Here is a 58720-nt window from a genome sequence, read left to right as displayed (position 1 = left end):
CTGTGATTCTGTGACCTGTCTTCATTCAGTAATTAGTTGAAAAGAGATACAGAGCAGTGCCTGAAATAATTTCTACCTTTTTTGACATTTTGGGGAAGGTAGATGCCAAAGACACAGCTGTTCAGAACCACTGAACACTAGACCACTTTCTAGATCTTATTGACTCTTGCTCCTATGAAATACTTGCCACTCAGAGAAACACTATGAAGATGGGAAGCTACTGTGAACAATACCAAGGTGGGAACTTGCTTAATACTCCCAAGAAATGTTTTGTGCAAAGAGAAAATAAACTGCTCTGCTGGATCACTGAAGTCAATATGAGTAAGTGCAATGAACAGCAAACAGAAGAGTATCATCTTTGCATTGTATTTCACCATCCAGTTTCTCAGGCTGCATACCTATCAGAGCTGGAAGCAAAAGGACTACACAGAATGTAGGGAAGTCTGCCAGCTATAGGACTGCAAAATGATCACAGCTATAGCAATGGTAGCAAGTAATTCAGCACAATAATTTTTAAATAAAACAGCACTTGAAGAGAATTATAATCACCCCCCTTCACTAAAAAGAAAACTGGAGTGTCAGGCTGAATAATGCAATGTTATTTGATAGAAATCTAGTCCTTTAGAAAGCTTGTGGGGGGTACGGGGAAGTACCAGTGACTGGAAGCTCATAATGAATATATTATTTTGACTTCCAATCGAAGAGTTAAGACAGTACAAGAGAATAGAAATCAAAGTGCAATTGACTATTCGAACATTTAAAAATAAATCTTAAAAAGTATATTTGAAAAAGCCTGAGCAAATCAAAAGAGAAACTAAAATGATTCCTTGCAGATCTCAAGCTGTTCTCATTTTCTCTTCAAAGACTACTCTTCCAAAACAGCAAGTTGTTATTCCCCAAAGGACGGCTGCTTCTACCACTTTTCTCTTTCTTCTTCAACATATTCAATTTCTTGCAAGCTGCCTGCATCTCCATCTTTAATTCAGTCCAAGGTAATAAAAGAAATTAAAATTGCAGGCTTTAATTTTTTTCCACATCTTAAAGTATATAGAGGTATAATTCAACTCTTTTATCTACAATGTAACCATCCCTAAAGCCCTTAAGGTAGATTTTTTTCTTTTTATTTCATTCCTCCTTTCCCTTCTTTCCCACACAGGAGAAAATCAGACCCGCTTTTACTTTAAAAATATTCAGTGTGTGGACATTTAGGCAAATTTTAAGAAAAAGAAAACAAAAAAAAAGAGATCATGTAAAAGCCATTCTAATGCTGAAGCAATGACATTACATCATTATCTCCCTTCCTCAAACCAAATGCAAACAGTAGAACATTGTTCATTTACTAAACTTCTCCAAACTCCATCTATGATTGAAGGATCTTCAGTACTGTAATGGCTTTCCTTCTTAATTGAGTTTGTTTGAGCCATGTGAGGCAGTCCTGGAAATTAGGGACACGTTACTTACCTAGAACCGTCCAGTCCAGGTAAACGGCAAGCTGGAAAAGGTAATCTTCACTCATTTATAAACAAAGTGCTGATGAAAAGCTAGGCTCTTACTGATAAAGAATATCTTCTAAGTGTTGGACACTAGTCATTAGATAAAATATAAAAAATACCAGTCTTCCTACTCTCAGGAGCAATCTTAGACACTGGGACAAAAGTCACACACCACTTTCTGTAGTCTTCTCTAGCCCTAAAAAAACTGAGATGAAGTGATGCTCAGTATCAGTTTCAAGTGTGATGATTGCACCAACTTGGCCAATATATAGGCTCATGTTTAAGCACAGTCCTTTTAGACAAGGTTTGAAATTTCTCAGGCTTAGTAGGGCACTGAATTTTCAGTTCTGCTTTTAAGAAATACTCTACAGATTAGACTAAAATAATCTAGTGTCTGCACAGCCACTGTCACCATATCCTCCTCCGGCAGCTATGTTACAATAGCAAACATTTGGATCCTTAACTTAGAGGTTTCCTGGTAAAAACCTTCCTGTAGCCAGGTAAGAACCCAAATCCCAACCTCACCAGGAGCTCTGGCTAAACCCTTCTCACAAGATAAGGCTCTCAAGTTTCTCATATACTCTCCCTTTCTCTCCCTCAGTCGCCCACATGCCTCATTCCTCTCTGCTAAATATGTTCATTTTTAAAGTATTTCAGAATGGGATTTTAAATCACTTATACACAAAGAATTCAGCATATAGCTGTAGGGCAGGGTGACTAACAAGGAACTCTGAAACTGTCCCTTACAGATGTAGTACAAGATGATATAAGTCTATTCAGATGAAGACTGAAACACATGTCCTGTGCCCCACTCCAATGCCCTTTCACTTTACTGTAAGTTAATGATCTACTGTGCTATTTGAAAATACTACAATCTTTACAAGACTGACCCTTAGGGCAAATTATAAAATACCAAGCAAAGTAAATTTTCACTGGCCAAGAATATTCAACCAGCAAGAGGCACTCTATACAACATGAAAAAAAAAGACATCTAATACATTTGGGTGAAGTATATTGGAGCAAATGTAATAAATCCTAATGCATTAATAGGTGGCTAATCTGTGGATGACAGCACACAGTTAAAAAAACTCACATGCATCTTCAGACTCTGGAAGTTCAGAGATTTTTAAAAAAAGAGATCAATGAAAGGAAATTATAAAGGTCATGAGGATCCTTACCTGGAGTAGTACTGAAGTCTAAGATGCGGTGATGAGACTGCAGTAGATCAGGATTACTGGATGACAGGGTTCCACTGACAGGTAAAGCAGGAGGAATGTGTTTCGTTTGCCTCAGTCCCACAATGCTGTCATCCTGAGACTGGCCAATTCCAATGTCACTGCATCCAGAAAGAAATAATATCAGGACTAACACACATTCAAGAGCTTGAGCTGTATTAGAGGGATACGGGAATGTCTGTATTGCTACATTTCCACACTTTCAATTGATAGTACTGTGATTACTAATTGGGCATTAAAATTCTCCAGATAACAACACTTGCTGTCTGACTTTGTCAACAGAACCCAAATGCCCACTGAAAGTGATTAGATCTGCTGCCCACACTGACAAAGATCCTAGCGTTCAACACTAAGCTGTGAGGAACTGCTAGGCTCATTATTTTTGACCATTTCTCAGAGTGGTCAAGGTCTTTATTCCAAAGCTGGTACACACCTCATAATACTCGCATCACCCCACCACTCAAATTTGACTAATACTGCTGCCCCTCAGTGCTGTTTCATAAGAACTGAATTTCACAGGTCTTTTACCTCATCACAGATAGGATTTGCAACTGTATTTCAGGATGTACTGTAGCCACACAGCCTAAGATCTTTCAACAGAGGATTGTTGAGGTAATCAATTTTCCTACCCTGTACACCTTCTCTGAGTTTCTCTTCACTGAATGTGACTGAAGTGATGCCAGATAACTTGGGAGGCTAAGGTAAGCATCCACACTTAGGTGGTATGAGTATCCCCTCCACTGACAGCTGTAAGTAAAGTATTCTGTGATAGAAGGCAAAGAACTTTGTCTTCTAAATTGTGAAAGGCAGGGTATATAACGAGGTCAGCAGTGCTAGATGGGTCAGAGACAGAGCTATCACCATATTATAGCAGGCACTAATTTGCTTATTGCTTTTGAGTTCATAACCAGCAAGTGAAGTCAGAGCTAGTCATAACCAGCAAGGATGAAGTTGGAGCTAGTCATTGAACTTTTCTTTATATACATAGCTGCAAATACTCAATAAAATACCCTGCGGGTGTATAGTGTTGAATGGCAGCCATTATAGAAAATGAAATTAATTCAAAATTTAGCCACTATAAGCAAAGCCTTTTTAAAAGGCTAACACATCAAAGTCTGTATCTACATATGTAAATAAAACATAAACCAGAACTTAGATTTCATTGCAAACTGCTGCAACTTCAAAAAGTCAAGCTACTAAATCAAATGATGCAACACAAAAGACCATTTGTACCCTAATTTTGGGCACTTAAGCTTTTGTCTAGTGTTGTATACATTCTCAAAAAAACCCAGAGTAAACAGAATTGGGGGCCTGATAATTATCTCTGTTGAGCTGTAACAGCACAAGTATGGTTTTGTGCTTACCAATTAATTACTTTACCCAGGACACTTTTATACCACTTCTTTAAGTGCTATGAATTGAACAGTACTCTGGGAAGCTAGGCCAGTATCTCTGAGCGTTGAAGACACAATCCTAATTACATGGGCAGAGCAACTACTTTTTCAGAAGGCAATACAACTCAAAAAAGGTTGGAGGGGTATCTCTGTATAATATGTTTGGATTTTCTCCTTGTTATACTTTTTAAAAACAACATAATCCTGTATTACTAAAACATTTTACAAATTGTAAACCCCAAGCCATGAAAGTGACAGAAACACTCAAAGTCCACTGAGAAAAAGTTCTTGAATTCTCTCTCAATCAGAAGCTGAATCTGAATATCTGTATTTTTGTACTTGCATATAAAGCACAAAATAGTGTGACAAGCAGTGACCACTTCAGCACACAGCACTTCTACACTAAGCCACAAGCAATTCTTTCACTACAATTAAAAGCATTCTCAGCAATCGAGATCTTGTCTTTCAAGTAGGAACCACTTCCCATACACACAAAAAAACCAAGTAAACAAAAAACCCCAAAGCCCCTGAACCTAAAAGCGCTTTCAGATGGTTCTAAACTCAAATCAAATGAAGACAATGCGACCCACTCATCACTTATATTAACAGTTTCACTTGCATTATGTATTCCTTCTGGGGTCTGTCAGTGTTATATAATCTTATATCTATCCTGTGCACGAAGACAGAAGCAGCTTCAGTAAAGTGGATCAACTGATGAACGTAAGGTTTATTTGGGTTTGTTTTGTTTTTAAACGGAAGTAATGTTTCCAAAATTCCTCTCAATTGTAAGTACTCATATACTAAATGTTTTATATAAATGTATATATTGTCCATCTTTCAGAGAAGGGGAAGACCTTCTTCAGCCACAGGCTTTCCAATTTAGTCAAGAGGCTAAATTAAACAAGAGTAGCGGGGAATCGGGAGGGGGAGAGTCCTCAATCCATCCCAATTCGATGCCAATGACAGCAAGAGATGCCCCATGACTAGAGTAGGATCACAGGCCAGGATGAAAGCACCTGAAGTGCAGGACAAAGGACCACCAGTCAATAAATCAGCTTCAAAGGAGGACCAACTTAAATGCCTCTGCACTAACACACAGAGCATGGGAAATAAGCAAGAAGAATTACAGACATACACGTGCCTGCAAGGGCTATGATGTCATTGGCATCACTGAGACATGGTAGTGATGGAGGTGGGGTTGTGTTTAATCCATACTTGGAGCAACTGAGCCTACAAGACCAAAAAACCACTTCGAATTAAAAAAGTAAAGAAAGCAAAGAGCTCAAGTGGAGGCTGTAGCCAGAAGCACACTTCAAGAGATGCCTTATAGCTGGCAGAGAGAAGGATTTCCCAGTAGATGCAGAGGAAATGGTGCTGTTTACTCAGTTTAGGAAGTTGCTTGACATTATTGGACTAAAATGCAAGACTAAAAGAAAGCATTGTTTCCTGCTCAAACTGATTCATCTTTGATACCGATTTAATGTCTTACTTTTATCTGGATACATTCTAGAGGCACTGGAGACCTCTGCAGTATTCACATTCAAAAAAAGGCAGACAGTTTCAACTCATAAACTAACTGACTTGTGAAGTCTTCATATATCTACTTTAATTAACGAGTAAATCAGCTTTTTCATTCCTCTTGGTTTTTGGTATTTGAAAACACATGAGAATAGGTGAATAGGTAAAATCCCTTAATCTATATGCAATACCATTAATTATTAGGAAGAACAAGGTAAAAGTTTTTATGCAATAGTGGAAAAAAAAGCACAAATGGGAAAGTCTACAGGTACACATCTCTATGCAGAAACAAACAACTGAGTGTCAACAAGCTTTCCAGACAAATTGCTATATATAACACAAGAATTAAAGCTAGCAAAAGAAAACAGGTTTACTGTTGTTCTGAGTCTTACCGAAAGAGCTCCCTGCACAAATGAAAGGAATAAAAAAAAAAAAAAAAAAGAATTTTATGCAAAAGCTGTGAACAATGGTGAACAATAAAAAAAGAAAAATCACACCTAATAGTATACATGGCTTATCAGAGGAACAAACATACAAGACCAGTGAAACAAAAGGCAACATTCTAAAGACAACACAAAAAGAGGATTTACAGATTCTCCTCTACTGAAATGTATCTGTATCAATTTAAGAATTATTCATTATTTGGACATAATAATTTATACCCATTTAACCTTTACATTACCAATATTCTATTTATAATGCTTCAGAACAGTATTAACTTAGTAGGGAATACCTAACATTATTTAAGCAATTTTTTTTTCTTAAAATAGCAGGAAAAAAATCCTAGATTTCCAGCATGAGTGTCTTTTTCATGAATTTACATAGAACAGATTTCTTTCTCAACGGCACACAGAAAAGAAAAATGCAAGAGAAAATACCGATACACATCAACGACCCTCTACAATTCATTTTTCGCATCAACACCATCTCTCTTGGCCAAGAACCAGATTCCCATAAAAATCACAAAAAAGTCATTCTTCTATTGTTTCCAACAATCCTTATCAGAACTCTATTTCTAAAATGTGTTCATAGAATAAAAAATATCAGATACCATATTTAGCTTTCATTAAAAAAATAATTCTGTCACAGAACTCAAGTTAAAATTTTAACCTCAGTCTGTCTTATGGCAGTACACAGAAATTCTTACAGACCACTGGAATGTAGATAAATTGAAATCATTGGTCCTATCAACCATTTGCGAGTGAACCTGCTTGCAGAGTTAGTCTGAAATTAATTGCCTGGGATACTTCCAGTTAACAATCCTCTTAAAAGAAAAGAGTAAATGACATGAAAAAGTATTTGTGCCATCACTTCATCTGTAAGAAGTAAAATAAGTCCATATTGATGTCAGGAAGTGCATTATTAGTAGTCTATGATCATTCAAACATTCAGGCTAGTATTTTGTAGGTTTTTTTTCAGATACAACCATGGTTTGCACTAATAAACAAAAAAGTATAATGACAAAATGTAAGTATCATGAGAAATTATTAAAATTTAACACAAAGGAAATATTTAAGAGGAAATAAAAAACTCACTTGTATGGTTTCTGAGGCAGAATACTGATTCGAGTCTTGTCAAGTATCTTCTTTAATTTATTTCTTCCCCCAACTGTGTTGGCTTTACTTTTCTTATTTACTTTTTCTAATCCTATTACCTGCTCCACATCAACGGCAAGGTCTGGGATAGAATAACGACTCGCCTTTTTAATGTCACCAATTTTAGGCAGGTGGGGAGCACCATTTCTTTTTTCCTCTGACAACCTTGTTAAGAGTTCTTTAAAAACTGCACAAGACAGGAAAAGAGAGGAAAGAAAAAGAACAAAACTGTAAAAGAAAGCTCTGTACACCAGACCAGTTTAATATTAATCATCACCAAAAAATGATTAAACAAAAATAAAAAAAAAAAAATCAAACACAACTGATGTGGAGATCAAGTGACATATTCTAAGCGTGAGAGGAAGTCTCCATATATAAATGCAAAAAATCATCTGATGAGTTGATTTGTAAAAATAAATTAAAACTGATAATTAAAACGAAGGAACTGTAGAAAAAGCGGGAACAAGGACAACCAGCTAAGGATGAGTATTAAGGGCTAGCTTTTATTATTATGTATTAGTTTTGCCCTTAATATTCATCCTTATCTGCAGAGGTATACAGTAATCACCAAGAGACTTTGAAAGCTTCAAATAAGACACACAAAGAGAAGTGGAAGAGTGTAATCTGAGCCAATAAGTGTACTGTTGAATAGCAGCTGGAGGCTGCAGAGACAAATCAGATAAAATAAGATGCTGTTTAGAAAAAAAGGAAACTCTCTATTTTGGGATTTGTTGATAAGGAATAGTGCGTGAAATACACAGAAAGTAACCGCTCTGAGACTCAACTGTGATGTGATTTCAGTATTTGCAGTGGAGCAACAAGATTAAAATCTTAGAAAACCACAGATTTTGAAGAAATTAAGAAATCAGCTTTAATCTTGAACATACTAAAGCAACACATGAGATTCAAAAATCTACCGTGTGAAGGATGGTTACACAGAACTTACACACAGATAAAAAAGCACATACTTATAAAGAAGCACATACAGATATATTAAGAAATGCCTTAATTATTAGAAACAATTGAAATGTTAGAATCTTTACTGCAAAGCAAAAAAAAGTCCTCAGGAAAGAGATTTGACATATGCCTTTCAGACATAACCTAAGCATATTTAGCACTGCATCAGCTAATGCAGTGACATCCTGTGGTAATATTCTGACCTACTTATTTGCGATAAAGAACCTGATACTGCGATACATGGGGAACATATCACTAAATTGTATAAATAATCCAAGTATTCAGTGGTAAAAATCAAAACCAACAAACTGTTAATTACTTATCATATTAAATTTGCTCCTGAGCTGCTTCAAGACTCCTTCATGATTGCTCTAGCACTTGCTAGAGAGAGAAAGTAAGAGAATTGATTCAGAGAGTAGTAAGATTGTTTTCATGTAGCTGGCAGGTGACCTTATTAACCTTGTCACACTCATGTTAGGCATGGACTGAAAAACTATGAGCAAGTTCAGCAGACAGATTAAGATCACTGATCAACTGAAATTCTAGAAGAGGCTTTCCTGAGAATCAAAGAGCCATTTGGTTGCAAAAGACCTTTAAGATCACCGAGTCCAACCATAACCTGTCCACTACTAAACCAGGTCTCTAAGCAGCTCATTTACCTGTCTTTTAAATAACCTCCAGGGATGGTGACTCGACCACTTCCCTGGGCAGCCTGTTCCAGTATCTGATAACCCCTTCAGTGAAGAATTTTTTTCTCAATATCTAATCTAAACCTCCTCCTGTGCAACTTGAGACCATTTCCTCTCATCCTATCACTTGTTACCTGGGAGAAGAGACTGATCCCCCCCTGACTACAACCTCCTTTCAGGTAGTTGTAGAGGGCGATAAGGTCTCTCCTCAGTCTCCTCTTCTCCAGACTAAACAACTCCAGCTCCCACAGCTGCTCCTCATATGGCTTACGCTCCAGACCCTTCACCAGCATTGTTGCCCTTCTCTGGACACGCTCCAGAGCCTCAATGTCCTTTTTATAGTGAGAGGCCCAAAACTGAACACAGTTTTCAAGGAGCAGGGGGAAGGATCACTTCCCTTGTCCTGCTGGCTACACTACTTGATACAAGCCAGGATATCACTGGCCTTAGCCACTTGGGCACACTGCTGGCTCATACTGCATCGGCTGTCAGACAACACCCCCACGTCCTTTTCTGCCTGGCAGCTTTCCAGCCACTCATCCTCAAGCCTGTAGCACTGCATGGGGTTGTTGTGACACAGGTGCAGGACCCAGCACCTGGCCTTGTTCAACCTCATACAATCAGCCTCAGCCCACTGATCCAGCCTGTCCAGATCCCTCTGCAGAGCCCACAAGCAGAACAACATTTCCACCCAGCTTGGTGTCATCTGCAAACTTACTGAGGGAGCACTCGATCCCCTCACTCAGATCATTGAAAAGATATTAAACAGGACTAGCCCTAACACTGAGTCCTGGGGAACACCACTTGTAACTGGCTGGCAGCTGGATTTAACTCCATTCACCACAACTCTCTGAGCCCTGCCATCCAACCAGTTTTTTAACAGCAAAGAGTATGCTTGTCCACGCCAATGGCAGCCAGTTTCTCCAGCAGAATGATGTGGGAAACTGTGTCCAAGGCCTTACTAAAGTCCAGGTACCTTACATCCACTGTCTTTCCCTCATCCACTAAGCAGGTCACATTCTCATAGAAGGAGATCAAGTTAGTCAAGCAGGATCTGCTTTTCATAAACCCACGCTGACTGGGCCTGATCGTCTGGTTGTCCTGGATGTGTTGCATGATGGCACTGAAGATTATCTGTTCCATAACTTTCCCTGGCACCAACATCAGACTGACAGGTCTGTAGTTCCCCAGATCCTCCCTCCAACCCTTCTTATAAATGAGTGTCACATTTGCCAACCTCCAGTCAAGTGGAATTTCACCCGTCAGCCAGGATTGCTGATAGATGATGGAAAGGAGCACAGTGAACACCTCCACCAGCTCCCTCAGTACCCTTGGATGGATCTCATCTGGCCCCATAGACTTGTGTAAGTCTAATTGGCAGAGCAGGTCACTAACCATTTCCTCTTGGATCATGGGAGCTCTGTTCTGCTCCCTGTCTTCTGGGGCTCAGGGGTCTGGGCACCCAGGAAACAGCTGGATGTAGATTCTCCTTGGCCCTCCTTTTGTTGTTAATATAACTACAGAAATATTCTTTCTTATCTTTCACAGAATTAGCCAATTTAAGCTCTAGTTGGGCTTTAGCCCTTATAATTTTCTTCCTGTATGACCTCGCTTCACCCCTGTATTCCTCCCGAGTTGCCTGCCCCTTCTTCCAACAATCATAGACTTTCCTCTTTTTAATGAGATCCAGTCAAAGCTCTCTATTCAGCCAGAACAGTTTTCTTCCCCGCTGGCTCATCTGTCAGCATATGGGGATGGCCCACTCTTGCACCTCTAAGATTTTCTTCTTTGAAAGTGTCCAGTCTTCTTGGGCTTCTTTGCCCTTCAGGACTGTCTCCCAAGAAACTCTTGTCAAGCGGCCTTCTAAACAGTCCAAAATCTGTCCTCTTGAAGTCCCAGGTGGCAGTTCTGCTGACCCCTCCTCTTCACTTCTCCAAGAATCAAGACTTCTATCATTTCATGATTGCTGTGCCCCAGGCCTCCTCCATCATCACAGCACCTACAAGGCCTTCTCTGTTCCCAAACAACAGGTCCAGTGGGGCACCTTCCCTAGTTGGTTGACTCACCAGTTGTGTCAGGAAGTTGTCTTCCACACACTTCAGGAACCTCCTAGATTGTTTAAATTCTGCTGTATTGTATTTCCAGCAGATATCTGGCAAGTTTAAGTCCCCCACAAGAACAAGGGCTAGCAATCTTGAGACTTCTCCCAGTTGCTTGTAGAATATTTCATCTGTCTCTTCTTCCTGGTTAGGTGGTCTATAACATACTCCCACCATGATATCTGCCTTCTTGACCTTTCCCCTGATTCTCACCCATAAACACTCTACCTTATCATCCCCATCACTGAGCTCAAGGCAATCAAAACACTCCCTAAAACACAGGGCTACCCCACCACCTCTCCTTCTTCGCCTGTCCCGTTTGGAGAGTTTATAGCCATCCATGGCAGCACTCCAATTATGTGAGTTGTCCCAGCATGCTTCTGTGATGGCAACTATATCATCGTTTTCCTGCTGCACAATGGCTTCTAATTCCTCCTGTTTGTTGCCTGTGCTGCGTGCATTGGTATAGATGCACTTCAGTCGAGCTATTGATCCTGACAGTCTTTTGAGGGGAGAAGTTTCCAAGTGAGTATTTGCTGTTATTTCTAACCCATCAGCAACCTTTGCCTCTTCACTTGGATTACTATCCCCCACATCCTCTGAGGTTGCAGACCAGAGGATCTCGCTACCACCCTGTCCCTCACACATTGGCGTGCCATCCCCAGGATTATTTCTAGCAAGCCTGATTTCATTCCCCTTCATCTTCAAATCTAGTTTAAAGCTCTTTCGATGAGCCCCGCTAACTTCTTGGTAAGGATCCTTTTGTCCCTTGGAGAAAGGTATACCCCATCATTTGCCAGCAGGCCTGGTGTTGTGTAGGCAAACATGTAGTCAAAACCCCCAAAATTCTGCTTCTCACACCAGCCTTATTTCCTGGCTCTTCCTGTTCCTTCCCTCATTGTTCCCTGTAATAGGACTGATAGAGGAGAACACTACTTGTGCACCTGGTCCCTTCATCCTTTGTCCCAAGGCCTTGAAGTCCTTCTTAATTGCACTCAAGCTTCTTGATGAGATTTCATCACTACCTACTTGGAAAATCAGTAATGGATGGATACATGGGCCTTTCCAGAGTTGGAAGTTTTCTTTTCACACCTTTAACCTGGGCCCCAGGGTAGGCAGCAGACTTCCCTGAGAAATGGGTCCAGTCTGCATATTGGGCCTCCTGTTCCCTTCAGATGGGAGGCCCCTATGAAAATGACCCTTCCTTTCTTCTTTATGGAAGACATTTTGATGCAGGGCTTCGGTTGTCTTAACGTTGGGAACGTTTCTAAACTGTGAGAACCATAATTCTCATTAAGGTTTGGTTTCACTTCACATCTGTTAGGCAAGGGAATGTGGAAGGTTGAGATTATCACAGGGGAGACACCTGCTGTGCTGGGCAGGAACTTGCTGCCATCTGTCCTCGTCTCCTGAATTTCTCTATTCAGTTAGGTGGAGAGAGGATAGGGAGTTCTCCACTGCATGAGTGATGTCTGCCTGCTGGGTCTGAGACAGGGAGGGTAAGGTGTTGTTCCAGTAGTAGATCTCCCTCTTATACTCCCTGATACTCTTCAACTACTCAGCTCCTGGAGCTATGTCACCCAGGCACACCTCTCACAGGTGAACTCACTACTGGCATTCAATACCAAAGGACTATATGTTACATGTACAAACACATTTCATATAGTTCAAGCCACATGGTTGCAATAGTTCCCCTTAATCTAGAAACATGCACTTGTGAAAGTGAAGGCATTTTATATAAAGCCCTATTCTTAAATTTTTCTCTGCAATTATGAACTAAGGTATTTTAGGACCTGCAAGCCTCCTTTTTCTTCTCTCTCCAGCAGAAAAGTGTTTCAAACTATTTTAAACTATTAAAAAGGCTCCATCAAAATCAGAACAAAAAGTGCATGCAAACTTACCAAATAAATTGGTTTTCACAGTGATAGACAGATGAGTGTTATTTCTAAGGATTTCCATGGCTTTTGACAGCTGAATGTTTTCAAAGTTTTGACCATTCACTTCCAGTATCTAAAAATGTGGATAGGTAGCGTTATTTTTATTTAGTAAAGAGAAAGGAAACAAAAAAGGGGAAAAGAGGACATTTTAAAATTACATACCTGGTCTCCACGTTTCAAGCCTGCTTCTGTAGCTTTGCTACAAAAATCTACACTGTCAACAAAGATTCCAAATCCTTTTTCTGACCCACCCAGCAAGATAAAAGGCAAAGGGGCTTCTCGAGATGGCTTTGTTAAGGTTATCAATCTTCGTTTAGCTTTAGCAGCACAAGCAATATTTAACAGCCTCAAATGTCCACCCATTTTCTACAAAAGAAAAGCATAATGAGTTACATGAAACAACAGCCTGGCTATTCCCTGCCATCCCTAACCGCTAGGAAAAAAACCTCTCACTCTTACCTCCCTCTCCAAATTGTTCTCAAATTCTTCCAGAAATCGAGTCATAGCAGAATCTCCTTCAAAATCATTGAAGTGATTGTTCACCCACAACAGTACTACCCGTGTAACCTGAAAATTAATCAAGAGGATGAATGTTTTCCAGGAATACCCAAAACAGCACTAGTGCTAAGTCCTTTAAAAATACTGCTCTTGGAAGCCCTTGTAATCCACTGGAATCCTAAAGATTTTATACATATATACACCCAAACCTATCTTTACTAATATGCAATCATTTACCAGGAGGATAGTATTAAAATTGCTTTTACTTGTATAAACAATTTTATGTTGTATTTCATAAAGAATACAATAAGTTAGAAAACTAACACTGGCTGTATCAAGTTTGATTGAGTAGAGAATAGAGTACACAGGTACAAGGCAAAGAGTTAGATCCATTTCTGACTTATAGCAACAATTTCCTGTTCATGTCCATTTCCAAATCTGCTTAATTCTTTGGGCATGTGATCAAAAAGCTTCCGATACTGTTTTATTATTGGCTTTTGAATCTCAGAAATCTTTAGATAAACCACCATTAAGTTCATTAGGCATTTACCTGTGTAAAAGAGCTACTATATGTTTAGAGACAAGAAAAAAGATCTATTGTGAAATGCAGGGAGAAGGATTTAACAGCAAATTATATGCAACTCTTTTCCTTAGAGTTAGTCTTTCAGTTTACTACTCCTCCTTTCCCTCCACCCCTACTCTCCTCCAAGCAGCTATGGTTATCAAGCTGAGAATGAGCTTAGCGGGTATTTTACAGTGTCTTAGGAAGAAACACCTAAAGGCATACTATCAATTAATATTACTGAATGTAAAGTCACAAAATAAGAGTCACAATTTAAAAAAATATTCACTTCCACTATAAAATTTTATCTTGGTATGCAATTTCACCTGGAACATCAGCAGCACTTGCCCTGAGAAAATAAAATATTTTTTAATGTCTCAAATTAATATTGATTCTTACTATTTTTAAAAGCTTCTGAATAAAAAATGGATGTGCCACTCAAAGTTATCTTAAAAATACAGCTGCATTTCTTCTGCTATGCTTGGAAAACACATTAGTAGGGTAAAGTCCCTAAACATTTAACAAACTAGAGCTTAGGAAGCAAATCTCAGACAAATTTTAATCTGCTAAAGCTAACCACTGTCCATTCTCTGCCTCTGCACAAAATCTAAACCCCTGCAGCCTCTTACGCTAAAGATTTGACATGAGGCAGCCAAAAATCAAACCCTGTCACCACCATGGGAGCTGTATAGTTTATTGTGTTTATACAGTTTCCAAGTAGTTTCACTTTTCTTTCCCCAGAAATGCAAGTGAATTCAGAAGAATTGCTGAAATTCATGACCAAACTAATCGAGTACTTCAGAACTCAAGAGTTCAAATTTCTAACAAGAGGCACTATGTGCTGAAGCATCTACCCACGGGTAGGCTAGAGGTAGCATTTCTAATATATTTGAATTTTTTCCACCTTTGAAATTTAAGATGAACTTCCTTTCTGTTAAACACATGTGGTATTTTTCACTAATATGGATGACATTGGAAGATCCAGACAGTGTCTAGACAAATTTAGTCTAATTGCAGATTTTTAAACTGGGCCAGGAAGTTGCAAGCCATACTACGTAATATATTTTAACTCACTGCAGTGACAGCTTCAATATCAATGCTGCTGTCAAAGTTGGGACTTACTACTGTATTCAAAAGATACTGTGCCAGAAAGGGTTGAACAGTGACTTCCCCAGGAACGTCATCACTTGTGCCACAACCACACACAGCAATAAGAGAGAATAAAAGCTATAAAGTATAGTACAGTGCTGCTGGGCAAAATCCTCAATAAGGCTCAATCTTGAACGTCCCAGTATGATTCCTACCAAGTTCTGCTCATCCTCAGGAAGTTTTATTTCACTTTCCCTCTCCTCACCGCCTATTAGCCCCTAATATAAAATGGCCAAAATTTTCCATGTTCCATGTTCCCCATTTACTTATTTCCACTTGTCCCAAGCTGTTCTCCGACTCCTGCCTTTTTGTCAGCACTACTCAGTGTCAGAAAGGGTTGGTGATCCAGACAGCAGAACAAAGAGCTGCTTTATTTTCGTACCCGACAGCAGCAACTGTTCTGGCTCATGCTTTTACAGAGGCTGAGGGGATTACCCATTGAAGGACAAGAAAAGTAAGTTTAAGTACGAATTCCAATATTAGAGCTATGAAGTTGTAACAAGCCTATGCTAAACAATATTAGTTGCAAAGACTATTCTGTCAAAAGTAAGATGCTTCCTCCAACGCACAGATACACTAGCATTTCTAGAAGAAATACCCCAGCTTAAAGAGAAGTTGAAAATAAAATTTCTCTTTAACCTTTTTCATAAAATTCCCTTGATTTCGAATTCACAAAAAATATCTGGAATTTTTTACTTTTTTTTTTTAGCATATGAGAAAGTTGTATACAAGTGAAAATAAAGCATTACAGTGTGAAGCACAGTATAGCCTAAATAAACGGAGTGCCAAAACTGTATATACAGTGCCTTATTCTTCCATCATAACACTTCTGTTTAGGGAAGAGGATGTTTGACTGCTTTCTTGTGTTTTGGGGTTTTTCTAATGCTGCGTAAGGGTCAAAAGATTCTTAACAATGGCTATATTTTCAAGTGCCTTTATGTAGAAATAAATTATCACAAAATGTTTGCCAAGTTGCGTTAACTAGCAGTATATATGGAAAACACAGAACTTAAGTTATGTGCTCAAATTTCGAGACAAGACACGATTCCAATGAATTACATTAAATAAAAATACTTATTATTGGAAAAAAGCTTTCCCTGTACTTGCAAGCAACTAAGTTATGTTGTAAAAAAGGAGCATGGTAAAACTTGGCTAATTTACCTCATCTGAATACATTAGTACTTAAATAAAGTACAATAACATAAGGAAAAAACATTTTCTTAGTTTTATGCATATATTCTGCCACTAAAATATGTCAGTAGCTATTTGTGTCTTATTCAGCTAAGTCACTCCCTCTAAAACTTATTTTATTCTTAATAGCCTATGTTTCAACGCAAATGCTAACAGATACGTAATTCAGGGGATTTTAACCTTATCCCTGAGGCTGGGGTCATTGAACCACTCCAACAACTTCTTGCCCACTTCCATTGGGCTGGAAAGAAAGGTCCGGTATGTCAATAAGAAGTCTTCTATAAATGTTGGGTCTACCACAGAATGTTCTTCCACCAAATGCATTGTTAACCTTTCAGCTGTTCCCTATGAAACAAAAATCAAGCAAAACCCCCTTAGTTACTAAAACAGTTTCAATAAATGCAAATCTGTTTTCTAATAACATACTAAAGATACCTTACACTAGAAAGAATACTTATATCTATTGACTGATGAGCTAAGCAAACGTAACAGCTTAACCATTATGGGTAAGAAATGCAAAAAATTTCTGCAATGGAATTGCATAGAAATCACCTAGTTATCAATAACTGCATAGAGAAACTGTTGCATAACTGTAAAGAGAAACATAGATAGAGAAAGAAAGATATATATATCAGCTAATCTTGGACATAACTTGACAAGTTAAGAAGTTTACAGAACACAGACTTTTGCAAGACACTCCCTCTTTTGCTTTTACCTTGATGACAATGTGACCTTTCCTTGTTCCAGTGCGATCAAGTTCCCTGTGCTCCTTGACCATCACAATCTCCCCTTCCTCTTCCACCTTCTGCATGTTCTTTTCCACTTGATTGAGGATGCGGCAATAATCTTGCTGGGCTATACAAACAAACTGGAAAGAATCATTGCGCACCAGTATTAAAAGGTAAATCTTTAGAAACACATTCAGGCTTAAGATGCAAGTACTCTACTAAAGATAAAGTAGTTTCTCAACCTGCAGTGAGCCAAACTTGTCCTTCCATCACTTTAGCTGTCGTAAGCAGATGAACACAAGCATAGTACTTCCACTGAATTCTTGCAGTCAGAGGACACCAAGATCCATCAGAGCAAAATGATTTAGCATTACCAGTCATTTCTGTTTAGCTGCTTTGACCTTCCCTCTGCTAGAGATGAAGCTCAGTATCCTAGCTGGTATTTTTCTGCCATGCAAGCTCTTGTGTGGCATTTAGAAGGGTTAAGAGATTGAAGGGAAAATCTAGTTTTTGATTTTCGTGACTACTGCTACTGTAATTACTTTTAATTTTTCAGAGCTATTATTAATAAAGTCAATCATTGAGAAACCTGCATTGACTCAATTACACAAGTGCAAGCACACAGAAGCAAATTACTTCTGGATTAAAGCATACAGCAGGAAAAAATAGTTTTAGAATCATCTGGTCAGCCAAGAATAAGTGCAAGAATAAATATCTGAAGAATATTTCTAACACCTACACCATTCAAACATAATCAAGATCACTCACTACAACTTAGGAAAAAAATACTCTATACACTATAAACTGTCTTCCATAACTTGTTAAAAGTTTTATACCTTAGTTCCTTTTTGGGGCAAACACTCAAGATTAAACTGTCATATGAACTTGGGTATTTAACTGAGAGTGTTTCTTCTGACTGAAAAGTTGATAAACGATGATGTACGTACTTAGGACAAAGGGATGATATTCACACATACAGTATTTTCTCTGCATTCTTCATAATTCATCTACACACCTTTTCTATTTTCAGCAGCTAGTAGCAGCGAAAACAGAACTCCAACAGCTTGGATTTGTTGCAAAACGTTATCCTAACTTGATATCATTTATGCACTTTTAAGCAAAATGCTTAATTCACCCAGGGTTTGGCTATTTCCTTCTAGGTGGGAATAAGTAAATAGCAACCACAAATCCAGATCAGGCTAGTAGTTTTATGCTACGAGAAGCATTCCTTATATTAAATTACTTGTGCTACAGCAAACATCAAGGCATTTTTCTTGAAAGGTCAGATTGGTTGAAAATAGATTTTCTACTCAAACCATGGGACAGAGAGCTTCTATTACTTTAAGATTCAGTAGCTGAGTTGAGTAAGGATGAATGACTATTGCTTGTAGAAGAGCCTGTAATGGCTAATGGACTTCGAGATCTTAAGTTTGAAGCAACTGATATATGCAACAGGACTCCAAGTTCTGGAAAAAGCATGTAGACAAACCTCTTAATCCAAAATGATGAAGAGAATTCAATTTCCCAGATTGTGAGTATGCACATACTTCCCAACTGTTGCACAGGGTTACACGCTGGAGATTTTACATATATTCAGTATAAAATAAAACGGTGTCTGGCTATTGAGTTGCATTACACCTTATGTGATTTTCTGTGTATTACAGTCCGACACACTACCTGGCAGTCATCCACTTTAGTTCTCATCACTCCTTTCATATATTCCTTTTCCATGGTAGGGGAAACACCAAAACTGTTCCCCATGCAGAGTATCTCTGTTCTTCCATCAGGGTACGTCACCTCCACAGAGCCATTCAAAATGACTGACCAGGAATCCAGCTACAAATCAAATGTTGCAGGATAAGTGAAGATTGAATCACTTAACATTGTAGTACCATACTATGTAGATGCAACCCTTACCATTTTTCCAAAGTAAAAGTAATTTTTAGCACCCATAAAAAACATTTATAAGCTAGTTTAGCTTAAATGTGAAGCTATTTCCAGCTCAAGAAAACTGGAATCCTATGTTTAACTATTATGTTAAGAGTTTACGCAAGACCGTAACAAAAAAAATTAAAAAGAAAAAAAAAAGGTGGTTTTAAAATACCACTAAATACTGAAATAAACTCCCAAAATCGTCTCCAATAGGCAGGAAACATTTTGTATATTACAAAGAGTATTTTCTTATGCTTTTATAGCATAACGAGTGTTGTTCAAGTGGTAAAAAAAAAAGCTTTGAAACAAATGCAGAACAAAAAGAGGCAAAATTTATCTGATCGATGTTACTTATCCTTTTTCAATTTTTAAGCAACAAAAGAGGACCTTAACCCTGTGGAATCTGGGATGTCTGGTATAATGGTAGAGTCCAAAGTAACTTCTACTGACCTCTTCCCCATCATTTAGTACAATAGTTCCTGCTCTCTCCACAACTGCAAACACCATTACAGCACAGAGCTCCCTCCTCACTGACATTGTCATGTTGGCAAAAGCAGGCAATTGATGCATGAATTCCAGTAGTTGTTCTAAAGGAGAAAAAGCCAACTGAGTCGTGTATGTCAAAACAACAAAGCACAGTGAAGGCAGTTCTTCATCAATATGCCCTAAGCTACTTAAGCTAAAATGCTGCACAATCGTTTCTGTATACTAATAAATCATGTACAGTGGCCTGTTGTAACTACTGGGTATTTTGTAGACACAGACTGGCTGGTCATATCATCAATAGAAGCCCTGCAAAGCAAAAGCAAGTATAATGGAAGAATTGTAATGTAACCGAGAGCTCTGAAAACCACCAATAAAACTCTAATACTCAGCCAGGGCAATAAGTCCAAGAAGACCGTGATAGGTCATATAAAACACAGCAAGACATTAAGAAGGGAAATTTCACAAAACTGAGCAAATTACTTCATTACTAAAGACATCACGTCCTAGGCTAGACCTAACAGTAAACTGCATATGATCGTCATCTGGCATATTCACAAAGTTCCAGATAGACCAGGATTACTGTCTTAAAGGTGACTACAGCTGCTGTGTCTTCTGCATGCACTGGAATTGCACTTGTACTCAGCTGTGAACTTCTCCCATATTTTTGCTTTTTACATTGTTCATAACTACAGAGCTCAATTTTTATTAGTAGTCCTGCTGAGGGATTACATGCTCTAAATGCCAGACACCTTTGCATTCAGTTTGATCTAAAAAAACTAACAGAACCAGCCAACAGGACCCCATCTTTTTCCTACATTTTTATTCACTCAGAATCACAGAATGGTTGAGGTTGGAAGGAAACTCTGGATGTCATCTGGTCTAGCTCTAGCAGGGCCACCTACAGCCAACTGCTCAGGAGCATGTCCAGATGGCTTCTGAATACCTCCAAGGAGGGAGACCTCTCTACCTTATCTCTGGGCAAACTGTACAGTGCTCAGTCATCCTCAGAGTAAAAGAAGTGTTTCCTGGTCATCAGACAGAGCCTCAGTTTGTATCAGTTTGTGCTCACTGTCTCCAGTCTTGTCACCACACACCACTGAGAAGAGCCTGCCTCTGACTTTTTTTACAATCTCACTCCAGGTATTTGTATGCATTGATGACATCCCCTTGACCCTTCTCTTCTCTGAGCTGAACAGTCTCAGTTCTCTTAGATCTTCCTCATGTAAGACATGCTCCAGTCAATTAATCATTGAAAATCATACTTCGGCAAAAGAAAAAGATTAACGCTCAGCCTGTTAAATCAGATTAGAATAGAAATTGTAAGAATTTGAATTCTAGTTCTGCTTAGCTTTCAGTGCATCAGCCTGTACGTTAAGATAGCAAACACAAATGTCTAACACAAACATACCTCTGTGGTTAAAAAGAGACACAACATCAGAAGTTACAATTAAAAAAAATTTAATGAGATAAGCATCCAGTGTTGACATTAATGTTGACTTTGCCAAGGTTGTCTGTTTTCCAGTACACAAAGATGTTTACTTCATAAACCAGTTCTGACATCAATTAGAAGTTGAAGCTTGAGACCTAAAGGGCCAGCAAGTAGTTTTCACCCATATCATCTCTGTTATCCTCTTCCTCAACTCATTCACTCATTCTTCATTCACTGGCTGAATTTACAGCATTTATGAATCACCTTACTGAATAAACACTAAACTTACGAACTGCAAAAGCCAATGATTAAAATAAAATCTCAAGCTCAAAACTTGTTTGTTTGTTTGCTTGTTTGTGAAGGAGAAAAAGTTTGACAGTATTTTACTACATTGCAATACTTACCAATGTCATCATCTGTCCTGTCTATTGGGTCTTTCTCCAAGCAGTCTCTAACAATATCCCTACTCATCAAAGGATCCGATGCCCTTTCAATGTCTTCTTCATCATCATCATCCTCAGAATCCACTGCTGTCTCTGGCAACCCACTGAGATCCATATCACCAGCCTCACTTTCTGTAGCCTAAATTAATACATAAACAAACAAAAAATAAAAAAATAAAAAACCAACAAACATCCAGATGTGCTCTTCACAGTTTTCTAGTTAAATACACAGAAATTAATTCTATCACCTAACAGAACACTCAAATTCACTCAGTATTTTCATATTGCCTTATTTTTTCCGTATCTCTTTTTAAAACAACTAACCATTAATCAACCCAGAGCAATTGTTTAAACAGGGCTTTTAACACTTGTTCCAATCAGCCACACATAAACAGGATTCAACATACATTATTTAATGAGTAGGTCTTCAGGGAACTGAAGGCAGTTATATTTCAAGTAACAATTTCTTAGAATATTAGCTGAATTTTTTTTTTAAAAAGAACACAAACAGTTCATTTAAAATCATTTGTTTCTGTTCCTGCCCCAACTTTACGTTTTCAGACACTTAGGAATACAATGTAATTTTAAGTAGACAGTTTCAGTCCTACAGGAATTTTGCTAGCTCCCAGTAACCTAGGACTGATTTTTTTTTTTACAGTTCCAGTTGAAAATAGTTAAATATGGCTTTCATTTGCTGATAAACAATATAAGAATCTACAGATGCAGAGCAAATGCAAAGTCACTGTTTAAACACCACAGACGGACTATATAGGATATCTGCCAAACTTAACCTCCATCAAATTCTATTAAAATGAAGGAGAACATAATTCATGTAGAGCCTGAGCTCATTAGTATAGCATCTAAAGGTAAATATATTCTAATTATTCAGTTTTAAGACCAAACACTTACTAAATCCCACAAACATTTGACTGTCACAGCTGATAAAGCTGCTCGTTCTCAGAACCTGATTTAATACCACAGCAGCTGCCAAGGCTCAGTTACAACAATTTATAAGGAAATGCAAGCTTCTAATGAGCAAGTTTTAAGTTGTGGTTTGAGAAATTAAGTTTCACATGCCATACAGGGATGGTTTGTTTCTGAGACTCTGGAAGCCCACAGTAGAGTCACATCTACCTAAAAAAATACATGGGACAAAAGCACCTCCTAAAACCTGTTTCATCGATTTGTCTCTCACAGTGGTAAGAAAAAGCCCATCCAAAACTAGGTCACCCTCTAAACACAGAGAAAGTAAGACAAATTAGATCGGCATTTTCATAGAATCATCTTCCCTATTCCTGCCTCACTTGCTGTGGCTGACATCTGTTACTTTAATGCCATTATACATGGCCATGTTACAAACAGTAGCATATAGATGAGGAAGCATCAGGGCAGCTAGTGTCATTCTTAAATAGCTCTGTAACAGGATCTAGTTAATATAAAATGTATAACAGCACCTACACAAAATTCAAATGATTCTTACTTTGTGGTGGCTTTGTTTTGTTTTTTAAATTAAAAAAAATGCTGAGCATTTCCTAAGTAGGATAAAGAAGGATGTTACACTGGCATACAAACATATCACAGAATGATAGCACTGATAGCAGTGTCCATGTTAGCAATCTTACTGAGCTTAACATGCATGTTCCCTAAAATATATATGAAACAGTCTCTCTAACTACTTCTACAGAACAGCCTTCATCAAAAGTAAGTGGTGGAAAAATTAGTGACGATGAGTCAGTAGACGCAAAGCTTATGACACCAATCTGTCAGAATCAGAAGTCTCCAACAGTGACAATTCTAGTGACATTAGGGCTGACTAATTCACAGTCAATTTTTCATACCTTCCCATTACTAACAAGCGTCCCTCCTACTTGCTCACATTAAGCTCTCACAAAAGCACATTAGTAAAATGAATGCAGAACATAATGCTAACATACATGAGATAGTTCCACATATTGTACAAAATCTGATAATTAAAAGACAAGTTACTTGACTGTCCTGTCATGTAACTTGAATGTTACATGACAAAACAAAACTGGACAGAAGTTGAGAAGCTCTGTTATCAAGAAAAGTTGATGCTATTTTAAAAAAAATTCTCACACTAAAATTAAATGTAACTTTGTATTCAGAAAATACTTTAAAAATACTTCTAAAGCCTACAAGCATTTCTCAAAGATGGTAACTTTTTAAAGCTAATTAAATCTTTTTGAAGATTCAGAAAGCTGAATGATAAAGCAATTATTTTTAACTTACTAGTTACCGAAAAATACAAACCATTGCAATAAAAACACTCAGAATTGAATGCAACAATCCACAAAGTGGCAAGAAAATGTATGAGGTTAACTTAAGGTTTATTTTTGAAGGTTTCCTATCTTTTGAGAAAAAATTACTTTTTTTTTTCAAGCAACTTTCCAAAAAATGTTATGATTATACAGAAATTAGCAAAGGAACACAAACACTGCCTTTCCACATAGGCAATATGCATTCATGGTATCAAAGAATCAAACAACTCATCCCACGAGGACTACTTCTGTTCACATATACAAAAAGTTTTGCATGAGTTTTGTTACACTATTAAGCATCATTCGATCTATCTTCATGTTAAAAGCACACACCAGTTCATAAAAAAAATAACTGCAAATAGCTTCTTTAGGCTTAGTAGCATCAAATATGACATTAAAGATTCAAGGTCCTCTTGCTGATACATTAAACTTCATAACCCACCTACTTTGAGTACTTTTGTACTCCCTTGTGTGTTAAAAAAATCAAGCATTTCCACATAGGAACCCTTAGTTATAAAGCCAGAGCCATACATTTGTATAAGACTAACGGTAAAATCTTGATTAACTCTTTTCAGGACAGAGGCTTCCTGATAAACCTCAGCAGCAGAAAATCCAGAATACAAGATGAATACCCTGCAAAATTTGTACTACAGTCAATCACGAGGCTTAGAGCTTCCCAAGGCATATAATCAAGGATGAAATACATCTCAGAAATCAGTGTTTTCATAGGTGCATGTTGCCCTTTGTTTCTTGGGTAGTAATAGAAATTAGCTTCACTTAAATAAATCTAAGAGATTGCATGTAAGAAAAATGCTACTTGCAGCTTGTAGTACAAAACAAGGTTTCCCCAAAGTCTGAATACCAGTTGTAATGAAAATTTTCTTCACAGTTGGAAAGATGGCATGAAAAATTTGCTGAAGCTTCAAATGAATCACATAATGACAGCCTAATATTTTATTTGTCACATAGCAAACAAGAAAGTCAGGTGACTTAAGACAGACATTTTCAAGCCTAAGGTGAAGAGTTATTTCACAGTTGGTATCTAAGGAGACCTGCCCAATTTTAAGCAGTGTCCACAAAGAATAACACTGTAGAAAGACAAAAACGGTTGCTCCAACTGCTAAGGATCTCCAAGACCAAAGTCACTTCTAGATTTGAGTAATAACAGCTGATTAAACAAATACCAAGAACTAGGAAAAGATGGAAAGGAAAGGAGCCTTGTGTAAGTTTTCTCAGTTAGCCTTTAGCTCCTTGAGTAAATGTATGGAGGGGGGAAGAAGAACTATCATTCATTCCCTTTAGGTCAAACTGGACAGACCGAGGACCCTGTTCATTCCTTTAGACTGGTATGAGAGGAAACCTATTAAGCCCAACTCTACTAGTCTTTCATTTTTTTTGGAGGCATCATGAGGCCATAATGAGAGGTGATGGACGACCTGAACAGCTAAAGTAGATGACCTCCGTTACTTCCTCATTTCCTTTTCCAACCAATTTCTGGGTATCTGTTGAGAAAGATCAGAAGAGGCCAAGGGGGATGTTGGCTTATCCAACAGATCTACAGCTTTACAATTATGTGACTCTCCATGCTGCATCATAACTTCTTCATCACACACACACCTGTACACACACAGCAGCTCTATTATGGGAAAGAAAGTGAGAAGACTTGGAGAACTGCTTACAAGATGACTGGTTCTGTTTTAGCTGGCCTTTGTGGTCTTCTTTCCTACACTGGTTTGGGGAAAAAGCTTCCAGCTGTTCTTAACAATAGAAAGAAAAAAAAACCTAGAAAACCCCTTAAAATTAATCACATTAACTACTGATTACTTAGTATTTTAAACATAATATTTTAGTCTAGACTTTAAAAAAAAAATCTATTTTAACCACTTTCTTTAGGAAACATTAAGGAATAAAAAAGTATAATTTTGAGTAATAAATCCTCTTTGTGACTAATGTCACCACCTAAATCAACAATCCAAAATCTGCAAACATGCAAGACAAAACTACTGAGAAAAAAACATGAAAAAAGCACAGAAGATATCTGTTGCACAAATCAGAAATACGTTCATAGTTTGCTACAGTCCTTCACAACCATGAAGCTAACAAAGAAAGCAGCCAAGCTCAGCTCAAAAAAAAAACCCTATCAACCACTCCCACCTTATTTTTAATCATTACATTTTAAGAACTAAAAAATAAGCTACAAAATTAAATTAAGAATATTTATTAGTGAAAATATAATTTTCTTACATCATAATTTATAAGCCAATACTGATACAAACCAGCAAGATCACCAGCACTACACCTCTCATTAAATCACTTGCAAAAGTTCAATTAGATTTCCTCCTGTCATAAGACAGGTGCATTGAATCCAGCTCTTCCATAGAGAGAAAACATGGCTGAGGCTTTGGTTTACATTAGTTTTCAACTCACTGGGCAGAAGTTTACAATATAAATAAATTGCTATGACACTCAATCCATTAATTATAATAGGTATTTGTCTGTTAAAGAATTATCATATATGTAACAATCAACATTACATGCACACAACTCATAGAAAAATCTAAGGCAGTAAAATTATTTATTCATACTCTACTAACATAAGTGCAAATGGCCATGAAATACCTTAAAACTCCTTCAGTCTATGTTTTTTACTGTTCTGTCTCTTCATATTTATTCTTTCACTATCTACTACAAAATTTATAGCACAACAGCCCACATCTGTCACACGAGTCAGTCTGGGCACTATTACTCCCAGGAGATGGAAAAAAATGCAATAATGCAGACAACACACACCCAGGAACAGCATCCTCTCCTATCACCAACTAATTGCCAGGTTTTTTTCAAAGTGGCACAATGTTTGCTGAGACCACAGGCCACAGAACAAGGTCTCTGAAAGTTACTCCTAAGCTATTAATTGCAGGATAGATTAGAGGACCCTAACTCACCAAAAGGGATAAGGTACTGCATAGGACTTAACCAAAACAGCTAGGGGGAGTTCAGTAGGACCTAGTTTACCTAAACTGTTTCAGACATCCTTGCATTACCCAGAGTCCTGCACTGCAGAGGCTGATAAAGTCAGAAAAACTGACGATCTTAAGGGAACACCTCTTTCTTTTTCATAAAATAACTTAAGGGCAGGCTGCATGGCCTCTCTGGTTTTTCAAAGGAAGACTTTCTGGAAGGTGGATCTTTCTTTTATGAGCTACCATATCAGACTCATGAGAAAACAAAGTTGACATCTTGAAAATTTCCAAGCAATACACACATCCCAGGACGGTCTTGGAAAGGATGTTCTCTGTTTCTGTACTGTCAAGAATATCACCACAGGACACGTAGGGCCAGTAGGAAGCCACCTGGCTGAGGACAGTATAAGGCAAAGAAAGGCTGGGAAAGGAAAGAGCTGAGGCAACACACCACCACATTCCAGAACAAGGAGCGAGAATAACACACACTCATGGGCTTACATCTCCCTGTTCTCAAACTGGGATCATCAACTGGTAATATATCTGACAAGTATAGGAACAGGTATATATTGGAACGAGTGGCCATACGTAAGCAGCAGCAGCAAATTATTTGCTTTGCCAAATCAACACAAGTATTGTTATTGGCAAATACAACCCAGCACACAATCCATTAACGTTCAGCATCCTCTTCCTCTCCCGTCACATTAGAGAGTTAGTCACTTTATGAACTTATTTCTTAAAATAAAAGTAAAAACATGTAAGGACCTTACTGATTGGCACCTGAAATATTTTTGAGACTTGTATGGGGTAAACACAAAGGATTATTTATTTTATTTTGGTAAGTACTACTTATCCTAAAATAAGTTCTTTCATGCACAACATTCGCCAAACAAATTTAGTTACAGCTTTAATATTTAAAAGGAAACACTCTCAGCTCAATGCTGAAAGCATCTGAAGATTCAGCTTCATGATTTATTCAAAAAAATCTTAAAAGGCCATGAATGTATTTTCACTGCAAACAGCTGCTCTTAAGGCTACAGAACTAAAACTTACTAGGATGCAAAACATGATGTATCACTACCTCAGATTTCATCAGTGAAGATCAAATTAACAGCATAATTTAAAAAAGAAAACATTTTATTTATCATTTGAAAGCTAAGATGGCGATCTTTCTAAATAATTTCTTTCTATTTTGGCATAATGAACAGAAGTCCACTCTACTGAACAAAAAAATGCCATTATATACAGAATGTAAGAATCAGAAGAACAATGGTACTGAGCTTTGCCTAAGACCTATTAAATTTGAAGTAAAAAAATAGCATTGATATGACTTGGTTATAGTTTACTAGTTTTGAATAGACACTGGAGAGAGAATTAAAAGACAAAGAATTGAGAGAAAATGACTGATTCCATCTCTAACACAGTTGTTAAAAGTATTTCTGTTTATTTAACCCTTGACCCTAGAGAATTCAAATTACAGCCATTTTATTTTATTGTGGCGTTCTGTCAGCAGTCCTTTAACCTAACTTAACATCTCTACATTGCGTTCCTTTACAACTGAAATTGAGGTAAGAAATTAAGGATTTACAATATTAGAAATCATTAAATCACACAATACTTAAATTCAGGAACTTGAGAACCTAAGTTTATCAGTTTTCACATCTGAACTCACAAATTTTTTTCCCCACAAATGTTCCTTTACACATGTGTATTAACAAAAAACTATGAGGTTACATTCTGCAAAACATGCTCCTATTTCTTAATGTGTATACGGACATAGGTTACTTTAATAATTTCTCAGTTCTCCATAAATCTGTGCCAGGGCATCTTTAAATGAGGTATTAATTCTAGAGTAATTGAAGAAACCAGATAATATTTTTTAAAATCACCAAGAATGACAAGGTATCCTCGATTATTTTTTTTAAATTACATTGAAAATAATATTTCAAAAGTAGATGTTCCCCATGTAAATACTTCATAAAACCATTAAGTCTATTCAAACACCATCCAATTGATTCCATTATTGCAAATTGTATGCAAATTGTTATGGGAGTCATACACCAGGTTGGTGACTACATAAAGTAGTAAATACTGTACAGTATTTTTTTAATTTCCCAGAAATTCATTTATCCTTTTCACAGTTACAAAAGTTTCGCTGAAAATCTGCAAAAATTTACTTCCAACTTATCTAGAGAGTATGACTAGATCTAAATGCCACCTACATCTGTGTCTCTAGGAGTACTTGTTATTTTTATGTTAAAAATGCAGAATCTGTGGAATGAAAAGTATGAAAACCTATAGAAGACTTGAAGAACAAAGTTGATTTTATGTCTTCTTCACCCCCACTGTATAAACTTAAATCCTGTCTCCAATAATCTCTCAGAGGAAATTCCGACAAACATACTTGACTGGCATATGCTATGCCTAAATTGTTCAGTTACTTTGATGTTTTTCACAAAAATAAACCTTTGCGTTATTGCAATTACTGCCTAAATTGAACTGAGACCTTTTTATAGTCTATTCGCTTCCACAGAAGTGTCTATGAGCTTATTTACCTGAAGCAGACTATATGCTACAACTATGCTCACAACTGAACTTGTATAAATTTGTATATATGATGCTTTTCCCATTGTTTAAATGGCCATATTTGCATTTTAAAAAGCATCCCAAACAATCATTATTCTTTTTAGTAAATAGTATTTCACATAGAACTAGTGTAATAAATTTTTTTTGTTTTGATAGAACAACATTTTAATTTGATTCATATTTTTTCAGAGTAACAAATTGTTAAAGTTTCTTATAAGAAGTACAAACCCTCCTCTTTGACATTGCAAAAACCCTAAACATCAAATGAAGAATCTAGACCTTTACTTCAGATATTTTTCTACTTTTTGCTTAGAGCACACACACCCCAAGATGTTCTAGGGACTCTCTAGATCAGTTTCACAGTAAATCTCACCGAACTCAAGCTGCTTCAAATAAAGAGTATAGATCTTTATGACAGAAACTCCTCCCCGCAGAGGTGTAACAATTTAAAAACTCTCACCAGTTCAGTATCTTCATCTTTCCCAGGACAGCCAGAAGAGAAAGCACTACTGAGATGCTGCCACCACGTCTTTACAGGGTGGGAAAACAGGAATATGCCCCTCAAGTCAGGCCAGCACAGGCTGCTCAGTGCTTTCTCCCTACCATTGAATACGTTTTAGATTTTGAAGCTGGCACCTCTAAGAACTGTATAATACAGCATCAAGGAGGAGAAAAAACTCTCACATTACAAGGTCAGTAAATCTAAATCTATAGTTCTGAAATTCTGATCCAGGTTTAATCGTAACACCCAGCTCATGCGCAGTTTTTGTCAGCAGATCTCAAAATCTAGTCTTCTAGCACTAAACATCACAGCTATTGTTTTACACATGGCAAATTTGATAGAAAGATAAGGTGAAGTGTACGAGTCAGGAACAAAACCCCTTTACCTTCTAGGTCCCACCAGGGACCTCTGCTGGAGAGCCCACATTGGCTCTCTGTGCTGAAGTTCAGGATCATTTCCTCCCTCAAAATCACAAATTACAAACAAAATGAATGAAGTGCAATTCTCAAATGTTGCCAGACAATACTTTTCTACATTGGTAACCCAGATCCTGACACACTCTGGCAACACAGGTTATGTCACTACAGTGCACATTACTTGCAGTTTTCAAACATCAGACCTAGTATATGGCAGATAAACTCTAAAATCATTACAATTCAAACAAAAAAAAAGTTTTTTGAAATACATTGAGGGCTGCTTCAGACAAAAACTGAAAATACGCAATAGCATGTGCATTCAGCTATTAATATCAAAACTGTTTGCAACTGCACCTCTCATCACTATCCATTCCCAGTCTTACCTGGTAGATATCAGAAAGGCTGCTGCTTCCTGAATCACTGGTGATGCTACATCCTGAGTGACTAGATGAAACGTGGGTCACCTGTGGGTGGAGACTGTCAGTAAGGTGCAGCTTTGTGAAATCTGCAGGCAGCTATAGGTGGAACAGAAAAAGCATCATTACAATCTGAGGTAGATACACAGCAAAACTAATTCAAATAATTTTATGTCAGTATTAAAACCACTAGGGCTTGAGAATGTAGCACAAAAGTTTGAGTTTTGCAGGGGTTTTTTTATTCATTAAGTGGTCAGCAAAATACCACCATTTTGCTGCAAATATAAGAGATTTTAAAAGAACATGTATCCAAGGACAAACACCAGTGAAGCAATAACCCTTATTCCAAAACTTTTCAGTATCTTGCTATGAAGTATGGCTAGAATTAAAGTACCTAGAATATTGTACTAGTTTCAATATAAATGGTTTCCTATAGAATGGTATAAACAGTGAGTAAAGTCACATACTGTAAAAAACAACAAGCAGTGCTCTGGATTTGGCTAATTCTTTTGCTTCTGAAGTTGACCAAGTACATTAGAGACAAGTCCAAGCCACTGAGCTAGCCGTTATACTTTGAGCCAAGTAATATGATGGCAAATAGAAACTGTAGGAAGACTGGCACAACTGCAAAGGGCTACAATCCTGAAACGAGTTTGTTCACATGCACTGTTGAAGAATGAATTGAGAAGTACACTTGATCATTTAACAACCATCCACCAAGATTTGTGACATATTTTTATTATTGCTTTATGGATACAGCTCTCATGAAAATTTTTAAGGACTGTAAATGTTGCCAGACTGCAGAATGTGCACTTTGATAAAGGAAAATATTTGCTGTCTGAAGAAATATTTAAATGCTATTTCAGGGGCAAAAAAGCCCTCTCCCAAAGAAGCTTGAATCCTACGGCTAGTTAATAAAAGTATGTTAATGTACCAAGTTTGGTATGCAATACAGACTTTAATAATTTTAAAACCTCAACCAAAAAAACCCCAAACAACTTTTCTCATTAATTTTTTGTTTGTTTGTTTCGACTCAGACAAGGTAGATACTCTCTACAGCAGTGTGTTTGTACTAAGAAGGCCATACACAGTGTGTCCATCCATGTCAGTTACAAATGCTACCTTGGCACTATTACCATTCTCTCTGGGTGGAAATAAAAACAGCATTATGATATAACACATCAATCAGTATAAAAGGTTATGAAAAAAGCCATCTACAGTTCACAAGAGAGTGCGACTCAGAAAATTATTAGCTCTATACAATTAAATATTGTCGTGGTTTAGGGCTGGGCTGGCCACTACATCCTGGACAGACGCTCTCTATTAACCCCTCTCCCCTCCCCGGAAGGGAAGAGGAAGAGAAGAAGGGAGAGAGACTTTACGGGTTGGAAAATAAACTAACAGATTTAATGAAACAATAATATTAATACTACAGGATAATACGTAAATAAGAAAATAATATACAGATATGTACAAATATATATACAAAACCAATATAAAATCCTCCTCCCGTCCCTCCCCCAATGACGAATATGTCTCCAGAGGCTCTGTGGAGCCGGGCACTGGAAAAGTCCCAGACTGAACTCAGCAGCAGGTGGGAGCAGGATGCAGGAACACATGAATCAGGATCAGAGGCAGACGAACTAACAGGGTTCTGCTCAGACCTCAGCCATTGAAGGGGTCAAGATGGAAGAAAAGGTCCAAGATGGAAGGATTGAGACCCTCGTGATCCCTTGGCTTTATACCGCGTATGACGTATGTGGGATGGAATGCCTAGTTGGTCAGTTTTGGGTCCGCTTCCCCCCCGCAATAGGCACAAAACAGCACCCATGATGAGACAGTGGCCTTCTGATTATCACACTATCTGGAAAAGCATGCTGCTAGTTTCAGCAAGTTCAGCCACTTAGAAGAGACTGAGCTGAAAAGTAAAATCACTGAATAGAAAATTAGTTCTATTTAGCTCAAACCAGGACAAATGTATTGAATGACTGTACTGCTATTTGTCAGGTTTAAGTCTGTTGATGGACCATGCCTTGACAGAACCTTGGCTATAGGATTTGTGGTAGAAGCACAGACAACTGGACATCTTAGTCTTATTTAGACTGACCGACATTTCCTATTCTAATACACTTGAAGAGGATTTCTTCCTTATCACAGCATGATTTCATCAGTGATAGCAAAACCAGCTACATTATTTAAAGAATTCTTTCTTATATTTTACCTGAAAGTGGGGCTAAAAACAGAAACCAGACATTACTAATCCTAAAAATCTACAGTAAACCCAGAGCTAGAGTTGATCTTCAAATAGCAATCAACAAAGAAAGGACAATTAACAACAACAATACTCTAACACATACAGCCATGGATGCTGTCTCCAGAAAAATCTAAGTATGCTCACCACTGCTGATATCCCAAAAGGAGAAAACAAAGTGTCAAATAGTGCATTAATTATAGCATCCTTTATCTTTGCTATTTCCTTTTTCAAAATGTGAGTCTGAATTAGCACAAAACTGAACAGTATTTACTGATACGTGGGCCATTATATAAATTTTTATCATTATTTGAGCCATTCTACAAATAAGTATATATTCCATAGCCAGAATGTATAGCAAATGAACCACTACAGCTTTTGCAATGTGTTGATGACTACTCCTAAAAGTACAATCTTTTAGAATTAAAGTAGTCTGGGTTTATTTCCAAGAAGAAATCCTATATATAGGATGCATGCACAAATAATCTAAGATTTGCACATTTAATAACTCACACAGATAAATTATTTTGAGAGTTTTACATTTTATAGAGGCATGATTACTGCAATCACAAGTAAAAATTAACTGTATACGGAGGTGCATGTTAACATGGTCTTGAGCCCAGCCAAACATGTTCAGCTTTTCAAAGTGTCCTTCAAATACTTCCATGTCATTAACAATTGCATTTATTTTTTTTATCAATGCCACAACAATTCATAAGAACTTTACATCGAAGCAAATCCAGTTAGCATGTTAAAAGTCAAATCAAACTATGTTTAACATAATGACTGCACTTAGTGTTTTAAATGGACAGCAAGGATTTACATTTTGTTACTACACAGGCAATAGGAAAAGGCAAGGGATTCCACAGTAAATGATGAAATACACTGCAAATAAAAGTGACTCTTGTGATTTTTTTTTTTGGCTGCAGACTATCAGCTGAATGTTTGGTGATTACTGGCTTCAGAATAAATCCTCAAGTCAAAGCCATGCTGCATGAGCTGGATTTGCCAAGCGGTGACAGCAGATCAGAAGCAGTCACCCTAACTGATCACTTTGATCCTCATCAAATAGGACTACAAAAAGCACAAAGCACATGCCCATACATTTGCAGAATACTACATCTCTGTGCTTCATGCCTGAAAGCAGCATCCGCTTCGACTGCTCTACCCCAAATAAGTTAAAGTGAGAAGCTGTGCAAGGAAAAAAAAAAAATATTAAATAAGAAACATTTAAATTGTGAGCTAAATGAAAAGTTTGTGTGAGAAACACACAGATTTCTATCTTAGTCACATATTGCTATTTAAAACATTTAATGTACAGAGTTGTACACATGGGGAAAACAAGAAAAGCACTGATGACAATTAAAATCCACATATGCTTAAATATTGTATGTAAGAGGCTACACCTGTCACACTTGGAGCACTATGTTCAGTAAATGGTTTCAGTAAGCAGAGAAAGAATAAAATGCAATGTTCAACAACCTCACTAATGTCAGCAACCAGCACAAAGTTGTCTGCCCCAAACCAGGACATTTACATCTAGTTTCCTACTTGCTCATTAGAAAATAACATCATGAAACTGTGCTATTATATTCAGTAAAAAAAAAAATTGTTAGGATCATCAGTCTCTGCTTTTGGAAAACATACGGCAGTTCACTGCAACAGGTTATAAATTGCTGTGAATATCACTTTATTCTGAAATTTTTAAGCATTCCCTTTTATCTTGTGTTCTGTTTTCATTAAATGATGGCTAGTTTTAAGCAGACATCCAAAGCAATAAAGATCAAAAGCAATTTGTGTATTTTACATAACAAGCACTTATTTTTCTTCAACAGTAAACTACAGCTTTGCTGAAGCCAGCAACTACAGTATTTCATAACCTTATTACTGAACACTTGGAGTCACAGCATCAGAAGGAACTAGCAGAGAAAGTAAAAATATAGCTGAGTAACTTAGAAAAAATTAATGCATGGTTTGCTCTTAAGTAAATATAATTTCAAAATACATTATATGTATACTGCATGAAATAATTAATAGTCAACAAAAGGGCCAGAGAACTGTCCTAATAGCCTGTTTTCAGGACAAACTTCTTAAGGGAGAAACAACAAGGCTGCATATGTACAGATCTAATGAAGTATAACAAGGTATCTCCATTTTGAACTGCACAATACCTTAAACCCCATCACATATTCCTATTTTTAAAAAAAAATAAATTATTACTTCCACCCTCAAAGTGAATCACTGCTTTACGCATGAAAAGCTAACAACTACTTTGCTCTGAATACGTTCCTCCTATTTTAAGAACATCATTATTTTCTTTTACCCTACAGTGTGCCTTTCTGTGTAACAACAGGCAACTTGTCTTGCAACTTCTACTCAAGAAATCATTGGGCTTATCAAACTAATACAGTATTTTTAAAAAACAATAATTTCAGAACATTTATTGGGCAAGAAATTAAAGGCTTCAGCTATAGCATAGAAAGGTATGAAAACAGCAAAACATGAGTGAAATTATACCAAAACCTTTTCTTGATTTAAACAGTACTCTTCTATAGTTTTTTGTTGAGGAGTTTTCTAGGGGTTTTTTGGGTTTTTGGGGGTTTGGTGGGTTTTTTTTCCTTTTTTTTTTTTTTGTTTTATAAATGTAGTTTAATGTGAAAACAAAGTATAAATGCAACAATGGCAAAGACATACACAAGAAGGTAATTTTGAAATACAAGAGGAATTCTGGCTGGAGAGCTCCAATATACCACTCATTTTAGAGCAAACATATCTGTAAGCATTTCATAAACAAGGTCTTCTACTGAAGGCTGGTCAACACTTTGTGAAAGATTTATAAAGCTGGAAGAAGATGGAATTAAAGAGAGCAAAGGTGTAACACACTGTTACGCAATTACCGATGAATGATCCCATATGATTAAATGCCACCGAGACAGGCCAAGTAAGTCCAGTAGACATAAGACAACACAAAATATCCCCTTTATAGCCTCTATTTCCACTTTCTGAAATTAAAGAAATGCAAGCAAACACCACTTTTTCAGCCTCTGAATACATGCATCTGAGTACCTCTTTACTAATAATATAAGTCACCATAATACAAAAAAAAAAGTTGGTTATTTCTTTTACAGATGAAGCACATAGTCTCACAAATCTAAGTAAATTACAACAAAATTATTTTGGTATTTTGCATCTTTTCATAAAGGAAGAGCAACAGCAGCCAAAAAAAAATAGATACGATGCCTCAGTCTTTCCCATTTTTCTCACCAACAAGATAGAAACTTTACAATTTTTATTGCACTACAAGAGCACATATCATCAACCCGGTATTCTTCAGTATCCTATCAATTTCATAACATTTTGTTTCAGTATTTTATCTAAATGATCATTTTATATTAAATGCTTGCAAGTCTGTTGTATGCATCTTAAGGATACACTCAGATTTATAATATTTAATGCCTGAAGGAAGAAATACTTCCAATAATGGTGAGTATTCATCAACATGCTATTCAACCGAATTCTTTCACTAACCAAGAGAGACATCAAGGAAAACACTTTTATGGTTCAGTGATTTAACACACACAATGATTGTAAGTAATTACGGTATAATAAAGTAATTTCTATCGATTCTGTCTACAGACACGATGCAGGCTGACATGTTCAGTGCAGAGTTAAATTTAAAATAGAAGTTCAAACTATATGCAGTTCAAATTAGGATGCAATTCCCATGGAAGCAGGATTTCCTAGCACATAGGGGTGGGATGGAAAACATTAAGAAGTTTCTATGTATTTTCTCTGAAAACTTCATCAAGAGTTAAATAAAAATCTTCTGACTTGAATTACACCTTCTGTGTGTCATTCACTTTGTACAATAGTATCTCATGTATTTTGAATCTCCAAGTTTTCCTCAAACAGACCTCTTTATGTGAAACTGTGGCTCAAGCTTCATGAAGACCTACTCTTCAAAATATTCTTCATCTTGAGTACAACACAAGACAACCCATTTCTGAAAATACTGCATTTGGTTTCAATTGCTGTTAAGCAGTTGTTTATAAACAAAGCCCACAGAACACCTCTAACAAAAAACTAACAAAATCATTATAAAGACCTTCTCTGGCAAGCTCTTCATGTTTTCATCCATGGATACCATGCTACAGGTAACCTCCCCATAAAACTGTTCAGAGATTTAAACTAATTCAACATCACCTGCTGGTCTCAGGGAGAGAGCAAGACAGAGGGAGTGCACAGGAACTTAATTTTTTTTTCCCTTACAAAACACACAACTGCCACTTACTATACATCTCGTAGCTCTTGGCAGCTAATCCTATGAGTATTTAATGGACTGAACATAATTATCCTTTGCTTGAAGGATTACTGTCTTCTGCAGAGGGACAGGAGTAGTGAAATGTAAATGGGTGTCTGGGGAATGCAGAAAAGCTCTCACAGACAACTGTTTTCAGAGGTAAAGTATGAAATACATCACTGACATGCACTTGTTCTTATTTAATTTAACTACCTTCTCTGTTGTAGGACTAGATTTGTTAGTATTTGCTCTTTCGACAGCATTTGTGTCACAGATTGAATGCATTATTTTATATTCAAAAGTGTGTTCTTCAGGAAATCTAGCATAAACATTATTCCTTCGGCAAACACAAATGTCAATTTACTGACAACAGCTCAAATGATGCTTAAAAAAAAAAAGGGAAAAATTGCATCATACAGGTATTTACAGTGCCTGTGAACCAGGAATACAAAAGAAACAAATGCAGAATAGATTTGAACTAAATCATACTAAACTGAACTAAATAATGCTAAACAATTTTCCAAAGCTCTTCTCAGGTTTTTAAAATTCTGAATGCAAACCATTATAACATATTTACGGAGAACAGCACAAATCTGCAAGATAAGAGTATTTTTATTTAGAAGATTATTTATTTACTATTTTATTTACTCAGAAGTCTGTCTCAATCAGAAAATACGGGGTAAAAGTGTAATTTCTTCATTGGGCAACAAAGGATAATTTAGTACTTTTAAAACAGAATCTGTGGCGGTTTTAAAGTTAGAGCAGTTCTGCTCCAGAGATCAAACTAAAAAGACTGCTCTACAGTTGTTTTGACTGTGGATATACGTTTAAGTATTGACAACTCTCTGACAACCTCAACCATGTGGAGAAACAAGGTCTGCTAGAATTTTTCCCAAACAGTGCAGTGGAATTGAAACCTTGCAGAAGGGAGTATGTAGGATTTCGGGTCTTCCTTCTCTTTTTTCATTATGTAGTATTCTATATTGCTCAGTTTATTTTCTTTCATGAAGCGATGAGATCAGATCCCATTCTCTGTCATTTCAAACTACTGTGAAAAGCAGAATCTCTATTGCAGTATATTATGGCTGCACATTTACAAGGATGTAACATATCACTCTTGGCAGCACTCCGCTACCCCACCAAGCACTTGCATTCAGAGCTTTAAGAGAGCCTGAACAGCCCATGCCCACACACAAACTAGCAGCTTTCCCAGAACACTGAACAAAATTGGGAAGGGAATTCATGTTGTGGAAATCTACATAATGAAAACTGACAACTAGGGACTGGCACTCAATGACAATTGCAGTTTAAGCTAGAGGAAAGACCGCTCTGAAGCATTTCAACTGACTTCTGAAATATCTCTAGGGTGTAGGGGTGAAGAAAAGTCAGCTCTACCACTGAACTTCAGTAAAAGCTCCCCATTCTTTAATAGAAATAGATGTGGAGGACAAAAAGTTAATAAAGACTTTGCACAGATCTCTCTTGGAAATAACTGATTTTCATATTAATGTGATGCATGTTCCACTTGACTTTTTTTCCCCCAGTCAGATATTTCTACATACTTCCTCCTGCAGCTGTTTTGGTGTTTAATATACTAAGAACTGCTGCTGGACTGGAAAATAGATGGTCTACTCTCAGGAATTTTGGGGACCTATAAGGTTAAATTCCGAACTGGTGAGTTTTGGCCTGTTACAAGTAACTGTAGGAGAGGAAGGAACAAAGAGAACCCAGTGATAAACTTCATTTCCACAGGAAATCAGACAAAATATTTATGCCTAAGGATGTAAAGGCAAAAAAAGCTCAAGAACACTTTGTGTGGGCAAATTAACAGGAAATGTTAATTCAAACATTTTCAAGCAAGATGCTTTAAATCCTGCAGAACATTTTAAGTGAAGAGATGATCATGTATACCTCATATACAGATTAATTTCCGGTTTCTTACACAGCAGCCTAACAAGTGGACATGCTGAAGAGCAATTACCCCTGAAGGGGTAAAAATGACGGCACCTGCAGCCGTATTTTATTTTTAGTTTTAAAGGATTGAAAACTACACTAAAGACAAGAGTCTAGACCAAAGATGAAAACGTCATGGGCACATTTTAACTGCTTAAAACAAAGACCTACGCGACATGCACAGTGTCACGTGTTGAAGTGTTGAAGCTATCATCAGTAAGGCATTCTTACACCATGTGGTGCCTTTTTGTTTGATATCCAATCACGGAATATTTCATTTCACAGCTACAGCACTCTAGCCAATTTAGCTAAGCTTGGTTAAATTTTTCAAAACACTCATGAGGGGACATCTAGGTTTTGAACTGCAGCTGTTTAATCTGAACTACTGCAGTTTACTACTGAATTACATTGAACTTTACTGCACCGAACTAATTTACAATAGTAAAATAAACCAAAGTGAATCAACTCTAGAATAAAGAAAAATTAAATTAAGTGGTTATGGAATAATTATTAGAGGTGACTTGGAAATCAAACATATTAAAAATATGGCACTGTCTGCACGTTAAGGAAATGTATAATATACAAGGAGCTACCAGGGTGGAGTGCAGTTGGTATGAAAAGAACTAATTTCATGGTGGTTCCCCAAGCAACACAACCTGCAACCTTAGAAATAACATGGAGGATGGAGCAGAGTGGAGACACTGTGGCCAACTTCTGTTGCAAACACTGCGGAGATGGGAGCTTGATGGTACTGTGGAACTGATAAGCTGTACTTTTACTACCCTGGACCAATAGTCTATCAGAAAATGACAAAATGCTGTCCTTTTTGTGAACTTTGCTCACTATAATGTCATTATAATACCAAAACACACCTCCATCCCAAAGGCTACTCACCTCCAAGGTGCGACGACCTCTCATCGAGTTTGTGCACTGAATTTTCTTAAGTCTTCAAATCGAAGCAACAGAATTTTATACTAATCATAACAAAAGTATGCATGACTAGAGTCACTCAAGCTCCACCTGTCCAGGTAAAAGTAGTACAAAAATAACCCAAGAGAGGGGGATGTTAGTGAAGACATCATTGTCGGAGAAGTCACACACCATGGACCATTTCTGACTCCTGGGACCAGTTGATGGGCTGAGCCTCTCCTACCCACCATAGGGATGCCTCTGGGTAAGATTTGACCGCTTAGTTATACAGAAAACTTAGGAATCTCTATAGAGTCACTTTTCCATCACATGCATTTACCTCCTAACATTCGCACATGCTTTTCAGACAGTGTATTAATCACTGCCAAACCATAAGAACCTGTATTCGACTGCTTCAATAAACTGCATTGTCATTAAGCTAGTCGTAGAATCTTCATCAGGCGATAACTTTCTAAGTGTGGAAGTGAGAGTCCGTGCATCACAATTATGGTGAAAGTACAGTATCCTATTGGTGAACCTGCAATTGTGCCAGACTAATAGTGCTGAATTGGCTATCACTCAGAATCCAAGTCTAGCCACCCCCAGCCCCTCTAATATCTGAGGACAAGCTAGAACACAAGGGGGTTTATTTTCTGCCAAATTACTTCACCACTTAACGCAACAGGGCTACTCAAGTACAGACGTATGCATGCCTACAGGGCTATGACATCATTGGCATCACTGAAACGTGGTAGGATAGCTATTACAACTGGAGCATAGGAACTCTTTAGGAAAGACAGGCAGGGAAGAAGGGGAGGGGGTGTTGCTCTCTATATTAAGGACCAGCTGGAGTTGCTGTGCACAGATGCAAAAAACTAGAGATTTCCATTTTAAACTGAAATATTTTTCTCATGTTTGATGGCTGCAGCTATGTCAATGCCACCCTTGGAGTTTTAACTAAAGGATTATCTTTGCTTTATAGCATCAGGGAACGGTTCACAAGAAAAGCGGGTGGGTGGTTTGTTTTTGGTGGTTTTCTTTCTTGGTTTTGTTTGGTTTTCCCTAATGAAATCACTTCGCTTTTCAGTAACTTAAGGAATAGGAGAGGAACGTGCATAATTTCTTCTGCTAATGACTAGCTCCAAATGAGAAACTGTGCATTGCACCTACTTGTTTTCCACGTGCTTGCTCTACAATGGAAGTTTCTTCTATTTTCCATGACAATGAAAAATGCATACTTCTGCTTCATCTGAAGCAAAAGCACTGAAGAAATTCAATATTGCAGGATGTACACTCTCAACATACAAGAAGCCATTGAAGCACTTTCTCAATCCTGCTGTTAAGAATATTGTGATTGTAGCATTCTTTCATATAAAACAAAAGTGTATATTATCAGAATAAAAGTTTTTAGATTCTTAATTAACATAACAGTGAGCATTTCAAAACAACGATACAAAATTTTTTAAAAGGCTGGTAAAAAGCAAATTTTGCTTAGAAATATAGATATTTTTAAAATAAGGTCATTTTTGAAAGAAAGGTTTAGATAATACTTCTGACACTGATGTCTGGAGAGCAGAAAGGTTTCATATCTGCATTATAAATTAATATATGCAATGTCTCCCTGTTTTTCTGGATAACAAAAATAGCAAAGCAATGAGAGAACTCAAAACACTTCTAAATGACAAGCATTTCCCAACTAACGTTGCAAAATCTTAAAATAGTATCATTTTACCTTATCTGTGATTTTTTAATGCTATATTAAGATGCCTACTAATTAAACAGCTTTATTACTTAGTTTACAAGTTTTGAAAGTGCAACTGCACTCATGCCACAGCAATACAGCAGTGAATGTTGCTATAGAATCTCCAGCCTTTGCTTGCTACATTATTTTATTTACATTTTCCCACATATGGTGGCCAAAGAAAATTAATGAAAATTTTTCACACTGACACAAACTCTTAGAACTGTATGTGGTATCATGCATTCCTAATACCCCAGTGTGTCTGTTCTGTTGCACAGAAGATTTTGACTTCTTTGAAATACTATGAATATTTAGTAGTTTGGGCAAAAGACCTACTTATGTGTGATCACAGGAAGTGAAAAAACAAAAGACCATTATCCTTTTTTTCATCAGTTTTCAGGTAAGTGCAAAGATGTTCCCCAAATTCTGGAGCACTGTGCAGCAACAACTGTGGAGAGCCATTTAAAATTATTTATACAAATCAATACAGAACCATCTTTTACACTAACAATATTTCCACTGAATTTTGAAACAACCTGCAGAGCTTTTCTTTGTCATCTGTCAGTTATTCAAAACTGTAATATCAAATGCTAAGTCAAATAGCACCCCTCCCCACTCTTTTTCAAAAAAACAATCATTTTTCCCAAGGTCCCCAACAACATATTCACAAGGTAATGCTTTCCAACTTCCTTCAACGATGAAGCAAAACAAGGTGGTTCTACATGGTGCCTGCTAAAACTGAGTCTGCTTTAGAGCAAGAAGACGTCGTCAATTGAACTGAGGCACCATGTTATTCTCCTTAAAATGCTGACATTCAGACGTGACTTCCAGAAATATATATTTGCATCCGTGCAGGTGTGCACACAGAGTTTAAATCATCCCTTATATTCCTGCCTTAGGTCAAGAGCATACTAAAAAATACAATTCGTGTGGCAACATATATATTCTACTGACACAATGAAATATTTCAATGGTGCTTGTTCAGGAAAAGATTGTAAATCAGAGATTGCCAAGCTGCAGAAACAAATACGTAGCACAGAAATCAGCTAGAAAAACTAGGATCAATAACTGAAGCCCGTTTTACAAATACAATTAGTGAAGTTCATCTTTTTTTTTCTCCCACCTACCAGAACATAAGCTATAGAAACCCATGTGTGCATGTACCTCACCTACTGCATTAGGTCACCTTGCAATAACCAGAAAATTTTAAAGCTAAATGTTAACTGCTGATTCAAGACAGTGCTAGAATGGCCTTTGCTACAGCACCCCATGGTGCAAGAGATTAAGAAGGTTACTTTCTTTCATAAAAGCGGTAGACTTTTTAGTCATTTACTACATTAAGCATATGACCTCTGCATGCTTAACTGAGTACAATTCCAGCTGAAATGATGAATCTCCACTAAAAAAAACCCAACATAAAATAATTTTACACTAACTCAGGAATTCCTAAATTTAGTTTTCCTGGGTAGCATCATCACAGAAAGAACAGTGATGCACAATACTAGTGGAAGTGGCAGGTGTAGGGATGACATTCCAAACAACCTCTTCCTTCAAGAGGAAAGAGGTAGATAACTAGATTTTATGTATACTACTGCCAACATGGACATCACTGTTTGTGAAACTACACTACTGCATCAATTTATTTAGGAATAGCGGCTGTATTAGGGTACCTTGAAACTCTCTGCTAAACAGAAGTATCTGAAATCCTTTGCTCTGAAGTGAAAGAAATCTCTCATCTTCTCACAGAAATAAAAAACTAAAAATAACGACCAGGACAACCGAGCATTTTGGAAACAAGCAAGACTGAACGAGACACGAACTTCTAGAGTCAGACAACAGAAAATGTCTGCAGAAGTCGTGTACCAACAGGCAAGGAGAGGCACACCTAGCATACAAGCATCTAGAGCTATTAACAGAAAACAACACTGCTTTCATTTTAGTTTGCTTTTTATTCTGCTCCTACAGCTGTGAACAGTTTCACTTTTAAAAGAAGACAAGTCTTCTCTGTTGCCTTAAAAAACTCAGTGGATCACCATTTCTAGACACAGAGTTAATTGGTGCAATTAGTTAATTAGTTAAATAGGACACTTAAAGGTTCTGAAATCCATAAATTCATGCATTTTCCTTTTCCTCGTGGTTCCTTAAAAGTGAGAACAACAGAAAAAAGATCTTTCTACATTATTTATGGACATCTTAAAAAAGCCCCCTAGAGTCAGCTTCTTATTCAAAAGCCAAAAAACCTAGCTAAAAATCCACTGGTGATGTGGGTCAAAACTGAAAAGGTAAGTATGGCAGGGACACTCACCCACATCTGACATGTGGCTCTTTCCTGAGCAATATAGAAGAGCAGAGCTACTGCCTGCCAAGTATTTGGAAGATTTCCCATCTCCCCACCTTTCTCCCCCCCCTCCCAGCTTGTTATCAGGAATATATTAAGATTTAGAGGTCAAGCTATGCCCTGATCAGTGAAGCTGCAGAGGCAAAGAGTGTACAATGCAAGTTCTGTAGTACCTTTATGTGCTTATGTATAAGAAAAAGAACAAATCAAGAGCACAAAAAAAAAGTAGTTGAGTTAAAATAAAAACAGGGCTAATTGTTCAGCAAACCTTGAATACAGCTAACTAAACAATATTTTCCACAATCCAGTTTGGATTTCTCAAAATCTAGAATGATTACTTTTTTCGACCACAACCAAATACAATCAATTTTCAGGTACAATATCCTTCATCATCCTGTTTTCAAGCCATCAATCCCACTACCAATATTATAGGTTTGGTCCAGTTCTGCAGCCATATTCTCTTTTTCAGGCATTATAAATCATCCCACGTTACACCTTCCTGACACATAACTCCTACAGCATTTGGTAGGTTGGCAGGTGTGTTGCAGCAGATAGGCATTTAGGAAACAATGCTATGGATGGAGACCTAATAGCACAACCCAGCTCCCATTCTCATGGCTCTGCAGGCATAACAGCAGCAGAGAAGAGTAAAAGCCTATTTTTAACTATAAAGCAAGCCAACATGACTAAATACACAAAGGGAGCAGACCTACAAAATAGCACGACGTCATTTTTATGAAATCATTCTTCAGAGGAGAAGAGAAAAAAGCTTTAAACCATTTTTCTTACTTGCAAAGTCAGAGTTTGGAGTCAAGCTATAAACTCATAAATCCTACCCAGTCGGTGTGTTCAAATAACCAAGTGCGCAGCACCTGTGCTTGTAAGCAAGCTGACAGACTGCAGTCAGATAAAATGGGGCAATATTTATAGACTGAGTGAAAGAAATCGCAGGCTGAGGAATTTTAACCACTAGGTTATTGTCGGTGTTTTCAGTGCGGTTTCTCCCTCTGGCTGTCCATAGAGCTCTGAAGATCAGGTAACTGCAGTTACCAACAGGACACATTACTGCTACCAAACATCAGCATCTGGTCACCAGCCTGCCCCCACGACTGTTGAAATAAGTTATCTACAGGCAGAAAGTGACAAGTGCTACATGGAGCGATATTTTATGATTGGCACAGCATTTGTTAGCTTATTAACAGATACTAAATGTAGCTACAATGTCATACCTTGCACTTCTTTGCATTCTAACTCACAAGCCTAACATTTGCTCTAACATTTGCAACGGAGACCACGAATCACAGAAAGACTAATGCCCTTATTTTTAGCTTTTTGACCAGCTTAAGGTTTAGGCCAAGTAGAGAATGACAGGTTAGCTAAATACCATGAAGTTGGTTCACGTTGGCAAGTATTCACATTTGCAGTGAGTGAAACCTAAAAAGACAGGTGAAGCCTTTTGGCCAAAGGCTGGATCCACGTTCTTGTATACTACCATACTGTAGGCTATTCCAGTATCATAAGAACAAATTACAAACAAGACCTACCCAAAATTACATCCTATCTTCCAGTTATTTCATCAAATGCAGTCGGTTGTGATCCCTCATCTTTTCCAAGGGGAATAATAAGAACAACAACAACAATTCAACAGCTCATCTCCACCCCTGTATCTCAGCTGTATTAGGGACTAAGCAGCAGCACTATTTGGGTCAGGCGCTATGTTAGCATAAGGCTATTTACCTTAAACATCATCACCCACATAAAAGCACTGCAATCTGTTGTCCTTCATCTGCCCTTCTAGCATCCCCATACAAACAGAGTTTAGGAAGAAATGACAAATACTCCTGTAATTTCCAGCTCCTGGGCAGAGGATCAGATTTCACAAGCAACCCAATACGGAGCACTTGGAGACTCCTTCAGTACAGTTTACTCTTCCTGTGGTTCTAAGTTGAATCATCAACTTCTCAAAATGAACAGCAAAAAAATACTACTGGCAAGCTGACAAAACTGGAAGAACAACCAACCCTCCAGTACTGGGATACTGTATGAGTGCCAGTTACATTTCAGTAACAGATTGATGGGCTAGGCATGCAGAGGTTAGAATCCTAAAAAGTCTGCAGACCTGCAGGGATCATCCCATGCTTCTCTTGCACTACAGCTACGAACCTTTTAAATACCATATTGAAAATGAAGTATGGCAGGTACAAGGTTCTTTGGCCAAGAGTAAATCTTAAGACATTAATATCTCAGTTTTTTCAAATGCTTAACATTAACTATACTCATCATGTAGGGTCTTCACAGTCAATAGTACTTCTTATCCATTGGCAATAAAGAACACTGGAAACACTGCTTCAGTTTTAACCTTACCAGCATGATCTGAAATGCCCTACTATCAAGATCTTCTTCCGATATTTCTATTAATTTTTAAATTTAAAGAATGCTAGCAAGAATGTATCAATAATAGTAAGTTAAAAGAATTAACAGTCGAGTTATATATTTGCTGTTGCAACTAGGATATAAAAAAATAAAATCAGAATTAATAAAATAAACCTGAGATTCTGAAAATCAGAATCAGAAAGCCAAGACAAAAATCACACCACCGTGTATTCATGAAAGGGTTAGTAAAATTAGTTTACCTTTTCAAACATCAAGGATGCTGTTAAGTACTAATTTGTAGCAATTTTAAGCCTAGAACACACCAATAAAAAACATCTACAATAGTTGAAGAAAAACAGACTTTAAATACACTTTAAAAACAACCCCATTCTTAAGAGTTTCCAGCATCAACATCACTCATTATTTCAGAGAGCCGATGGTCTGAACACAGTTTAAGTGTTTATCCAATTTTAGTTTACAAATTAGAAATCATGGTTTCTAATGCTCATTGATTCTGCAGATGACCTGTAAAGCTATCAAGTAGAGAAGTATTTTGTAGATGAACTTCAGGTCATCTCAGCAGCAGATGCAGAACATGAGACACTTCCCTTTGCTTCTGAATACTGGAGTAGGACCAAGAGCAGCAGCAGCAATCGCAACTGCAAAAACAACACAACTGACAGCAGTTTCTAATCCTCTTGTAAGCCAAATATTTCTTCGTGTATCACTGTCTGAGATTCCCTGCCTTACATAAGTAAAAATGAAATTTCCAAAAACCTAATTTACTTCATCTTGCTGGAATAATTTTACAGGTCCACTTGCTAAACTGTTACGTGTATGCACTTGAAAATGGTTCGAGTACCACTCTTTAAAAATCATGAGCTAGTATTCTGCAAGGGAATGTAAATATTTTGCAGGTGGAAAAATCAACTTGAGGTACCGAGACACAGTATTTCCTTAGCTGACTGTGCCTGGACTTCATGCTACATTACATGAATTATTGCTGATTCCCTGATATTTTTAACCTATGCTACTTGGCACAACGCAGTCCATTATCTCCTACTATTTTAGAGTTTCTATTACTCCTGTGTCATTATTAACTCTCAGAATCAGGAGCAAATCAACACATTCTTAATGGATTTGAGATTTCTGGTTTCTTTTGACATTTCGCTTTTTGGTTGCTTGGGGTTTGTTTTTTCAATAGTTGGGTATCAGCCACTCAATTTTAGCTGGATTTTCAGCATGCCTGAAGATCAGGCAGAAGGGCCTACAACTCAGTAATGATAAAGAGTATTAGTCTGTTGGTCTCAAAATAGCATTTTGGAAGAAGCTGACTCTCCCGTTCAGTTTCACATTTGTATTGTGACTATAAATAACACATTTCAGTGTGCACCATTATAAATATCACTTTGCAAACACTCCAACACCACCACTAGATCTGGCCACTTGGGAACATAAACTAGAACTGGTAACATGATGTTTTCCAATTCTCATCATAAGGCTTGAACCTTTCCTGCTTCATAAACTTGCTAAAAAAATGCCGTACTGTGAGATTTTCTACACCAACTCTCCATGTTGACCTGTAAAAACTTATTATTTTTTTCCCTTCTCTCTCTTTTAAATACGTTGTTCGATCCCCAGGTCTTGAAACAGTAACAGGAAGATGGCAGGACATCTATGCACCAAGGATGCACTGCCATCTCTACAGATCACTAATACATTCACTGTCATTCCTACTAAATGACCCAAATTTTACCATTTGTAAGCTTTTGAGAAAATCTGTAGTTAAATACTGTCCTGGAGAACAGGAATTTAGCCAGACTCTACCACAGAACTCTGGTAGGACGCCAGGCAAGCCACTGAAAAGCAACCTTTCAGATGATCACTTGGCTGTGGGTGTCTAAACTGGGCCAATACACAGAAAATTCAAATAACAAAATCCATACTTTGAACACTTACTTAGGCTTAGCTATGTTGAGAAATAACTATCCTCAGTTTTCAAAATTCTGTCCTTACTTTTTGCCAAAGATTTGTTTCAGCAGAGATACGTGAAAAATGAAGATAATGCCTCCTCCACACTACTTTAATGAATTGCATGAACACTGTAGTTACAAACATCTTAAAAAGCCACAGAAGAGAAAAAAAATAATGCTTTAATCTTCTGAGTAGGACTTTAAGAATATACCATAAACACGACCTGGCCTTTTGAGCAATGAAGATAGCCCAAAATTTCAAACAGCTGTTCATTAAACCAGAGCGATCTAGCTTGAGATGAATCTTGTGGAAGATAAATGGTCATGAAATTACAGATTGTATCATAATGCATCTTTGAAGAGGTGAAACACTATTCTTAATCACATGAAGAATCCGTAACTCCTTTATTGGTCTTCAGAGAGGACTTTTTTTCAAAATAGGCAAATTAAATAGAAAGGAATAATCAGAAGGGCCAAATCAGAAATCTGGTTTCACTAAGTGACAAAAATAAAAATGCCTAACGACAACAGAAAAAATCTGTATCAAGTCCTAGTGTAAGATAACTAAGATGAACAATATTATCACAACCATCCACAGCTACAGTAGCTAATAGGTTACTACCCAGACGGAGTTCTTTTTCATACAGCTATTTCTTTTTCCAGAGAGGCACAGCCACCTGATCACATCACCTCTCCTTCCCATGTCTTAATAGTGCTGCGTAAGAGCACACAACTATCCCAGGTTACATTAATTGCTTAAGTTATAAAACAATGTTGATCTCTTCCAGTAACAGAAAATTATGCTTATTTTACATAGTTCTAGATTTCTTACAAAAGCCCACCAGCACTCCTACTAAATATCCAATTAAAATGATCATATTTGAACAATTATCTCTCAAGTTTCTTTCTCAAAATACCACCCATTTCCTTCTCATTTCTGGGACTGATTTTATTTCTAATATTAAATAATCTAGGAAACCCAACACAATTTTTCACCTCTCTCCATTTTCACCATGATGAACGTAACAGTCAGTTTGCATGCCATTTTCACAGAACAGTTGAATTAAACCATATCCCTCATTCCCTAACTAAACCAGTGTGAAATCACGGCTTAACAGCATTGACGAAAATTAATTCACAGAATTCTGTGAAACCTTGCACAGGAGAGTTTTGCATTCAATTCCAGATTGTCCCAGCCAATCAAGCTCTGGGTGGGGATGTCACAGAAGTAATTAAGACTCTTCTTGAAATAAGATCAAGTCAGATATCAATAAATATCCAGATATCAGGATTCTGGGAACCCACTAATATGAAAATAACTCATCGCCAAAAATGAGTCATTAAATAAGTTTTCCTTTTAGGCAAAGCAATACAAAGTCTGTATACCTTGAAACTCTGAGCTTGCCTTCCCTCTCTACCAAGAATTCAGATCTTTCAGTCTCATTTTCCAAGCAAGATAACCTCTACCTGGAGAACAAGAATGGAAAGTTTTATTGCCAAAGCAATGTTTTTCGCTAAGCTACATTGTGTCCTGACAGTTTCATTTTAAATTTCCATATAAATGCTAAACTGTCTTTTGTTCACTCAAAACCTGTAATTGCATGCCAGCCCTATGTCAAAGTATGATTTCTTTCTCTTGAATACATATGGACATTTCTTAAGGTAAACTAATTTTCTTGGAAAGCAATACCTTGACCTTTTAATATTCCTACATTTTGGTCCAGGGAATGAAATTTATCTCTGTGACTTAATTAACTCAAAGTAATACAACCAAAATATGACAGAGCTTGCAACAGAGTCTCTAAAATGCCAGGTTCATTTTTTTCCTTTAGCTATAAGCAATTATTATATATCAGTTAGACTTGCTGTGTTACCAGAACCAATTTAGAACTTTTCATCAACATTTCTGAAGACTAGAAAGAGTAGGAAAAACTAATACACACGCAGCTTTCTCATTTTATTCATATTTGCAAATTCAAGGTATCCTATTCTATTCCAGCTTCTTCAGAACTTGAGTTTCAGGAGGAAAGGAGATTTTTGTTTTGTTTTGTTTTAGTTTGAGTTCTAAATATTTCATGAACACCAAATGATTTGGTAACATGAACTCCTTTACACTTAGAATGTAATTAAGAAGGGGGAAAAGGAACAAAACAGTCTACGACAAGAAACTGTGGTATGTCTGCTACATGCAAAAGAAAAATCCACTAGACATATTCTGAAATGTTTCGAGATTAGTTCCTGTATTCCTACACAATTAAAACTGAATTCTTGAAGAAAATGTTCCTCCTTTGAAGAGTTCCTGCTATCACATCTTCCTAATATTTAAAATTCTTAACTGTATATGCTGAACATACTGTACACATTCCTATGCACATTCTGACACACACAATATGCACAGAACATATATATATATATATGCTATAAACATCTTTTCAATAAACAACTTTTAAGATTGAAAATTATACTGAATCATATAATATCTAGCACAAAGACTTAAATGTGTTAACTGAGTGGTAAGAACCCATACTTCTAGAATCTTTTTATGGCGTAAAACCTAAATTTCTAATTCCTGACACCTGAGGCCTTGTTAAATAATGTTTGTTCTTCTGCTTATGAATGCATTTTTCCCAAACAATAAACACAGGCAGCCTGTGGGATTAAAGCATGACAAACGTGTAGCTGACTCATGGGATCAATTAGAAAGCATCAGTACTTACGCCTTTTGTTCATTCCGTGTTTTACCAACAGTTTCTGCATTTTCAGCATAAGTGTATCACAGATGTTAAACGCCATGCTACAAGGCAACAGCACACTAGTACCACACACTAGAAAGAATTAATATATTCTTGCCACCACCTACAATTATATCACTTCTATGCAGCTTGAATATTTCTTTAAAGTTTGAACAAATGCATAACAATTTTAACTAAATGCTCATAGCTTCTGATCCAATTAAAGTCTGTCAGCATTTTTTCAGTAAATTTTTAACATTCAAAAAGAACCTTGAGTTGCCTTTTCTAAGCTAAAAGCAATCTTAAATACAACCACCAACTAATGCCACCACAGGTACAGCTTTCCCTCAAAACCTGTTATTAAATTGATAAGGAGGAAAGCCCGTGAGCAGGATGACAAGCAGTTTGAATCTCCATGCAGTTTGCCCATGACAGGTTATTGATAGAACAAGCAGAATTTGCAGTACTTACTGAATGTTTCTCCTGCTGGCCCATAACTCCATGGTTAGCTGGGATCGTAAGTGGTTTCATAATGAAGAAACATAAGCTGAACTGAATTTACACATCATGTACAAATTCCTTATGGATGGCAAATCACTCTCTACAGCATTAAATTAAAAAGAGGAGGAGGGGGGGAAACCAAGCTGGAGCTGAAAGTGTCACTACTGCTAAGCTCAAAAACCCCCTCGCACTTGTAGTACAGAGCAGCAATCCAAACGACAGCGTTAGTCTCCATTTTTGTAACACTGAAAGTCTAAGCATGTCAGGATGTACAGAGCCTGACGAAACCCTACATATCCAGCATCCATCCAAGGGAACAAAACCATTCCCTGAGCCCGAGGAATGGGAAGAAAAGAAAAAGGAGGAAAAAGCTAAAATGGCTGACCGCACAGACTCCCTCAAAAAGGCTTAATACAGTATTATATTAGTCAGGGTGCAAGAACCAGCCTCCAGCATTCAGTCAAGCATTGTTAATACTCCTGTTTCATTTGCAATCACACACACTCACAGACATGGTGCAGCATCCCCCCCCACTACCCTCCCTCCACTCCCTCAAAATCAGGGCAGAGCACACGAATAGGAACCTCCTCCCCTGGCTGCTAATGGTGCTGACAGAGTAGTGACCAGTGATCTCTCTTCCACTCAGCTAACCAAGTTTGCACAATTAATCTTCACAGCATGACATTGATGGACATTTAATTTTATGATGCCTGTTCCTTACAATCAAGACAAGCATGTCTACAGCCCAAAGAGTCAGCCACAAAAATACAACACAGTTACACACACACAAAAACCCAGAGAATCATGAGTCTGAATGCAATACGCCAATATAATTACGTTATTGTGCTTACTTTGGAAGACCATGGCTGCAGGCAGTTGGCATAGCAACGCACAAGGAAAGCCATTTCCTGGGTAGAAAGAATGCTTCCTTTTCTAAATAAAAAATTCCTCTTAGGATACAAACGGCATTGCTGCTTCCTGCAGAAAGCAAAGACACTGTAGTCTGTCTCTTAACCTGCACACATGCACATACTCAATGCAGTTCGAGTGATGTAAGTGAATTTCTCTCTCCTCTCCCTCCCTCTCCCTTCATCCCCGAAATATTCAAGTCAAATGGAAGACACATTCCTTGAGGCTCGCCCCCTCGGATACTTAACCATTTCACTCATTAAGGTAGAGATGGACAATGCAGATAAAACAGCAAGCTCTTGCCTGTATCTGGTATCAGCCTCTGAAGATCAAGTCAGCCCCAGAGAGGAGGGATCTGTTTGCTGCTTGCTCCTAAGAATATCACTGAAGTCAGGGTGGGAATAAGGACCCACATTTACCTCGCCAAATCCTGAAATTAATCTGACTTTTCCTGAAGATGAGGCTAAAGCAGAGGGTTTGACATCACCTCCCTCCCCCCCACCCACCCAAAAGAGTGCTGCTGCAGAGCCGTAAACATTGTTATCAAGTACTTATAAACGGTGCACTTGACAAGCTCTCTCAGCTTTTCAGCAGCTTCACCTCTATGCAGGCCACAGATATCCAGGGGCTGTTGCAGGTGAACGTCCAGAACCCTTTAACACATCATTTAAAGTCTTTCTGAATATAGCTCCTGCTTCTCCTTGCACACCAAACACGTGAACACCACCAAAAACAAAAGGGGATGCAAGATCCAGAAGAGATTGACTTACATATGGCTTTCATAATTCTCCTCTCTTACTGTAATCATATCTTAAACGCAGAAATTTCCTCAGTCACTCCTATTTACACTATAACACTTCTCATGCTATACTAGCAACATCATACTGCAGAGGAGCTGAAAAGCACGGGGAATGTGCTGAAGCAATAAACTGTCCGTCCTATATGACATACATATTAACAGCCACAAATTCACACCACCTGACACACGAGAGATCAAGCCAGGGCAAACAATAACATGTCACTCCTTCATCAGGCTTTAACTTCAGTACAGCTCTCTAACATGTTTACAACACACTCTTTAAAAATCAGAGACCATCTATACTTAAAGTAACTTCAAAGTCCTTTTTTTTTTAAACAAGAATAATAGGAAAAAGACTTAACAGTTGTTACACAGGCATAAACACACAGGGAAAAATCAATACTACAGAATACTATGTCATACAATCTGCAGCTGCCTCCCACCAAAATAACATGCCGACTGATAATTAGTTTAGTTTGTTACACAGCAATTTCTTTCACTACTAACAATGACTCCTAGCAAATGAGGCTATAGTATTAGTGGAAATGAATTCTAGTAAAGCAAAAAAAGATTCTGAAGTATCTAGTCTATATATTTTTTTTGCACAGTTATTCTAAGGACACCATTTCATACACAGCACATTTTAAACTGAATATATTTACATGTATGAGAGCTTAATGACACTTGTGCCCTTGGTCTTCTAGTACATGCTAAAACGTAGGTTATTCTTTAAACAACTGAAATACAAAATAGGTTTAGAATTTTTAAAAGTCTTTGTAACGTGCCAATGCAACTAAAAGATGATTTTAAAATGTTAAATTATGCTTAGTCCTTGTAAAGCAGTTTAATGCTGATGCATTAATGCTAACGCAATCAATTTTTTGATGAAGTGCTGACCAGAAATAGCACAAGTTATTCACTCGAGGAAGCTTAGACAAACTCTTTCTAGTACAAAATTTAAAAGTATTACTTGTTGACAGAGCAATTAAAACTCTCCCGCGTTTTATCTGGTGGCGTTGCAGTTAACACCGTGAGCAGACTGGAGTGTGGGGTTTTGTGCTCATGTCAGGAAAAAATTAAGTTCTGCCAAGACAGAAACTTCTCCAGCAAAGGAAGGGAGCACACCACTTTGAATTCCACTACACGCATAAATATCAACATGCATGTTACTCTGCATCAGTCGATATTTCAAATCAAACTCCAGCCTACGTTTCTGTGACATAAGCCTCAGAGAGTAACGTGAAAACATGCATAAAATCATTAAAACAGTAGTGAAAATCAAAACTTCCAGATGATTATGCCATTAAGTATTTCCTTACCACTTCTGCTGGTCACTACTATACACCTCTACTCAATTGTTAGAAAATTAAGTCAGTAATTCATCTATGAATGCAAAATTTAAAGCAAACTATCAAAGTCTAATAATGCATGTTCACATGCATCAGACTGATGAAAACTCGGTGATTTCCAGAAAGGAAAAAAGTCTATTTACATTCAAAATGTGAGAAGTTTTAATTATGTAATTAGGTGAAGAAAACCCCACTCACTGGCAATTTGAGATTCAAAACAACTTCAAGAAATAAATGGTTGATTCCATTTCCCTATTCCTTCCTCCTCAATTGCCACTACTTCCCAGCTATAGCAATGCACTGTAGTTGTATGCACTGTCCATTGTATGTTCAGAAAATAATTACATATAATTATATTTTATTATAAATATTCAAAGCAGAAGTTCAGTGTATTGTCATGTGTTATACATCAATGAAGAACAAAAGAAATTTAAATCAGTGTAGGACACCAGAACAATATATCCCGGAAAGTTTCTATCACAAGCAAGCATTAATAGCTTATGTAAAACCTAAATACAGCTTTGTGTTCAGGTGTATTTCAAAGCCCACATAAGAACTCCTCACTTAGACTTAAAGTTTGAAAAGAGAAGACATTTTTGCAAATGCTTTTAAGCAATTAAGCTGAGTTGTTAATAAACCTGATGTGCGATAATTGGACATTATAGGCTATCCCCAGCTGCTTTCAAAATACTGTATTTATAAGAAAGTTGTCATCCCTTTATAAGCCAGAAAATAATGTTAAAAAAACCAAAACCCTTTCAAAAGTAACTACAAACATTAGGACATCCTTGGCCTACCCACAGGAGTCAGGCTTCATAAAGAGTAGTTTATGAATTCAAGGTAAAAATTGGTAGAGACCTCAACAGCATGCACCATCTGACTGTAATGCTTCTCAGCTGTTTTACCTTCTAGAACGCAATCTCACACTGATATTATTCTCCTAAACAGTGCCAACAATGCTTGGAGTATTATAATTTTTTAGGTTAATGACAAATGCTCCAACAACAGATTACCTCAAATCTTCAATTTCAAGCAGTCACTTTAACTCAACTATTTACAGGAGCACATAATTTTTAATACAGATTACGTATATAGAGAACGATCTTTTCCTGAAGTACCTGAAAAACAGAAGTTATCAGCACATTTTGCCCTTCTCTTTAAACACAACATAACGTATCATTTCCTTCGTGTTCAATATCTTAGATAAAAGACAACAGAACACTGAAAGGTCACCAGATTTACTGCTGCTTCATCACTCCCGAGCTAGAAAACTAGAGGGGAAAAAAGTCAAAAGAAATAGGAAAAAAGACCAGGGAATAAGGCAGAAAACCCACAATCACTATGTGTGCCGCAAAAACATTCACAGTGAAGGGTCTATTAAATACATATTACACAGCTGTCTAGGTAGAATATAGACAGCTAAACTGAAGAGTACAAAAATGGAGTACATTTTAAGGAAAATAACACAGAGGTATTTCTGCTTCCCCCCACCCCCTTTACTTGGAAAGAAATGGAGGTTTAGAGCTTAATTTTAAGCTCAGGGCTATTGGACACAAAACTGTTTAGTTCACAGGAGCATGGTTCTGAATTTCACAATACTGATGTTCTCTCCCTCCCACTAGCCTTTATGAGAGACTGCTAAACAATAATCTGATGCTCCCATCAGATTTTAAAACACCAACCGAAACCACTAAAATCCCAGAACAGTAATCCACTCCAAATGCCACAATACATTTAAATGTCCCATACAACGTGAAAGTCTTATTTGAAAGTATTTAGGCAAATTTACTTCCAGTAACTTAAATGTCTGGCTGTATGACCCAATTTCATGTAGACGAGTTTGTTTATCAGCATAATGGAGACACAAAATGGTCCAGGCACACCGATCCTATTTGCATTTTCTTGAGAACTTTAAGAACTTTAAATAAAAATCTGAATAAAGAAAAATTACCAAATGTGTTTTCCAAGGTGACTTTCTATTTCTAAAATACCGCTTTGGCCAAAACACATAAATAAGGTAATAGTATTTAGATTAGAATCATAGATTCATTATGGCTAGAAAAGACCTTTAAGATCATCAAGTCCAACCATTAGCTAACTCTACCATGCCCACTTCTAAACCATGTTCATAGAATACCAGGTTGGAAGGGACCCCAAGGATCATCTAGTCCAACCTCTCAAGGTAGAAGTATAGTTTAAATGAGATGAGTCAGCACCCTGTCAAGCTGACTCTTAAAACTGACCAAAGTTGAGGAATCCACCACTTCCCCTGGGAGATTGTTCCAATGTCTGATTGATCTCTATTTGTCAAATTATTGTTTTTTATTTGTACATCTGTGGTATTAACATAATTATAACAATGTTAACTGCACCACTGGTGACACCAAAGCAACAGTTAAAATGGAGCGATGTGTGTTGTTTTGATAGCATATTTACTAATGTTACACACCATTTGCACAAATGGCCTTCTGTTGAGCTATTGCTGCAGATGAATCTATAATCCGGATCTTTAAAATAACGACAAGCCCAGAGGAGTCAGTCTGGTGCCTCAGCTGGGTGGATGTGCCATAGACTGCCAATCTTCCCTTTGATGGCAGACTCATTTTCACTTTCTGTGCACAGCTCTGCTTTCAGTATAGCAAACTTTCTGTTTGCGTGCCATCTATCTCAAAATGGAAGCAAGTCATAGAATTCATTTAAAATACTTGCCAAGGAATTATCATTTCTGACATATGACAATTATGCTAGAACAAACATGAAGAAAACCTGTAACTGATGGATACTCATCCCAAATTGGGCACAATGTCCCGTTTTTCTAGAGTATCTAAGTTAGCTTAAAAAACCTACTTGAGCAAAGGCTCACCACAGTAACAGAGCACACAAACTTTTCTCTAGACTTCATATTATGCTTTAAAAAAAATAAATTAAAAATCAACTTATCTTTTGTGTTTCTGCAACACTTATAGTCTTACCTGCTAAATTTTCCTTGCAAGGTCAAAATCATATTTAATAACGTATGTTTGTGAAGTCACTTAATGAATTTATCTGTTTAATGCAGTTAACATGGCCTTAACAGTATACGTTATCATTAAATACTAAAACTTGGACATTAAAATTTGAGATATTAATGAATAATCTGCAGAATGGTCACAGGTTAGTTTAACTTCCTTAACAGTTTTAGTACTTCAAGAGTGGAAAATGCAGTCTGTCATGATAGATCTTTTTCTCAATGTTCATAAAATTTTCTCACTTAGGTGTAAGGACAAGAGTTTAAGATAACATGTTAAATCAAAGAACATGAGAGTATGCTTCCTGCTTGTAAACTGTGAAAAAAAAGCATGAAAGCAAAAAACCAAACACACTTTTAAGGTCAAGAATGGTGATTAAGGGCATGCAGGACTAGTAAGGCTTCTTTACCAGATATAAAAAATACCATTACCCCTTATTCTATTGCTACTTGCCCTTGTAAAATGTCCCTCCCCAGTTTTCCTATAGGACTCCTTCAGGAACTGGAAGACTGCAATAAGGTCTGCCTGCAGCATTCTCTCCTCCAGGCTGAACAGCCCCAACTCTTTCAACCTGTTGTGTCATGCGACACCCATCTACAGGAAGGGCCGGAAGGAAAACCCAGGGAACTACAGACCTGTCAGTCTGACCTCGGTGCCAGGGAAGGTGATGGAACAAATCATCCTGAGTGCCATCACACAACACATGCAGGACAACAAAGCGATCAGGCCCAGTCAGCATGGGTTCAGGAAGGGCAGGTCCTGCTTGACCAATCTTATCTCCTTTTATGACGAGGTGACCTGCTTGGTGGACAAGAAGAAAGCTGTGGACATTGCCTACCTGGAGTTTAGTAAGGCCTTTGACACCGTCTCCCACAGCATCCTCCTGGAGAAGCTGGCTGGGCATGGCTTAGACGGGCATACACTTTACTGGGTAAAACACTGGCTGGATGGCCAAGCACAGAGGGTGGGGGTGAATGGAGCTAAATCCAGTTGGCGACCAGTCACAAGCGGTGTTCCCCAGGGCTCAGTTTTGGGGCCTGTCCTGGATGAGGGGATTGAGTGCTCCCTCAGCAAGTTTGCAGATGACACT

At 37.4% G+C, this 58720-nt stretch overlaps 1 protein-coding gene across 1 annotated transcript; it reads right to left on the bottom strand.

Moving 5' to 3' along the window:
- Positions 1 to 2671: 2671 nt before the first annotated feature.
- On the bottom strand, positions 2672 to 51907 carry LOC104546069 (rap guanine nucleotide exchange factor 2; the record flags this gene model as incomplete). The annotated part of the gene is made up of 12 exons (XM_010191360.1): positions 51536 to 51907; positions 30462 to 30593; positions 21297 to 21474; positions 19428 to 19564; positions 18723 to 18881; positions 17033 to 17185; positions 16498 to 16662; positions 13377 to 13484; positions 13080 to 13283; positions 12882 to 12990; positions 7176 to 7422; positions 2672 to 2829 (listed from the first exon to the last, which is right to left on the bottom strand). Coding segments are annotated over exons 1-12 (1810 nt in total), but the record flags the coding sequence as incomplete, so codon positions are not given.
- Between the last annotated feature and the right edge of the window lie 6813 nt (positions 51908 to 58720).

This window comes from Mesitornis unicolor, unplaced genomic scaffold (genome assembly GCF_000695765.1).
Source record: "Mesitornis unicolor isolate BGI_N332 unplaced genomic scaffold, ASM69576v1 scaffold6539, whole genome shotgun sequence".
NCBI lineage: Eukaryota > Metazoa > Chordata > Aves > Mesitornithiformes > Mesitornithidae > Mesitornis > Mesitornis unicolor.
This window is presented reverse-complemented; position numbering and strand designations above follow the sequence as displayed.